Source organism: Monodon monoceros, unplaced genomic scaffold (assembly GCF_005190385.1).
Source record: "Monodon monoceros isolate NGI ecotype Baffin Bay Population unplaced genomic scaffold, NGI_Narwhal_1 Super_Scaffold_18, whole genome shotgun sequence".
Classification (NCBI taxonomy): domain Eukaryota; kingdom Metazoa; phylum Chordata; class Mammalia; order Artiodactyla; family Monodontidae; genus Monodon; species Monodon monoceros.
In genome coordinates this window covers 75,277,112-75,346,179 of record NW_021703774.1, presented here as the reverse complement: position 1 = coordinate 75,346,179, position 69,068 = coordinate 75,277,112, and the positions used below count along the sequence as shown (strand labels likewise).

At 39.7% G+C, this 69,068-nt stretch overlaps 1 protein-coding gene, 1 long non-coding RNA gene and 1 other non-coding gene across 3 annotated transcripts; all 3 read left to right on the top strand.

Annotated features, from left to right (window-relative positions):
* Positions 1-40,914: 40,914 nt before the first annotated feature.
* Positions 40,915-45,062, top strand: LOC114897895 (dimethylaniline monooxygenase [N-oxide-forming] 5-like). Its single transcript, XM_029226953.1, has 4 exons — positions 40,915-40,938; positions 41,585-41,773; positions 43,714-43,876; positions 44,914-45,062. Exons 1-4 carry the CDS (start codon positions 40,915-40,917, stop codon positions 45,060-45,062), a joined length of 525 nt encoding a protein of 174 aa, XP_029082786.1.
* Positions 45,063-55,619: 10,557 nt separating this feature from the next.
* TRNAQ-CUG lies at positions 55,620-55,691 on the top strand. The gene has a single exon. It is a non-coding gene; the product is annotated as a tRNA-Gln (tRNA).
* Positions 55,692-57,968: 2,277 nt separating this feature from the next.
* Positions 57,969-67,715, top strand: LOC114898100. The gene is made up of 4 exons (XR_003794282.1): positions 57,969-58,213; positions 58,989-59,080; positions 65,254-65,499; positions 67,364-67,715. It is a non-coding gene; the product is annotated as an uncharacterized LOC114898100 (long non-coding RNA).
* The last annotated feature ends 1,353 nt before the right edge of the window (positions 67,716-69,068 follow it).

Here is a 69,068-nt window from a genome sequence, read left to right as displayed (position 1 = left end):
ATATATATATATATATATATATATATATATATATATATATATATACACATATATAGGTCTATAGTATGGTGTCCCGTAATAGAGTCCTTCCCCATCTTGATGATCATTTATGAAGTTATTTCAAATTTTTCACTATTAATGCCACCTGATAACTTGAACTCATTGTGCCAGGCCATGTGCTGAGCACTTTACATGTATATTATTTTCTCTGTTCCTTACAACAATGACACAGGGTAGGTAATATTCTATTCCTCATTTTACAGATGAGAAAATTGAGTCACAAAAATATTAAGTTGCCTGAGGTCAGAAAAGTAGTTAGTGGTAGAGTCCACATAGTCCGGCTCCAGCACCTAAGCTATACCCCAAACAATGCTACAATAAACGTCTTTGTTTATACACATGTGTAACTATTTCTGTAGGAAATCCTGAAAGGGAATTGGTAGTAAAAGGAACTCACAGTTTTGATAAACTTGTTCCACATGAAAGCTTAATTAATTTATCTTCCACCCACAGTAGATGAGCATGCCCACTTCCATCACTTCTCCAATTCTGAATATGACCAATCTTTTTGTTTCATTTTGTTTCCAATCTGATGAGAAAAACAGATATCACATTACCTAAAATTTCTTTGGTTACATGTCTGACTGAAGATCATTTTATAAACTAATTGGCCATTTTTAGGTCCTTCTTTTTTGAATGGCCTGTTCATATCCTTTCTTATTTTTCTATTGTCTTGTATTTTTAAAATAGTTGTGTGAAGTTCTTCACATATTTTGAATTTTAATGTTTTGTTGAATTCCTTATTTAGTATTATTTATATTCAGAAGTTTTGAATTTACATGTGTAAAACTTTTCCTTCACTGTTCTTGTATTTGTCTCTTACTTATAAATGTCTTCCTTTTCTCACAGATTATACAAATATTTTTTTATATTTTCTCCTAGTAGTTCTCTAGTTTTGTTTTTTATATCCATCTCTGGAATTTGATGCAGTACAAAGGCAGGACATAACTTTAACTTTTTCCCCAAATAGATAATAGACATCATTTATTGATAATTCATTCTTTCTTATAATGATTTGAAACAGCATCTTAATTGCAAACTGAATTATTTTATATAAATGAGGCTATCATTTTACACAATACCACACTGTTTCAATCAATATGTTTGTTTTTAAATTTTTCTTTTCAATTTTTGTCTTCCTTTTAATTTTTTGACACATTTTCTTTTTCAGTATTCAATATAAAATTGAGAATCAACTTATCAAGGTCTATAAAAAATTCAACTGAAATTTTGATTGGATTGCCAATTAATGTTGGGAGACTGGCAAACAATAATTTGTACAATACTAAGACTCCCTATCTGGGAACAAGATATTTATCCAATTCATATTTTATGTCTTTTAGTCAGGTTTTATTGTTTTCTTCAAATAGGTCTTGCATATTACTTTTTTGTTTATTCTTAGGAACTGTTTAGCTTTTCCTGCTATTGTTAATGGGATCTTTTATTCTATTACTTTTTTAAATTGGTATATGGGAAAATCATCAATTTGCATAAGTTGATCTTATATTCTGCCCCTTCTTTGAACTCTGTTTTTAGTACAAATAGTTATTCTGTTGATTCTTCTAGATTTTAAAAATTTCCAACTGTAAAAATGTTACTGCATGTTACTGTGACCTTTAGTATATGGTTTAAAAGGTAAAATAAATGTGTTTTCAGAGTGAGAATGAGTAGGTTATGCATAACAGAACCATAGAAAACCATTAAAAGATACTGGCATATATGGGGTCAGAGAGGATAAATACCAACCATCTTATTTTTGGCACTACCAGCCATAAAATTGTAGGCTATGCATACTTCCAGTTTTCCCCAAGACGATGAGTCCAACTTCTAATATATCTCAACTTATTTATCTATTAATTATTTTAAAGTTTACATACAGCAAATTCACTCTTTTTTTTGGTTTACTGTTTTATGAGTTTTAATAATGCACAGATTCCTATAACTACCACCACAAGCAGGGTAAAGAACAATTTTAATACTCCTTAATCAGTCTCTCAACCCACCCCTAACTCCTAGAAACCACTGATCTCTTCACCATCACTTTAGTTTTATATTTTCCAGAATGTCACATAAATGGAAATATATGGTATGTAGCTTTTTGAGACTGGCTCCTTTCACTTAGCATAATGCATTTCAGATCCATCCATGTTGTTTGTGTATTAATAGTTTACTCCTTTTTACTGAGGAGTAGCACTCCACTGTATGAATACACCACAGTTGTTTATCCATCTGTTGAAGGACCATTTTGGGTTGTCTTCAGTTTTTGACAGTTATGAATAGTACTGCTATGAACATTTGTGTACAAGTTTTTGTGTGGACATGTGTTTTCATTTCTCTAGGCTAAATACATAGAAAGTAGAATTGCTGGGTCACATTGTAGGAATGTGTTTAACTTTATTAGAAACTATCAAAATATTTTCCTGAATGATCATTACATTTACATTCTCACAATCTATGTAGGAGAGTTCCAGTTGCTTTAGATCCTTACCAGCACTGGGTATTGTCATTATTTTTAATTTTAAACATTATAATAGGTGTCCAAGTTTCCCATTTGGTTTTCATTTTCATTTCCATAATGACTAATGGGTTCGTCATGTGTTTTTTGCCATCCATATATCTCCTGAAGTGCAGTGTCTGTTCAAATCTTTTGCCCCCTTTTTTTAAATTGTATTTTTTTTCACGTTTTAAGAGTTCTTTATATATTCTAGGTAAACATGATGTATGTCATGTATGATTAGTAAACTTTGTCAGATGTATGATTAGTAAACTTTTCTCCCAGTCCATGGCTTGTCTTTTCATTCTCTTAATGTCTTTTGAGGAGAAAAGTTTGAAGTTTTAACAAAGTCTAATTTATCAATTTGTTCTATGGATTATGCTTTCGGTTTTGTATCCAAGAAATCTTTGCCCTACACAAGGTCATGAAGATTTTCTCCTATATTTTCTTCTAAGAGCTTTATAGTTTTACATCTCACACTTAGGTTTATTATCCATTTTGAATTCATTTTCTATACAGTGTGAGATGTAGGTCAAGTTTCACTTTTTTTTTTTTTTGCGTATGGATGTCTAATTTTTCCAGGATTATTTGTGCAAAAGACTGTCCTTTATCCATTGAATTGCCTCTGTACCTTCATTAAAAATCAATAGACTGAATTTATGAAGGTCTATTTCTGGAGTCTATTCTGTTCCACTGATCTATGTGTCTACCCTTTCACCAATACCACCGTCTTCTTTACTGTCGTTTTATGATATATCTTAATGTCTTAATGTGTAATGTGAGTCTTCGAACTGGTTCTTGCCCTTCAAAATTGTTTTGTCTACTTTAGCTTCTTCACATTTCCATATGAATTTTAGAATCATCTTTTCTATATTTGCAAAAAATTCTGCTGGGATTTTAATTGGGATTGCATTAAATCTTTATATCAACTTAGGGAGAATTGACATCTTAACTATATTGAATTTTTCCATCAATGAAAAGGGTATATCTCACCATTCATTTAAGTCTTCTCTGATTTCTTTCATCAACATTTTTTGATTTTAAAAATAAAGATCCTGCATATCCTATTATAATTATACCTAGTGTTTCATTTATGATGAGCTATTGGTACTGCTTTTAACTTTTGGATTCCAATTGTTTATTACAAGTATACGGAAATGGAAGTTGATTTTTGTATGCTGACCTTTTTTATACTGTGACTGTGCTAATCACTTGTAAGCTCTAGTAGCTTCTGTGTAGATTCCAGTTTCTGGATTCTCTATGGTGTCCTATTAATCCATTTGACTATTTTTTTTTATTACTTAAAAAATTTTTATTTATTTACTTGGCTGCACACAGTCTTAGTTGCAGCACACAGAATCTTCGTTGAGGCATGTGGGATCTAGTTCCCTGACAAGGGATTGAACCCAGGCCCCCTGCGGGAGCACAGAGTCTTAACTGCTGGACCACCAGGAAAGTCCCCATTTGATTATTCTTATACCAACACAACACAATTGTAGCTTAGTACAGTTAGTCTTCCACCTTATTTATTTAATGAAGAGAATTATTGAAAAAAATGTTTTTTAAGATTCCATTTTTTTAGACTTTATTTTTTTATAGCAGTTTTAGCTTCACAGCTAAATTGAGAGGTACAGATTTCCCATGTACTCCCAGCCCCTACACATGCATAGCCTACCAAATCATCAACATCCCCCACCAGAGTGGTACATCTGTTACAATCAAAGAACCTACATTGAAACATCATTATCACCCAAAGTCCATAGTTTACATTAGGGCTCACTCTTGGTGTTGTATATTCTATGGGCTTGAACAAATATAATGACATGAATCCACCATTAAAGTATGATACAGAGTATTTTCACTGCCCTAAAAATCCTCTGTGTTTCACCTATTCATCCCTCCCTCCCCTCAAACCCCTGGCAACCACTGATCATTTTACTATCTTCATAGTTTTGCATTTCCCAGAATGTTATATAGCTGGAATCATATATATGTCGCTGTATTAGTCAGGGTTCCCCAGAGAAATAGAACTAATAGGATATATAGATATATTAAGAGAATTATTATGAGGGATTAGTTCACTGATTACAGAATCTGAGAAATCCCATGATCTGCCATCTGCAAGCTGGAGCACAGGAAGGCCAGTGGCATAGTTCCAATGCAAAATTTGAAAGCCTGAGAACCAGGGAAGCCAATGGTTTAAGTCATAGTCCAGTCCAAAAGCCCAAGAACCAGGAGCGACCATGTGTGAGGGCAAGAGAAGATGGATGTCCCAGCTCAAGTAGAGACCAAATTTGCCCTTCCTTCACCTTTTTGTTCTATTCAGGACCTCAATGGATTGGATAATGCCCACCCACATTGGTGAAGGTGATCTTCTTTACTCAGTCTGCCCATTCAAATGCTAAATCTCATCTAGCAACACCCTCACAGGCACACTCAGCTATCTGGGCATACCTTACTCCAGTCAAGTTGACATAAAATTAACCATCACAGTAGCCTTTTCATTTTAGTTTCTATCACTTAGTAAGCTGCATTTGAGTTTCCTCCATACCTTTTCATGGCTTGATAGCTGATTTCTTCTTAACACTGAATAATACTTTGCTGTCCAGATGTACCATTCACCTACTGAAAGACATCCAAGTAGCTTCCAAGTTCTGGAAATTACAAATAAAACTGCTGTAAATGTCTGTGTCCACAAAAGACTCCAAAGACCCAAAACAACTTTGAGAAAAAAGAACAGAGCTGGAGGCATTACACATCCTGATTTCAAACTACATTAAAAACCTATAGTAATCAAAACAGTATGATATTAGCATAAAAACAGACACATAGACCAAAGGAAGAGGGTCGAGAGCTAGAAATAAACCCATACATATACAGTTAACTAATCTTTGACATGGGTGCCAAGAACATAAAATGGGAAAAGGATAGTATCTTCAACAAATGGTGTTGGGAAAACTAGATATCCACATTGCAAAAGAATGAAATTGGACCCCTATCTTACACCACTCACAAAGCTAACTTGAAATGGATTCAAGACTGAAATGTAAGACCTGAAACCATAAAACTCTTAGAAGAGAAAACATAGGGAAAACTCCTTGACATTGGTATTGGCAATGATGTTTTTTAGATGATTCAAAAGCACAAGCAACAAAAGCAAAAATAAACAAGAGGGACTACATCCAACCAAAAAGCTTCTGTATAGAAAAGGAAACAATCAAGAAAATGAAAAGACAACCTATAGAATGGGAGAAAATATTTGCATCATATATCTGATAAGGGGTTAATATCTAAAATATATGAGAAACTCAGGCAGCTCACTAGCAAGAAAACAAATAATCTGATTTTAAAAATGGGCAAAGGACCCGAATAGACATCTTTCCAAAGAAAATATACAAATGGCCAACAGGTACATAAAAAGGTGCTCAACATCAATAATCATCAGGGACATGCAAATCAAAACCACAATGAGATATCACCTCACACCTGTTAGAATGGCTATTATCAAAAGAAATATATGTAAGAAATAACAAATGTTGGCAACGATGTTGAAAAGGGGAACTCTTGTACATTGTTGGTGGGAATGTAAATTTGTACTGCTATTGTGGAAAACAGTATGAAGGTTCCTCAAGAAATTAAAAATAGAACTGTGATAAGATCCAGAAATCCCACTTCTGAGTATGTATCTGATGGAAGCAAAATTAGTATCTGGAAGAGATATGTGCACTTCCATATTCATTACAGCATTATTCACGATAGTCAAGATATGAAAATAGCCTAAATGTCTGCCAACAGATGCATGGATAAAGAAACTGCATTATACATACATACAATAGAATATTACTCAACCATAAAAAGGAAATCCTGTCATTTGTGACAACATAGATGAACCTAGAAGCCATTATGCAAGGTGAAATAAATCAGAAGGGAAAAACAAATACTGTATGCTATCACATATAGTATGATGTGGAATTATTTTATGTGGAATCTGGGGAAAAAAAGCTGAGCTCATGTAAACAGTAGAATGGTGGTTACCAGGGGCTAGAAAGTAGGGGAAATGAAAAGATGTTGGTCAAAGGGTATAAACTTTCAGTTATAAGATGAATAAGTTCTGAGGATCTAATGTACAGCATGGTAACTATAGTTAATAATGCTGTATTGGATACTTGAAATTTGCTAAGGAAGTAAATGTTAAGCATTCTCACCACACACACACAAAAGGTAACTGTGTTAGGTGATGGATCTGTTAATTAACTTGATTGTGATAATCATTTCACAATGTATAAATGTAGCAAATCATCGTGGTGTACACTTTAAATATATATAATTTTACTTGTCAATTATACCTCAGTTAAGCTGTGGTAGGGGTATGGAAATCTGAGTGCAAGTTTATGTATGCACATAAGTTTTCAACTCCTTTGGGTAAATACCAAGACTCAAGATTGCTGGAGGGTTGGATGCATGGTAACAGTATGTATAGTTTGTAAGAAACCTCCAAAGTGGCTATACCATTTTGCATTCCCACCAGCAATGAAAGAGTATCTGTTGCACCATAGCCTTGCCAGCATTTGGTGTCATCAGTGTTCTTGGTTTCTGGCCATTCTCATAGGTGTGTAGCGTTACCTCATTGTCACTTTAATTTGCATTTGCCTGATGACATATGATGTGGAACATCTTTTCATGTGCTTATTTGCCATCTGTGTATCTTCTTTGGTGAGCTTTGTTCTTTTTCAGGTGTCTTGGCTAAGATTTTAAAATCAGCTACACACATACAGACACACACAAACACAGACACACACACACAGTTCTACACATTGAGATTTTGATTGGCATTGCATTGAATCTGAAGACTAAATTGCAGTGACCTGACATACTTGTAATATTGAGTCATAACTCATAAACATGGTATCTCACTCCATTAATTTAGGTCTCTTTGATTTTTTCCAATATTTTTTCCCACTTTCTGCATAGAGGACTTGTATATTTTTGTTAGGTTTATTCCCAGGAGTTTAATATTTTGATATGGTGTAAATGGTATTTTTAAATTTTTCACTTCATATTCTTTTTAAAACACTATTTGCTGTCTAAAACAATAATACTGTCAATGTATTATGGGGTTCATAACATGTTAAGGTAACATATATGACAATGATAACACAAAATTCAGAAAAGATAAATAAAATTATAATTATACTGTTGTAAGGCTCTTACGTTGTTTGTGGAGCTATTGAGTGCTAATTCAAGACAGATACTAATAAATTAAAGATGTATATTGTAATCATTAGAGTAATTAGTAAATATATAGGAAATATATGTAAAAAGACAATAAAAGAGGGAAAATGGAGAACTAAAACATGCTTGAATAAGCTAAAGAAAGCTGGAAAGGAGGAACAAAGAAACAAGTAACAGATGGTAAAAATTAAAAGACAAATATGGTATACTTAAAGCTAACGATATCAGTAATCACAATAAATTTAAATGACTAATCACTCTTTAAAAGAAAAAGATTGTCAGACTATTTTTTAAAAAGACTCAACAATATCTTGCCTACAAGAGACACACTTAAATATAATTGATTTAAATATAAGTAATTGGAAATAAAACATGGGAAATGATAGTCCGTGAAAACAGTAACCATATGAAAACTAATGTGGCTATATTATTAATGGTCAAAGTATATGTTAAGGAAGATGTAACAGAGAAAAAAAGGAAATTAATAATAATTAGAAGATTAATTCCATAGAAGAAATACATAATCCTAAATGTGTATGCACCTAATACATAATCCTAAATGTGTATGCACTTAATAATATAATAACGTCAAAATTTATGAAGTAAACAATTGACAGAACTGTATGGGAAAGACCAATCTAGAATCAGAGTTAGAGATTTTAACATACCTCCTCAGTAATCAATAGAACAGGCAGACAAAATATTAGTAAGGATATAGAACATTTGAGCAACAATACCAAGCAACTTAATTCACACTTGTAGAAAACTATACTCAAGAACTGTAGGTTACACCATCTTTTCAAATGCATATAGAACATTCAACAAAATATATGCTGAACCATAAAACTAGTAATCAATTTCAAAGGATTACAATTATACAAAATATGTTCTTTAACCACAGAAAAATTAAACTGGAAATCAACAGCAATAAGATCTTTTATGGAACCAAAACTTGGGTTCACTCGCCTGCGAGCAGTAAAGCCAATCTACTGACACCAGGTTGTGGTGAAGGAAAGTGCAGCATTTATTTTAAGGCACCATATAATGAACATGGGACAACTAGTGCTCAAAAAGCCTGAACTCCCCAATGGGTTTCAGCAAGGCATTTTTAAAGGCAAGGTGAGGGAGGGGCATCCCAGGGTATGTGATGAGCTCCTGCAGAATTCTCTGGTTGATGGTGAGGTAACAGGTTGATGTCACAGAGGTTAACATTATCAGTCCTTAGGTTCCAGTAAGTCTGCAGGCTAGTGCTCATGGTCATCAAGTACTGAATTTCTTCCATTTGGTGGGGGATTTAGCATCTGTAAAACAGCTCAGGAACTGTGCGTCGGATACTATCATCTAAGTACTTCAGAGGAGCTAAAGCAGAGGTTATGGGGGAGGGGTCTGTCAGGGGAAGGACCCATAGGGGCCTGCTTGGTTACATATCTAGAAAATCCCAAATTATCTGGAAATTAAGTAACTTATTTCTAAATAATCCTTCATCAAAGACAAAATTACAATAGAAATTAAAAATGTTTTGAAAGTAACAGTAATGAAAATACAGCATATCAAAGTTTGTGAAATGCAGCTATAGTAGCTCTTAGATGGAAATTTGATGAATTAAGTATCTACATCAACAAGCTACAAAAAAGAGAAGGTAGAAAGAAATAAAATCAGAAATTAATGAAATAGAAAACAGATATAAAACAGAGAAAGTCAGGACTTCCCTGGTGGTCCAGCAGTTAAGACTCAGTGCTCCCAATGCAGGGGGCCTGGGTTTGATCCCTGGTCAGGGAACTAGATCCCGTGTGCTGCAACTAAGACCTGGTGCAGCCAAATAAATAAATAAATTTTTTTTTAAAAAACAGAGAAAGTCAATGAAGCCAAAAGATGGTTCTTTATAAAGATTAATAAAATTGACAGAATTGTTCAAGGAAAAGAGTGAGAGAGAAAACAGATATACCTAATATCAAAAATGACAGAGGTAACATCACCATAGATGCTACACACGTTAAAAAAATAAAATGAGGATTCATAAATAACTTTATGTCAATAAAAACACAACTTACAGAAATTTTGAATAATCCTGTATCTTTTAATGAAATTAAATCCATAATTTATAACATTCCAACAACAAAAACACCAGATCCAGATGGCTACCCTGGTAAATGCTACCAAACTATTAGAGGAAAATATTAACAATTGTACACAAAATCTTTCAGAGAGGCCAGCATAACCTTGATACCAAAATCCATCAAGGGCATTACAAGAAAAAAAATTACAGAGTAATATCCCTTAAAAATACAGATGGAAAAAAAATTCCTAATGAAACACTAACAATCAAATACAGCATTATGTAAGAACCGTACACATCATGGTCTTGTGAGTTTATTCCAAAAAGACATAGCTGCCTTAACACTTAAAAAGTCATACAATATAATTTTAACAATGTGATCATCTTAAAAGATACAGAAACAACATTTTATAAAATTCAAAACCCATATTAAAAACTATTTCATAATAAAAACTATTAGTTGGCTAAGAACAGAGAGAAATTTCCTCAATTTGATAAGATTATTTACCTAAAACATACAAATAATATCACACTTGATGGTGAAATAGTGAATGCTTCACCCTAACAAGACAAAGGTATCTGTTATCACCACTTCTATTCAACATTGTATTGGAGTTCCTGTCAGTACAATAAGAAGAGAAAAAATTTTTTTAAATTGCAAAGGAAATAGAACAATCTTTATCCATAAATGACACGATTGTATACATAGAATATCCAAGGAACCTATAAACTACTAGAAGTAGTAGGTGAATTAAGCAAGGCCATGTGATACAAAGTCAATATACAAATATCAGCTGTATTTCTTTATACTTGCAGCAAACAATTGAAATATGAAAATGTAAAAATAATACCATTTACAATTGGATTTAAAAAATAATAAAGTACACAGGACTAAATAAAACGCATAGGGTTCTATAGTGAAAATTGTAAGACAGGAGAAATCAAAGACCTAATGAAAGAAGAAAGAGCCTATTTCACAGAGGAAGATTTAATTGTTACAATGTCACTTCTTTCCAGTTAGTCTATACATTCAATGCAATCCTAATCAAAATCCCAGCAGGCTTTTTTTTGTAGAAATTGATAGGCTAATTTAAAAATTTAAATGTAATTGCAAAGAAACCTAGAATCATCAAAATCATCTTTAAAATAAGCATAAAGATGGAGGATTTATACTATCAATTTTCAAATTTTACTCTCAAGGTAAGTAATTAATACACTGTGGTATAGGCATAAGGATAAACAAATAGATCAGTGGAACAGAATACAGTCCAGATATAAGCTCACACATATATTGTTACTTGACCAATGAAAAAGACACCAATGCAATTCTAGGGGAAAGAAAGGTCTTAGAATAAATGGTGTTGGAAGAACACAGCATTCAAATAGAAAAAAAAAAACCTTGACTCTTACACTCATACCATTCACAAAAAATTAATTTTAAATGGATTGCAGATCTACATGTGAAATCTAAAATATAAATCTTCTAACTGGAAACACAGGAGACTATATGAGCTCGGAGTAGGCAAAGATTTCTTAAATAAGAGCAAAAGGTATTAACCATAAAGGAAAAAATGATAAAGTAGATTTCATCCAAATTTAAAACTTCTGCTCATCAAAAAACACCATTAAGAAAGTGATCAGTTAAGTCACAGACTGGGAGAAAATATTTGAAATACATATATTTGCAAAGGATTTGTAACCAGACTGTACAAGAACTCTTACAACTTAATAATAAAACCACTCAGCTTTTAAAAATCAGGCAAAACATTTTCACAAACACTTTGCGAAGCAGATGTACAAATGGCCAAGAAATTAAATAAAAAGAGGTTCAACATCATTAGTCATCAGGGAAATTCAAGTTAAAAACACCGTGAGATAATACCACACACCTACAAGAATGGCTAACAGTACCAAGTGTTGAGAGGCTATGGAGCTACAGGAATTTATATATATAACTGGTGATTTTATAAAATGGCACAACCTCTGGCAGTTTCAACTAAAGTTAAACATATACCTACCCTATGACCCAGCAATTCTACTCTTAGGCACAAAAGAAAAATGAAAGCAGATGTCCAAAAAAAGACTTGTTCAAGAATAAAACATCTTCATAACACCAAAAAGTGGAAATAACCCAAATGTTCATCAATAGGAGAATGGATAAACAAATTATATATTCATATAATTAAAAAGAGCAGCCTACTGATCATGTAACTACTTGGATAAATCTTAAAAATACTATATTGTATAGTGATTCCAAGCACAGAGAGTACGTACTATATAATTCTATTTATATGAAGTTTGAGAACAAATAAAATCAAATGTTAACTAGATTTATTGTGGTGGTCATCTCACAATATATGAACAGCGTATTCATATATACAAGCGTTATACACCTGAAACTAATATGTTACATGTCAATTATATCTCAGTAATAAAAAACAAAAACAAAGGAATCTATGGTGATAGAAATAAAAACAATGCTTACCTCTGGAGGTGGATATTGGCTGGTAAAGTGCACAAGAAAACTCTCTGTGTGACACCTCTGCTCCACATCCATCATTACAGTCATTCTACCTCTGAATCATACCTAGAATCATCTCCTTCTCATGATCTCCACTGTCCTCACCCTAGGACAAGTCTCAACTATCTCTGATGTGCAGGCCACAAGAAGGACCCTGTGCCTGAAGAGTGCATGGGAGGACAAGAGCCCCCAGAGACTCATTAGATATGAGTGCTGTTCTTCTTAATGTGAATGAGCCATTACCACAAAACTTCCATTCCTACTGATCCAGAATTTTAACTGATTTTCTTTTGTGCTTCAATTGGTTTTTACATTTCCAGTGCATTAACCATGGAAAATGACATTGTTCCTATGGGAATATGTATTCTGATTTTCAGTAATTGATTAAAATTGATTAAACTTTTTAGAACCCAGTCATTTCTTCATTGGAGATTTTCCTCTTGTTTTTTATGGTATTTTTAAGTATCTTTAAATATTTTTAATGGGTTTATATTCTGTATTTCCAATCATCTTTGAAATTCACGAAGGGCAGGGTCTTCCATTGCTTGTTTTTGTACCTTAGAGCAGGGGTCCCCAACCCCTGGGCCAGGGACCGATACTGGTCCGTGGCCTGTTAGGAACCGGGCTGCACAGCAGGAGGTGAGCAGTGGGTGAGCGAATGAAGCTTCATCTGTATTTACAGCCGCTCCCCATTGCTCACATTACCACCTGAGCTCTGCCTCCTGTCAGATCAGTGGCAGCATTAGGTTCTCATAGGAGTGTGAACCCTACTGTGAACTACACGTGTGAGGGATGTAGGCTGCGTGCTCCTTACGAGAATCTACTGCCTGATGATCTGAGGTGGAGCTGGGGTGGTGATGCTAGCACTGGGGAGTGGCTGCAAATACAGATTATCATTAGCAGAGAGGTTTGACTGCACAGAGACCATAATAAATCAATTGCTTGCACACTCATATCAAAACCATATCAGTGAGGGGCAAATGACAATTAAGCTGCATCTGGAGGCAGGCTTTATAGTGGCAAGTGAGTTGATGTACTTCAATTGTACAGCTGCATCTGGTGGCAGGCTTCAAGTCAGAATCTGACACATTTTAGTCCACATGTGGCCCAATCTGACACATTTTAGTCCACATGTGGCCCACACATTATTTTATTTACCACTTCCATTTGCGCCTCTTTCCTGCACTGCGCACTTGTCTCAGTCACAGTTTTGGTAAGCCACAGCTAACCCTAGCCAAAATGAGTAAAAAACAAACATTGCTGGAGAGCGTCTTTGAAAGGGGGAAAGACCAATGATGAGACAGCAGAATACTCTAAGACTGCCGACAAAAAGAAAGCTGCATTTAAAAGAAAATACCGAGTCCTACTTAAACTATGGTTTCATTGCAACAGGTGATTCACATTCTCCAAGCCCGCTTTGTATAATTATGTGGTGACTGGCTATCCAACGAAACCATGAAACCTTCAAAACTGCTTCACCACATGGAGACCAAGCACCCTGCATTAAAAGACAAGTCTTTAGAGTTTTTCAAAAGAAAAAAAACCATGAACACGAAGAACAGAAGCAATTATTGAAGGCCACCACTTCATCAAAAGTGTCTGCACTAAGAGCATCATTCTTAGTGGCTAACTGGATTGCTAAAGCTAAGAAGCCCTTTACTGTTGGTGAAGAGTCGATCCTGCCTGCTGCTAAGGACATTTGTTGTAAACCTTTGGGATAGGCTGCAGTTCAAAAGGTGGCACAGGGAGGCTTCTGGGAAGATGGTGGAAGAGTAAGACGCGGAGATCACCTGCCTCCCCACAGATACACCAGAAATACGTCTACACGTGGAACAACTACAGAACACCTACTGAACGCTGACAGAAGACCTCAGGCCTCCCAAAAGGCAAGAAAGTCCCCACGTACCTGGATAGGGCAAAAGAAAAAAGAATAAACAGAGACAAAAGGATAGGGATGGGACCTGCACCAGTGGGAGGGAGCTGTGAAGGAGGAAAGGTTTCCACACACTAGGAAGCCCTTTCGAGGGTGAAGACTGCGAGTAGCGGAGGAGGGGAGCTTCGGATCCGCGGAGGAGAGCACAGCAACAGGGGTGCGGAGGGCAAAGCGGAGAGATTCCCGCACAGAGGATCAGTGCCGACCAGCACTCACCAGGCCGAGAGGCTTGTCTGCTCACCCGCCAGGGCGGGCGGGGTTAGGAGCTGAGGCTCCGGCTTCGATGGGAGCACAGGGAGAGGACTAGGGTTGGCAGCGTGAACACAGCCTGCAGGGGGTTAGTGCACCACAGCTAGTCGGGAGGGAGTCCGGGGAAAAGTCTGGACCTGCCGAAGAGGCAAGAGACTTTTTCTTCCCTCTTTGTTTCCTGGTGCGCAAGGAGAGGGGATTAAGAGCGCTGCTTAAAGGAGCTCCAGAGACGGGCGCGAGCCGCGGCTAAAAGTGCGGACCCCAGAGATGGGCATGGGACGCTAAGGCTGCTGCTGCCGCCACCAAGAAGCCTGTGTACAAGCACAGGCCACTATCCACACCCCCTTCCAGGGAGCCTGTGCAGCCCGCCACTGCCAGGGTCCAGGGATCCAGGGACAACTCCCCGGGAAGAACGCACGGCACGCCTCAGGCTGGGGCAACGTCATGCCTGACTCTGCCGCCTTAGGATAGCCCCACACTGCGTGCCCCTCCCTCCCCCCTCCCGCCCCCATCCCCCCCCCCTCACGGCCTGTGTGAGCCAGAGCCGCCGAATCAGCGGCTCCTTTAACCCCGTCCTGTCTGAGTGAAGAACAGACGCCCTCCAGTGACCTACACGCAGAGGCGGGGCAAAATCCAAAGCTGAGCCCCAGGGAGCTGTGAGAACAAAGAAGAGAAAGGGAAGTCTCTCCCAGCAGCCTCAGGAGCAGCAGATTAAAGCTCCACAGTCAACTTGATGTACCCTGCATCTGTGGAATACATGAATAGACAACGAATCATCCCAAATTGAGGAGGTGGACTTTGAGAGCAAGATTTATGATTTTTCCCCCTTTCCTCTTTTTGTGAGTGTGTATGTGTATGCTTCCGTATGAGATTTTGTCTGTATAGCTTTGCTTCCACCATTTGTCCTAGGGTTCTATCTGTCCGTTTTTTTGTTATTGTTTAAATTTTTTTCTTTTTTTTCTTAATAATTATTTTTTATTTTAATAACTTTATTATATTTTATCTTACTTTATTTTATTTTACTTTATCTTCTTTCTTTCTTTTTTTCCTTCCTTCCCTCCTTTCTTCCTTCCTTACTTCCTCCCTCCCTCTCTCCCTCCTTTCTTTCATTCATTCTTTCTCTCTCTTTCTTTCTTTCTACTTTTTCTCCCTTCTATCCTGAGCCGGGTGGATGAAAGGCTCTTGGTGCTAAGGCCAGGAGTCAGTGCTGTGCCTCTGAGGTGGGAGAGCCAACTTCAGGACACTGGTCCACAAGAGACCTCCCAGCTCCACATAATATCAAACAGTGAAAATCTCCCAGAGATCTCCATCTCAACACCAGCACCCAGCTTCACTCACCGAACAGCAAGTTACAGTGCTGGACAACCTATGCCAAACAACTAGCAAGACAGGAACACAACCCCACCCATTAGCAGAGAGGCTGCCTAAAATCATAATAAGGCCACAGACACCCCAAAACACACCACCAGACATGAACCTGCCCACTAGAAAGACAAGATCCAGCCTCATCCACCACAACACAGGCACTAGTCCCCTCCACCAGGAAGCCTACACAACCCACTGAAACAACCTTAGCCACTGAGGACAGACACCAAAAACAACGGGAACTACAAACCTGCAGCCTGCAAAAAGGAGACCCCAAGCACAGTAAGATAAGCAAAATGAGAAGACAGAAGAACACACAGCAGATGAAGGAGCAAGATAAAAACCCACCAGACCTAACAAATGAAGAGGAAATCGGCAGTCTACCTGAAAAAGAATTCAGAATAATGATAGTAAAGATGATCCAAATCTTGGAAATAGAATAGACAAAGTGCAAGAAACATTTAACAAGGACCTAGAAGAACTAAAGAGGAAACAAGCAACTATGAACAACACAATAAATGAAATTAAAAATACTCTAGATGGGATCAATAGCAGAATAACTGATGCAGAAGAACGGATAAGTGACCTGGAAGATAAAATAGTGGAAATAACTACTGCAGAGCAGAATAAAGAAAAAAGAATGAAAAGAGCTGAGGACAGTCTCAGAGACCTCTGGGACAACATTAAATGCACCAACATTCGAATTATAGGGGTCCCAGAAGAAGAACAGAAAAAGAAAGGTACTGAGAAAATATTTGAAGAGATTATAGTTGAAAACTTCCCTAATATGGGAAAGGAAATAGTTAATCAAGTCCAGGAAGCACAGAGAGTCCCTTACAGGATAAATCCAAGGAGAAACACACCAAGACACATATTAATCAAATTGTCAAAAATTAAATAAGAAAATATATTAAAAGCAGCAAGAGAAAAACAACAAATAACACACAAGGGAATCCCCATAAGGTTAACAGCTGATCTTTCAGCAGAAACTCTGCAAGCCAGAAGGGACTGGCAGGACATATTTAAAGTGATGAAGGAGAAAAACCTGCAACCAAGATTACTCTACCCAGCAAGGATCTCATTCAGATTTGATGGAGAAATTAAAACCTTTACAGACAAGCAAAAGCTGAGAGAGTTCAGCACCACCAAACCAGCTCTACAACAACTGCTAAATGAACTTCTCTAGGCAAGAAATACAAGAGACGGAAAAGACCTACAATAATGAACCCAAAACAATTAAGAAAATGGGAATAGGAACATACATATTGATAATTACCTTAAATGTAAATGGACTAAATGCTCCCACCAAAAGACACAGATTGGCTGAATGGATACAAAAACAAAACCCATATATTTGCTGTCTACAAGAGACCCACTTCAGACCTAGAGACACACACAGACTGAAAGTAAGGGGATGGAAAAAGATATTCCATGCAAATGGAAACCAAAAGAAAGCTGGAGTAGCAATTCTCAGATCAGACAAAATCGACTTTAAAATAAAGACTATTACAAGAGACAAAGAAGGACACTACATAATGATCAAGGGATCGATCCAAGAAGAAGATATAACAATTGTACATATTTTTGCACCCAACATAGGAGCACCTCAATACATAAGGCAAATACTAACAGCCATAAAAGGGGAAATCGACAGTAACACATTCATAGTAGGGGACTTTAACACCCCACTTTCACCAATGGACGGATCATCCAAAATGAAAATAAATAAGGAAACACAAGCTTTAAATGATACGTTAAACAAGATGGACTTAATTGATATTTATAAGACATTACATGCAAAAACAACAGAATACACATTTTTCTCAAGTGCTCATGGAACATTCGCCAGGATAGATCATATCTTGGGTCACAAATCAAGCCTTGGTAAATTTAAGAAAATTGAAATTGTATCAAGTATCTTTTCCGACCACAATGCTATGACACTAGATACCAATTACAAGAAAAGATCTGTAAAAAATACAAACACATGGAGGCTAAACAATACACTACTTAATAACGAAGTGATCACTGAAGAAATAAAAGAGGAAATAAAATAATACCTAGAAAAAACTGACAACGGAGACATGACAAACCAAAACCTATGGGATGCAGCAAAAGCAGTTCTAAGAGGGAAGTTTATAGCAATACAATCCTACCTTAAGAAACAGGAAACATCTCGAATAAACAACCTAACCTTGCACCTAAAGCAATTAGAGAAAGAAGAACAAAAACACCCCAAAGTTAGCAGAAAGAAAGAAATCATAAAAATCAGATCAGAAATAAATGAAAAAGAAATGAAGGAAACGATAGCAAAGATCAATAAAACTAAAAGCTGGTTCTTTGAGAAGATAAACAAAATTGATAAACCATTAGCCAGACTCATCAAGAAAAAATGGGAGAAGACTCAAATCAATAGAAGTAGAAATGAAAAAGAAGTAATAACTGACACTGCAGAAATACAAAAGATCATGAGAGATTACTACAAGCAACTCTATGCCAATAAAATGGACAACCTGGAAGAAATGGACAAATTCTTACAAAGGCACAACCTGCCAAGACTGAATCAGGAAGAAATAGAAAATATGAACAGACAGATCACAAGTACTGAAAATGAAACTGTGATTAAAAATCTTCCAACAAACAAAAGCCCAGGACCAGATGGCTTCACAGGCGAATTCTATCAAATATTTAGAGAAGAGCTAACACCTATCCTTCTCAAACTCTTCCAAAATATAGCAGAGGGAGGAACACGCCCAAACTCATTCTACGAGACCACCATCACCTTGATACCAAAACCAGACAAGGATGTCACAAAGAAAGAAAACTACAGGCCAATATCACTGATGAACATAGATGCATAAATCCTCAACAAAATACTACCAAACAGAATCCAACAGCACATTAAAAGGATCATACACCATGATCAAGTGGGGTTTATTCCAGGAATGCAAGGATTCTTCAATACACGCAAATCAATGTGATAAACCATATTAACAAATTGAAGGAGAAAAACCATATGATCATCTCAATAGCTGCAGAGAAAGCTTTCGACAAAATTCAACAACCATTTATGATAAAAACCCTGCAGAAAGTAGGTAGAGAGGGAACTTTCCTCAACATAATAAAGGCCATATATGACAAACCCACAGCCAACATCATCCTCAATGGTGAAAAACTGAAAGCATTTCCGCTAAGATCAGGAACAAGACAAGGATGCCCATTCTCACCAGTCTTATTCGACATAGTTTTGGAAGTTTTAGCCACAGCAATCCAAGAAGAAAAGGAAATAAAAGGAATCCAAATCGAAAAGGAAGAAGTAAAGCCATCACTGTTTGCAGATGACATGATACTATACATAGAGAATCCTAAAGATGCTACCAGAAAACTACTAGAGCTAATCAATGAATTTGGTAAAGTAGCAGGATACAAAATTAATGCACAGAAATCTCTGGCATTCCTATACACTAATGATGAAATATCTGAAAGTGAAATCAAGAAAACTCTCTCATTTACCATTGCAACAAAAAGAATAAAATATCTAGGAATAAACCTACCTAAGGAGACAAAAGACCTGTATGCAGAAAATTATAGGACACTGATGAAAGAAATTAAAGATGATACAAATAGATAGAGAGATATACCATGTTCTTGGATTGGAAGAATCAACATTGTGAAAATGACTCTACTCCCCAAAGCAATCTACAGATTCAATGCAATTCCTATCAAACTACCACTGGCATTTTTCACAGAACTAGAACAAAAAATTTCACAATTTGTATGGAAACACAAAAGACCCCGAATAGCCAAAGCAATCTTGAGAACGAAAAACGGAGCTGGAGGAATCAGGCTTCCTGACTTCAGACTATAATACAAATCTACAGTGATCAAGACAGTATGGTACTGGCACAAAAACAGAAAGATAGATCAATGGAACAGGATAGAAAGCCCAGAGATAAACCCACGCACATATGGTCACCTTATCTTTGATAAAGGAGGCAGGAATGTACAGTGGAGAAAGGACAGCCTCTTCAATAAGTGGTGCTGGAAAAACTGGACAGGTACATATATAAGTATGAGATTAGATCACTCCCTAACACCATACACAGAAATAAGCTCAAAATGGATCAAAGACCTAAATGTAAGGCCAGAAACTATCAAACTCTTAGAGGAAAACATAGGCAGAACACTCTATGACATAAATCACAGAAAGATCCTTTTTGACCCACCTCCTAGAGAAATGGAAAGAAAAACAAAAATAAACAAATGGGACCTAATGAAACTTCAAAGCTTTTGCACAGCAAAGGAAACCATAAACAAGACCAAAAGGCAACCCTCAGAATGGGAGAAAATATTTGCAAATGAAGCAACTGACAAAGGATTAATCTCCAAAATTTATAAGCAGCTCATGCAGCTCAATAATAAAAAAACAAACAACCCAACCCAGAAATGGGCAGGAGACCTAAATAGACATTTCTCCAAAGAAGATATACAGATTGCCAACAAACACATGAAACAAAGCTCAACATCATTAATCATTAGAGAAATGCAAATCAAAACTACAATGAGATATCATCTCACACCAGTCAGAATGGCCATCATCAAAAAATCTAGAAACCATAAATGCTGGAGAGGGTGTGGAGAAAAGGGAACACTCTTGCACTGCTGGTGGGAATGTGAATTGATAGAGCCACTATGGAGAACGGTATGGAGGTTCCTTAAGAAACTACAAATAGAACTACCATATGACCCAGCAATCCCACTACTGGGCATATACCCTGAGAAAACCATAATTCAAAAAGAGTCATGTACCAAGATGTTCATTGCAGCTCTATTTACAATAGCCAGGAGATGGAAACAACCTGGGTGTCCATCATCGGATGAATGGATAAAGAAGATGTGGCACATATATACAATGGAATATTACTCAGCCATAAAAAGAAACGAAATTGAGCTATTTGTAATGAGGTGGATAGACCTAGACTCTGTCATACAGAGTGAAGTAAGTCAGAAAGAGAAAGACAAATACCGTATGCTAACACATATATATGGAATTTAAGAAAAAAAATGTTATGAAGAACCTAGGGGTAAGATAGGAATAAAGACACAGACCTATTAGAGAATGGACTTGAGGATATGGGGAGTGGGAAGGGTGAGCTGTGACAAAGCGAGAGAGAGGCATGGACATATATACACTACCAAACATAAGGTAGATAGCTAGTGGAAAGCAGCCGCATAGCACAGGGGGATCAGCTCGGTGCTGTGTGATCACCTAGAGGGGTGGGATAGGGAGGGTGGGAGGAAGGGAGACGCAAGAGGGAAGAGATATGGGAACATATGTATATGTGTAACTGATTCACTTTGTTATAAAGTAGAAACTAACACACCATTGTAAAGCAATATACTCCAATAAAGATTTAAAAAAACAAAAGAAAATGTGGCACATGTTCCTCTTTCGGCTAGCACCATAACTAGATGAATTGATGAAATAGCAGAGGATATTGAGGCGCAATTTTTAGAGAGGACAAATGAGTCACATGGTACACAATCCAGGTTGACGAGTCTACCAATGTTGACAAGATTACCATGTTTGTTTTTGTGCAGTATATTTTTCAGGAGGATGGGCATGAGGATAAGTTATGTGCACTTTTGTTGCCAACCAACACCACAGCTACAGAACTAGTCAAGTCTTTGAATGATTACATATCAGGAAAACTGAATTGGTCACTTTGTCTCAGAATATGCATGGACAGAGCGGCTGCCGTGACTGGACTGCTTTCTGGTTTCACTACTTGGGTCAAAGAGGTTGCTTCTGAATGTGAGTCTACGCACTGTGTCATCCATAGAGAAATGCTGACTAGCCGAAAAACGTCGCCTGAATTTAACGTTTTGCAGGATGTGATTAAAATTATCAACCCCATTAAGTACATGCCCTTAACTCACATCTGTTGGCGCAGCTCTGTGAGGAGATGGACGCAGAGCACACACGTCTTCTCTGATACACAGAAGTGAGATGGCTTTCTAAAGGTAGATCACTGGCCAGGGTTTCTGAGTTACAAGCGTCGCTCCAGAGATTTCTTTTAGAAAAACAGTCACCACTGGCAGCACATTTCAGTGACACAGAATGGGTTGCAAAACTTGCTTCCTTGTGTGATACATTCAACCTGCTCAACGAACTCAATCTGTCACTTCAGGGGAGAATGACAACTATGTTCAAGTTGGCAGATAAAGTGGCTGCATTCAAAGCCAAACTGGAATTATGGGGGTGACGAGTGAACATTGGGATTTTTGACGTTTCAAACATTAGCAGAGATTTTGAAAGACACTGAGCCAGAGCCTTCTTTCTCCCAGCTGGTGCATGATCACCTATCTCAGCTTTCAAAAGAGTTTAAGCATTACTTCCCAACCACAAAAGACCCCTGAACTGGGAAGGAGTGGACACGATCCATTTGTGAATAAGCCAGGTGAATCAACATTGTCCGTGCTAGAAGAGGACCAACTGCTTGAGAATGCAAATGACGGTGGCCTTAAAAATATGTTAGAGACAGGTCTTCCCTGGTGGCGCAGTGGTTGAGGGCCCGCCTGCCGATGCAGGGGACACGGGTTCGTGCCCCAGTCCAGGAAGATCCCACATGTCGCGGAGCGGATGGGCCCATGAGCCATGGCCGCTGAGCCTGCGCGTCCAGAGCCTGTGCTCCGCAATGGGAAAGGCCGCAACAGTGAGAGGCCCGCGTACCGCAAAAAAAAAAATATATATATATATATATATATATGTTAGAGACAACTTCAAATCTCCGTATGTTCTTGGATTAAAGTCAAGGCGGAATGTCCTGAGATTGCCACAAAAGCACTGAAAAGCCTGCTTCCATTTCCAACATCCTATCTTTGTGAAGCAGGGTTTTCTGTAGTGACAGCAACCAAAACGAGATTACAGAGTAGACTGGACATAAGCAACCCACTTCGGGTGTCACTGTCTCTCATCACCCCCAGATGGGACCATCTAGTTGCAGGAAAACAAGCTCAGGGCTCCCACTGATTCTGCATTATGGTGAGTTGTATAATTATTTCATTATATATTACAATGTAATAATAATAGAAATAAAGTGCACAATAAATATAATGCTCTCAAATCATCCCGAAATCATCCTCCCTGCCAACCACCCCCACCCGAGTCCGTGGAAAAATTGTCTTCCAGGAAACCAGTCCCTGGTGCCAAAAAGGTTGGGGACGCTGCCTTAGAGCAACAGCAAGGCACGCAGCACTGAATGCACAGGAGGCACAAATGAAATGGAGCAGGACCCTATGGTCCTCCCCCCAGCACCATGTCCTCTGACTGCCTTTTGTTTGTAGAAAAAATTAGTCAAAGTTGAGCCTGTATATACTCACTTGCAAATTTGCAGTTAGAGAAAATTTGAGTCAATGTTTAAAACTTTTTACAAGTAATTTAACAACAACACAAAATATTTTGCCAAGTTTAAAAGTAATTAATTACAAAACGTAAAGTAGTAGAGCATTAAAATAAAATTACATTTTAAAAAATTAAGTTTTAAAAGTAATTCTTGTATTGTTCTGAAATTGTAAAACTGATTCAGTAGAGACAGATTAATATTCAGTTTATAAAAGTACTCAAGAGTTTTCCTATAACTAGGTATCTCTAGTACATTCAAAATTATCCAATTTACAAATTAATTTATAAGTTAAACTTCCAATAGGTAAAATGGTTGCATTAAAACACTTTTCAGAATTTTATTTTTAAAAGTACTATTATAGTATAATTCACATTTATAACTGAAAACTTTTATGAAGATATCAGTCTTTAAAAAGTTACAGGCCCAGGGCTTCCCCGGTGGCGCAGTGGTTGAGAGTCCGCCTGCTGATGCAGGGGACATGGGTTCGTGCCCCGGTCCACATGACGCGGAGCGGCTGGGCCCGTGAGCCATGGCTGCTGAGCCTGCGTGTCCGGAGCCTGTGCTCCGCAACAGGAGAGGCCACAGCAGTGAGAGGTCCACGTACCGCAAAAAAAAAAAAAAGAGTTACAGGTCCAAAGAATATTGATACTAATATTAATTAGGCTTGTCTAAACAGCAAAATTAAAAATTTAATAGCACAAACAAAATAGCAATTTACTTATCTCTCATGTAAGAGTCCAAGATTAATAGATCCAGATTAGAAGATCCAGTCATTTAGGGCCCCAATCTGATAGTGGACCTACTTCAATACATAGTTCCCAAACATCTCTCTGTTATCATTATTCTAGGCTACAGGAAAGAAGAGTGAGCAGAAGTCCAGGGAAAACCATTGCCTTTTAAATAGGTTAGACAGAACTTAGTGAGAACTTAGTCATATGGCCATGTGCAGCTGCAAGGGAAACTGGGAAATACTGTTGCTATTTGGGCAACCCCATCCCAGCTACAGTCCTATAATGCTGTAATAGGAGGAAAACAGATTTTAATGAAGAGTTCGCATTGTCTGACACCCCTCTTGCCACTAGAATTCTGTGTTTATCCTTCTCCTGTTATGCTCATCCCCACCCTAAGGAAGACAACTCCAAATTCCATCCAGGTGCTACATCCAGCTCAAATTCTGGGATCTCTGGGTGACTTGCAATCATCTCCCTCAGACTCAGATTGGCTTTTTGTGGTCCAGCAACTCATTAACTCAAAGGAAGTCACTAACTTCTCCAACACCCAATAAACCATGGTCTAATAGAAACAGGATGATTATATGAGAACTTCTTGTTCTTTAGTATTCAGTGGCCCTTCTGCTGCCATAAATCTTGGGGAGGGATAAGACAAGAGATTAATATTTTTGAAATCTGAAGGGAGATGCGTTTAGGCAACTGGAAAAAAAAAACCCTGTTTTTTCTTTCTAAGAGAAAGCAGCATTAGACAGAAGAAAAGATATTTGGTGACAAATGACATTCTATTTCATGGTATTTGACGGTGAGGACACTAGTTAAATAAGGGATTTCTGGAGCAAAGTGACAAGAGAATCCAGAACAAAAGTAAATAGTAGCTTTTTTTTTTTTTAAAGAAAAATACGAACTTTTTCATTAGCTTGTCTTAAGATGACTATTGAGAGATTAATGACATTTTGATAAGAACCATATCAAAAAGACAGAACCACATCAAAAAAAACCACTTTAATTACTGAGAAATATATATAACTCCATCCTTAAGCTTCTTTCCCTTTATTCTCCCATTAGGGTATGTTGATGTCCTGTATTCCCCACTGTGTGTGCATGTGTGTGTGTGTGTTCATATAATTCAGACCACATTTTGAGCAGGAGTCTTACTGATGGAGCCAAATGATTTCCAAAACCAAAGATCTATTTTTATTTTTATTTTTTTAATTTTTTTTTTGCGGTACGCTGGCCTCTCACTGTTGTGGCCTCTCCCGTTGCGGAGCACAGGCTCTGGACGCACAGGCTCAGCAGCCATGGCTCACGGGCCCAGCCGCTCCGCGGCATCTGAGATCTTCCCGGACCGGGGCACGAACCCATGTCCCCTGCATCGGCAGGCGGACTCTCAACAACTGCGCCACCAGGGAAGCCCCCAAAGATCTATTTTTAAACATATTTTAAAGTAGTTGAAATAAGGAAAGCTATGCTCAGCTAAAAGCAGTTCAGCTACAGTGTAAACTGTAAAGGCAGGAGTTAAGCAAAGGATAAGGATGCAATAGAGAGATGAGAAATGGACAAAGGACTTGTGGATAAATAAGATGTAAATATATCCTCATAAAGGAGAAGTATATATAGTGTTTGAAGCCAAGGCCTGAAGCCAGATTGTCAGGTGTACCTCCCTGCCTTTTCACTTACTTGCAGAAGAAGTGTTTGATAGTACTTTCTTCATGGGATTGCTGAGAGGAATTCCTCTGTCCCTTCCTATTCTGCCTTTCGCACCATTAAAAGGTAAACCCTTGAGAAATAACCATTGGTCTGGGAAGGATATTTCTGGGGTGAGGTCAGTAAGTCAAACCCAGGGCTGGGGACTTCCCTGGTGGCACAGTGGTTAAGAATCTGCCTGCCAATGCAGGGGACATGGGTTCAAGCCCTGGTCCAGGAGGATCCCACATGCCGCAGAGCAACTAAGCCCATGCACTACAACTACTGAGCCTGTGCTCTAGAACCCATGAGCCACAACTACTGAGCCCACGTGCCCCAACTACTGAAGCTTGCGTGCCTAGAGCCCATGCTCCGCCACAAAGAGAAGCCACCACAATGAGAAGACCACACCACAACAAAGAGTAGCCCCTGCTCACCACAACTAGAGAAAGCCCTCACACAGCAACAAAGACCCAATGCAGCCAAAAAGAAATTATTTAATTAATTAAAAAAAAAACAACCCAGGGCTGGCATTATTGGCAATAAATCACCTTCAGCAAAGTTGACTCAGGCATTAGTAAAAGTGAAACTGATAGGTGGTGTTTTGGGGGGCTCCAAGGAGCTCCAGTCCTTTACGTCTCAACGCAGAAAGAATTCAGTGAGAGGTAAAGTGATCGATAAGAAGTGATTTATTAGAATAGGATGCTTATAAAGCTTATAAGCGGGCAGGCCAGAGGGGGCCATGCCCTGAGAATTTAGTAGGCTACAGTTTTATAATCAAAGGAAAAGTAGGGAGGGGGAAAAGACCACCTTGCTCCTCATTCTTTAGTAGACATCACGCTTGCATCATCAGCTCCTCCTCCAGGCTGGGCAGGGGAGTTTTCTTGTCCCTATATGGTCAAGCTCTGACTGTCGTGGCACTATGGAAAAATTATTTCAGGTCTCGGTACGATGAGTGTCTTTCATTTTGAAATGTCATCTTTCCATAAATTATTGTTTTTTAAGTGTGCAGAGAGCATGTCCTAGGGGTCATTAACTTACTGAGCTCACTGGGCAGGATGTGGGTCTCATACCACCACTGTTTTATTGTTTTGCGACATGTTTTGTCTTATGCTTCTGCTGCATGGATTTTGTTGCTAAACAGGCCTGCTTGGTTTTGTGGTTAAGCAAACCTGCTTTCTTGAATGATCATTAACTTACAGGGGTCACCCATACTTTTTTCTTTACTTACAATCCCCTAGTGGGGTTAACTATTTAATTAACTAATTTGTCCCTTTACTCTGTCCCTAACATAAGGGGCACAAAGATGCATAGCATCAGGCACAACGCGTACCTCTCCCAGAACTCCTTACACCTGTCAAAACAGATTCCTGGATTGAATGAGCCCTGATTCTGACCCAATGTGTGAAATCTTATATCCATTACATTGGTCTTTCATGCATGATTTTGTATTTGAAGAATTTGTTACATTTTAAAAGTGTAATCACATGGGTAGCTGTGTGTTTGTAATCACACAGGTAGCTTTGTGAGGAAAGCACTTTTTACAGTATTTTTATTTTTTTGAAATTATCTGTTTGTGTTTCAGTCTTCTCTACTAAACTATAAGCTCCTCTAAGTAGGAAACTTAATCCCCTTACTCCCCACTGTGCCCCAGCGCCCACCTCAGTGCATGGGTATTTTAAAGTAAATTTCTTCCCGTAGCACGGAACCAAAGATCCGATTTGTGGGGTTGGGCGTTCGCTTGGAGAGGTGGACGAGGGGCCGGGATGTGTTCTGACAGATCTCCTGAAAGACATGTTCTCCGCTTAAGCTTTTGAGCAAGACTTGCTTCGGGGTCGTTGGCGACAGTTTCCCTTCACCAGTAGGAGTCTGTCACTGTAAGACAACACCAGGAAGTTAAAAGTGAATGGGAAGGGCGGGTGATGGAGATTCCGGCCCCTAGGGTCTCCCCGAGAGTAGCTGAGAGCGCGGGCAACTGCAGGTGAAAAGCAGAGAGGGCGTAGGGTTAATTATTTCTGCCCAGAGCAGGTTTGGCCCACGTTTTCTCCCCTCTGTGGGGTAATGGGTGCTGCGGAGTGGGCGGTGTGTTGGCTGAAAGGAGGTGGAGCTGAACAGCCCCTCCACATTGGCTATTGCTGCTGTTTGTACTTTGTTGCTTTACATTTCTTTGCAAAGAATGGAGGGACTTCCCTGGTGGTACAGTGGTTAAAAATCCGTCTGCCAGTGCAGGGGACACAGGTTCAATCCCGGGAAGATCCCACATGCCGAAGAGCACCTGAGCCCGTGCACCACAACTATTGAACCTGTGCTCTAGAGCCTGAGAGCAACAACTACTGAAACCCACGTGGCTAGAGGCTTCAGTTTACTTTCACGTAGTAAAGTTCTAAAGTGTATATGTGATATAATGAGGCATGTTTAATACGTTTTTATATAAAATATAAAATTAAGAAATAATATTTAATACATTTTTATATAAATATAAAATTAAGTAATAAACACCCTTAGATGAATAGGTGCTTTTAATTCTTAAATATATCAACCCTCCCCACCACCATCAAAAACACAACTGAATGGATACAAAAATATTTAAGAGAGGGTAACTGTAGAGCAGTGGCTGTCAGCTTTCGCTGCAACACTGAACAATCACCTGGGGAACTTTAACAAACTTTAACAAATACTGATATCAGTCCATCCAGATTCTGATTTTATTGGCCTGGGTGCCAATAAAGCTCTCCACTAGCTATTTCTAATGCGCAGCCAACATGGAAACCTTTGCCCTTCAGCTTTTACCCCAGCTTTCCCAGGAGATAAATGAGGATGACATTGCATCTTTAAAACAAAATCGATAACAGCTCATTGAACAAACATTTCTGAAGCTCAGACTGTGTTAGATGGTGTGGAGATACAGAGTTATATAACCTCCTGCCACTGCCCTCAGGCACTCTGCAGTTTAGCTAAGGATGTGTGGAGAAAAAACTTCTGAGGTGGATGGGATAAATTCTGGTGCCCTGAGCTTTCCGGGGCCACCACACGACCTCTTACCAGCAGATACACATTCTTGTCTACACATCAGACAAGAAGCAATTAAAACAGGGTCTCTGGGAATAGGGACCAGGCATTAGTATTTTAGAGTTCCCCAGGCAAGTCCAGTGTGAAGACAACGCTGAGAACAGTCCTAAAACAGCTCTGTCCCTCAGGATTCTGAGAGCCTGTCAAAGGAACAGAAGATCCACACTGTTCTCACTCCTCCCACTGAAGGGGAGTCATTTTTCTCCTTTCTTCTGCCCTTACTATTGCCTCCAATCCCTTCAGTTCCAATTACACTACCCTACGTCCCTGGTTCTCTCTTTTCTCATATGAACTTCCTACTCAATGAGAATAATGTGCTTAGGCAGGAAATAGAATCAAGGTACATCTCTAGAGGGCAGATTATTCACTGATGGTAGGAAATACTAAAGTGCAGGAGCAGAAGCTTCTTTTAACACTCACTGACCCAGTACTGCTCTGCCCTCACTCTCTTTTATATAGCAGTGAGTTGACAGTGATGAACCCTACAGAGGGTACAATCAGGTGTTTAGAAGGGCTTGAAGGATTTTCTTGACACACAATAACACTTTGTTGTCTTAGTTACTTGAAAAAGAATACAAATATATGATTATTGTCACAGAGGTAAGATCTGTGATTCATTTAACTCAGTGACCCCAACACACCTGCTGTGGAAACCATGGTTCTACTCCTTGTATTAAACTTTGAACCCTTGGAAAACAGGGACAGACTTGTAATTTTTAGCATTAATATAGTGTTTTTATTATAGAGGGACTTCAGAAATATCTACTGACTGAATGAATGAAGTCAAATTTAATAGTTAGGAATGTGTCTACCCCTGCCCTCTCAAACATCTTGGTTTCAAAGGACCCTACCACTCATTAATGTAATTTAAAAAAAATAACTGCTATGTACACACAACACGTTTAAATAAATTTGAATTTTAGAACTGTGTTAGATTTACAGAATTACTAGGAAGATAGTACAGAGTTCCCATATACCCCATGCCCAGATTTTTTCTGAATTTTATTTTATTTACTTTTTATACAGCAGTTTCTTATTGGTTATCCATTTTATACATATTAGTGTATATATGTGAGACCTAATCTCTCAGTTCATCACACCACCACCACCCCACCCCACCCAACACTTTTCCGCCTTGGTGTCCATACGTTTATTCTCTACATCTGTGTCTCTATTTCTGCCCTGCAAACCAGTTCATCTGTACCATTTTTCTAGGTTCCACATATAGGCGTTAATATACGATATTTGTTTTTCTCTTTCTGACTCACTTCACTCTGTATGACAGTCTCTAGATCCATCCAAATCTCTACAAATGACCCAATTCTTTCCTTTTTATGGCTAATATTCCACTGTATATATGTACCACATCTTCTTTATCCATTCGTCTGACAGTGGGCATTTAGGTTGCTTCCATGACCTGGCTATTGCAAATAGTGCTGCAATAAACATTGGGGTGCATGTGTTTTTTTGTTGGTTTTTTTTTTGCGGTATGCGGGCCTCTCATTGTTGTAGCCTCTCCCATTGCGGAGCACAGGCTCTGGACGCACAGGCTCAGCGGCCATGGCTCACAGGCCGAGCCACTCCACGGCATGTGGGGTCTTCCCAGACCGGGGCATGAACCTGTGTTCCCTGCACCGGCAGGCGGACTCTCAACCACTGCACCACCAGGGAAGCCCAACATGTGTCTTTTTGAATTATGGTTTTCTTTGGGTATATGCCCAGTAGTGGGATTGCTGGGTCATATGGTAGTTCTATTTTTAGTTTTTAAGGAACCTCCATACTGTTCTCCATAATGGCTGTATCAATTTACATTCCCACCAGCAGTGCAAGAGGGTCCCCTTTTCTCCACACCCTCTCCAGCATTTATTGTTTGCAGATTTTCTGATGATGCCCATTCTAATGGGTGTGAGGTGATACCTCATTGTAGTTTTGATTTGCATTTCTCTAATAATTCATGATATTGAGCATCTTTTCATGGGCCTCTTGCCGATCTGTATGTCTTCTCTGGAGAAATGTCTATTTAGGTCTTCTGCCCATTTTTGGATTGGGTTCGTTTTTTTAATATTGAGCTGCATGAGCTGTTTATATATTTTGGAGATTAATCCTTTGTTCGCTAATTTGTTTGTAAATATTTTCTCTCATTCTGAAGGTTGTCTTTTCGCCTTGTCTGTAGTTTCCTTTGCTTTGCAAAAGCTTTTAAGTTTCATTAGGTCCCATTTGTTCATTTTTGTTTTTATTTCCATTACTCTAGAAGGTGGATCAAAAAAGATGTTGCTGTGATTTATGTCAAAGAGTGTTCTTCCTATGTTTTCCTCTAAGAGTTCTATAGGGTCCAGTCTTACATTTAGGTCTCCAGTACATTTTGAGGTTATTTTTCTGTATGGTGTTAGGGAGTGTTCTAATTTCATTCTTTTACATGTAGCTGTCCAGTTTTCTCAGCACTGCTTATTGAAGAGACTGTCTTTTCTCCATTGTATATCCTTGCCTCCTTTGTCATAGATTAGTTGACCATAGGTGCATGCGTTTATCTCTAGGCTTTCTATCTTGTTTCATGATCTATATATCTGTTTTTGTGCCCGTTCCATATTGATTAGATTACTGTAGCTTTATAGTATTGCCTGGAGTCAGGGAGTCTGATTCCTCCAGCTCCGTTTTTTCCCTCAAGACTGCTTTGGCTATTTGGGGTCTTTTGTGCCTCCATACAAATTTTAAGATTTTTTTCTTTTAGTTCTGTAAAAAATGCCATTGGTGATTTGATAGGGATTGCATTGAATTTGTAGATTGCTTTGGGTAGTATAGTCATTTTCACAATATTGATTCTTCCAATCCAAGAACACGGTATATCTCTCCATCTGTTTGTACCATCGTTAATTTCTTTCATCAGTGTCTAATAGTTTTCTGCATACAGGTCTTTTGTCTCCCTAGGTAGGTTTATTCCTAGGTATTTTATTCTTTTTGTTGCAGTGGTAAATGGGAGTGTTTCCTTAATTCCTTTTTCAGATATTTCATCATTAGTGTATAGGAATGCAAGAGATTTCTGTGCATTAATTTTGTACCCTGCTACATTACCAAATTCATTGATTAGCTCTAGTAGGTTTCTGGTGGCATCTTTAGGATTCTCTATGTATAGTATCGTGTCATCTGCAAACAGTGACAGTTTTACTTCTTCTTTTCCAATTTGTATTCCTTTTATTTCTTTTTCTTCTCTGATTATCATGGCTAGGTCTTCCAAAAGTATGTTGAATAATAGTGGCAAGAGTGGACATCCTTGTCTTGTTCCTGATCTTAGAGGAAATGCTTTCAGTTTTTCACCATTGAGAATGATGTTTGCTGTGGGTTTGTTGCATATGACCTTTATTATTTTGAAGTAGGTTCCCTCTATTCCCACTTTCTGGAGAATTTTTATCATAAATGTGTTTTGAATTTTGTCAAAAGCTTTTTCTGCATCTATTGAGATGATCATATGGTTTTTATTCTTCAATTTGTTAATATGGTGTATCACATTGATTTGCATATATTGAAGAATCCTTGGATCCCTGGGGTAAATCCCACTTGATCATGGTGTATGATCCTTTTAATGTGTTGTTGGATTCTGTTTGCTAGTATTTTGTTGAGCATTTTTGCTTCTATATTCAACAGCGATATTGGTCTGTAATTTTCTTTTTTTGTAGTATCTTTCTCTGGTTTTGGTGTCAGGGTGATGGCGGCCTCATAGAATGAGTTTGGGAGTGTGCCTTCCTCTGCAATTATTTGCAAGAGTTTGAGAAGGATGGATGTTAGCTCTTCTCTAAATGTTTGATAGAATTCACCTGTGAAGCCGTCTGGTCCTGTACTTTTGTTTGTTGGAAGATTTTTAATCACAGTTTCAATTTCCTTACTTGTGATTGGTCTGTTCATATTTTCTATTTCTTCCTGGTTCAGTCTTGGAAGGTTATACCTTTCCAAGAATTCGTCCATTTCTTCCAGGTTGTCCATTTTATTATCATAGAGTTGCCTGTAGTAGTCTCTTAGGATGCTTTGTATTTCTGAAGTGTCTGTTGTAACTTCTCTTTTTTCGTTTCTAATTTTATTGATTTGAGTCCTCTCCCTTTTTTTCTTGATGAGTCTGGCTAAAGGTTTATCAGTTTTGTTTATCTTCTCAAAGAACCAGGTTTTAGTTTTATTGATCTTTGGTATTTTCTTTGTTTCTGTTTCATTTATTTCTCCTCTAATCTTTATGATTTCATTCCTTCTACTAACTTTGGGTTTTGTTTGTTCTTCTTTCTCTAATTCCTTTAGGTGTAAGGTTAGATTGTGTATTTGAGATTTTCTTGTTTCTTGAGGTAGGCTTGTATTGCTATAACTTCCCTCTTAGAACTGCTTTTGCTTCATCCCATAGGTTTTCGATTGTCGTGTTTTCATTGTTATTTGTCTCTAGGTATTTTTTGATTTCCTCTTTGATTTCTTCAGTGATCTCTTGGTTATTTAGTAACGTTTTGTTTACCATCCATGTGTTTGTGTTTTTTACGTTTTTTTCCCAGTAATTGATTTCTAATCTCATAATGTTGTGGTCAGAAAAGATGCTTGATATGATTTCAATTTTCTTAAATTTACTGAGGCTTGATTTGTGACCCAAGATGTGATCTACCCTGGAGGATGTTCCATGTGCGCTCGAGAAGAAAGTGCAATCTGCTGCTTTTGGATGGAATGTCCTATAAATATCAATTAAATCTATCTGGTCTATTGTGCCATTTAAACCTTGTATTTCCTCATTAATTTTGTTTGGATGATCTGTCCATTGGTGTAAGTGAGGTGTTAAAGTCCCCCATTGTTATTGTGTTACTGTCGATTTCCTCTTTTATAACTGTTAGCAGTTGCCTTATGTATTTAGGTGCTCCTATTTTGGGTAAATATATATTTATAATTGTTAAAATTTCTTCTTGGATTGATCCCTTGATCATTATGTAGTGCCTTTCCTTGTCTCTTGTAACATTCTTTATTTTAAAGTCTACTTTATCTGATATAAGTATTGCTACTCCAGTTTTTTTTTTGATTTCCATTTACATGGAGTATCTCTTTCCATCCCTTCACTTTCAGTATGTATGTGTCCTTAGGTCAGAAGTGGGTCTTTTGTAGGCAGCATATATATGGGTCTTGTTTTTGTATCCATTCAGTGAGCCTGTGTCTTTTGGGTGGAGCATTTAATCCATTCATGTTTAAGGTAATTATCGATATGTATGTTCCTATTACCATGTTCTTAATTGTTATGGGCTTATTTTTATAGGTCCTTTTCTTGTCTTGTGGTTCCCACTGAGAGAAGTTCCTTTAGCATTTGTTGTAGAGTTGGTTTGGTGGTGCTGAACTCTCTTAGATTTTGCTTGTCTGTAAAGCTTTTGATTTTCCATCGAATTTGAATGTGATCCTGGTTGTAGGTTCTTCCCTTTCATCATTTTAAATATATCATGCCACTCCCTTCTGGCTTGTAGAGTTTCTGCTGAGAAATCAGCTGTTAACCTTATGGGAGTTCCCTTGTATATTATCTGTTGTTTTTCCCTTGTTGCTTTCAATAATTTTTCTTTGTCTTTAATTTTGTCAATTTAATTACTATGTGTCTTGGCGTGTTTCTCCTTGGGTTTTCCTGCCTGGGACTCTCTGTCCTTCCTGGACTTGGGTGGCTATTTCCTTTCCCATGTTAGGGGAGTTTTTGACTATAATCTCTTCAAACCTTTTCTCGGGTCCTTTCTCTCTCTCTTCTCCTTGTGGAATCCCTATAATGCGAATGTTGTTGTGTTTAATGTGTTCCCAGAGGTCTCTTAGGCTGTCTTCATTTCTCTTCATTCTTATTTTTTATTCTGTTCCATGGCAGTGAATTCCACCATTCTGTCTTCCCAGTCACTTATCCGTTCCTCTGCTTCAGTTTTTCTCCTATTGATTCCTTCTAGTGTATTTTTCATTTCAGTTATTGTATTGTTCATCTCTGTTTGTTTGTTCTTTAATTCTTCTCGGTGCTTGTTAAACATTTCTTGCATCTTGTTCATCTTTACCTCCATTCATTTTCCGAGGTCCTGGATCATCTTCACTATCACTATTCCCAATTCTTTTTCTGGAAGGTTGCCTACCTTCACTTCATTTAGTTGTTTTTCTGGGGTTTTATCTTGTTCCTTCATCTGATACATAGCCCTCTGCCTTTTCATCTTGTCTATCTTTCTGTGAATGTGGTTTTTGTTCCACACGCTGCAGGACTGTAGTTCTTCTTGCTTCTGCTGTCTGCCCTCTGGTGGATGAGGCTATCTAAGAGGCTTGTGCAAGTTTCCTGATGGGAGGGACTGGTGGTGGATAGAGCTGACCATTGCTCTAGTGGGCAGAGCTCAGTACAACTTTAATCTGCTTGTCTGCTGATGGATGGGGCTGTGTTCCCTCCCTGTTTGTTGTTTGGCCTGTGGCGACCCAACACTGGAGCCTACCCGGCTCTTCGGTGGGGCTAATGGCAGACTCTGGGAGGGCTCACACCAAGGAGTACTTCCAGAAATTCTGCTGCCAGTGTCCTTGTCCACACGGTGAACCACAGCACCCCCGCCTCTGCAGGAGACCCTCCACACTAGCAGGTAGGTCTGGTTCAGTCTCCTACGGGGTCACTGCTTCTTCCCCTGGATCCCACTGCACACACTACTTTGTATGTGCCCTCCACGAATGGAGTCTCTGTTTCCCCCAGTCCTGTCGAAGTCCTGCAATCAAATCCTGCTAGCCTTCAAAGTTTGATTCTCTAGGAATTCCTCTTCCCATTGCCAGATCCCCAGGTTGGGAAGCCTGATGTGGGGCTCAGAACCTTCACTCCAGTGGGTGGACTTCTGTGATATAAGTGTTCTCCAGTTTGTGAGTCACCCACCCAGCAGTTATGGGATTTGATTTTATTGTGATTGCGCCCCTCCTACCATCTCACTGCAGCTTCTCCTTTGTCTTTGGATGTGGGTATCTTTTTTGGTGAGTTCCAGTGTCTTCCTGTCGATGATTTTTCAGCAGTTAGTTGTGATTCCGGTGCTCTCGTAAGAGGGAGTGAGCGCAAGTCCTTCTACTCCACCATCTTGAACCATCTCCCAGATATTATTAACAGCTTACATTAGTATGATACATTTATCCTAATTAATGAACCAATATTGATATATTATTGTTAATTGAAGTCCATGCTCTATTCAGATTTACTTAGGCTTTTTCCTAGTGGGCTTTTCCTGTTCCAGGTGTTCCCATCCAGGACAACACATTACACGTAGTTGTCATGTCTCCTTAGGCTCCTCTTGGATGTGACAATTTCTCAGACTTTCCTTGTTTTTGATGACATTGACAGTTTTGAGGATTACTGGTTAGGTATTTTATAGAATGCCCCTCAACTGGGATTTTTCTGACGTTTTCATCATGGTTAGACTGGGGTTATGAATTTTGGGGAGGAAGACCCTAGAGGCAAAGTGCTATTCTCATCACATCATATCAATGGTACATGCTATCAAACTGATCACATTGATTTATGTTAACCTTAACGACCTTGCAAACAGGGTTTACTGTAAAGTTGCTCTCTTTTTCTCCCTTGTCATACTATACTTTTTGTTTTGTTTTTTGTTTTTTGTGGTACACGGGCCTCCCCCATTGCAGAGCACAGGCTCTGGACGCGCAGGCTCAGCGGCCATGGTTCAGGGGCCTAGCCACTCTGTGGCATGTGGGATCCTCCCAGACCAGGGCACGAACCTGTGTCCCCTGCATCGGCAGGTGGACTCTCAACCATTGCACCACCAGGGAATCCCATACTATACTCTTTGGAAGAAAGTTACTATGCACAGTCCACACTTAAGGACAAAGTTGGCTATTCTAGGCCTTTTTTCTTTCCACATAAATTTTAGAATCAGTTTGTCAATATCTACAAAATAGCTAGCTGGGATGTTGGTTGGGATTGCGTTGAATCTACAGATCAAGCTGGGAAAACTAACATCTTAACAATACTGAGTCTTCCAATCTATGAGCACAGCATATCTTTCCATTTATTTATATCTTTGTTTTTCTTCTTCTCTGTTTTATGGTATCTGCATATAAGTCTCATACATATTTTGTTAGATTTTTCCTAAGCACTTAATTTGGGGGGTGTTATTATAAATAGTACTGTATTTCAAAGTCCAAGTTTTCATTTCTGGTATATAGGAAAGTAAGTGACTTTTGTATATTAACCTTGTATCCTGCAACACTGCTATAATTGCTTATTAGTTTCGGGAATTTTTTTTTTTAATGCTTTGGGATTTTCTACCTAGACAGTCATATCATCTGTGAATAAAAATCATTTATTTATTCCTTACCAGGCTGTATACTTTTATTTCCATTTCTTATCTTATTACATTAGCTAGGATTTCTAGTACAGTGCTGAATAGAAGTGGTAAGACAGGATGTCCTTAACTTGTTCTCAGTGTTATAGGGACATTGTCCATTTTCTCGCTATTAAGTATGCTGTTAGCTGCAGGTATTTTGTAGATGTTCTTTATCAAATTGAAGATATTTCCCTCTATTCCTAGTTTGCTAAAGTTTTTTATCATGAAGGTGTTATATAAACAACATTTCTACAAAAATAAAGAAAAAAATCATACCTCCTTAATAAATCAATTTGTTTTTCCTATTTTCTAGTTTTATTGATTTTAAATAAATAAAATAGGGCTTCCCTGGTGGCGCAGTGGTTGAAAGTCCGCCTGCCGATGCAGGGGACACAGGTTCGTGCCCCGGTCTGAGAAGATCCCACATGCCACTGAGCCGCTGGGCCCATGAGCCACAGCCACTGAGCCTGTGCATCCGAAGCCTGTGCTCCTCAACGGGAGAGGCCACAGCGGTGAGAGGCCTGCGTACCGCAAAATAAATAAATAAATAAAAATTAAAAATAAATAAAATATACTTGTATAACAGGGGAGAGATTATACAGTGTGTAATTATATAAACATGGGTAGACATAGGTATACAATTGCCCCAGGCACACATAATATTATATATTTGGTGATTAGAATGTGACCTTAATTTTGTAATATTACTTTTTCCACTTAAATTTATATCATAGGCCATTTTCAATATTCATTCCTACACAGATTTCAAAATCATAGTTTTAAGTGTCTCCAAATTCAATCTCTTTAATTCACTCATTAATTCATTTCAAAGTATTTATTAACCATTCACTATACATCAGGTACTATGTTGATGACAGAGATACAAAAAATAAAACCCATTACTACTTTCGGGTACCTCACAGTCATAGAAACAAATTCAGAATATCGTGTGTTCTAAGTTGCCTTGATGGCAATATGAGCAGAAAGTTTTGGCAGCTTGGAGGTTGAATGGGGCATTTAACTCTGTGGAGAGAACAAGAAATATTTCACCAAAGAAGTGAAATTTGATATGACTCTTGAATGATAGATACGAATTTTCCAAATGAAGATGCAGTACTGTAGTGTTAACAAAAGTTTAAAGCTTTGAAAGAGTCTGGAAAGTTTCAACAACAATTTAATGACTCAGAAGCTTGAAATTAATTGAGGAGAGCACTAAGTGAAGATACAAAGGTGGATTGGGATAGATTGTGAAATATGGTGAATTTCAAAATAAGAAATTTGGTTTTCCAAGTGGAATCAGTCGAAGCCATTAAGTAGTGGGGTGAAAGGATGAGCTGTGAATTTAGCAGGATACTTAAGGAGTGGCATGGAGACAAATTCTGCATCATATTGAGATAACATAACTTGCCTATTGGGGGGGCATTTTACAATAAGTGGTTTCTAATTCATTGCTATTTTAAATAATACAAAATGAATATCTTTATGCATTTGTTTTTATATTATTTTTCAGTTTTCCTTACAACAAATTCTTGTGAATAAGATAAAAACATCTCATTTAGCTGTTTTTGAAATGAATTTTTATGTATTTCATTAGTTTGTTATGCATTTTGTGAAATTTACTTCCTTTTTCTATATATATCTTTCTCAATATAATTCAACATACATCTATTAAGTATCTACTAAGGGCTATTTATAATTTTATATGCTGTGGGGAAGATCATGCATACAAGTCAAGGGGCCTACAATCTAGCTGGGGAGATAAAGAATAGACTCCAAGACATTATGGAGGTCTTTGAATCCTAAGCTGAAAAATATACACTAGAGAAAATGGGGCAGCATCCAAAATTTTAATTAGGGCAGAGATACAACCATACCCTAGAAAGAACACTTTGGTTGAAATAGGTAGGATAGATTGGAAGAGACTTGTAAAAACACCATTAGCAGCCAAAGGGAATGAGATCTTGAAGTATGGGGCAGAGAAATGGGAATGATCAATTCAGGATTCTGAAGCTGAAAAATTCTTCTCTAAAAATGGGAGGAAAATCATCTCTAATGTGGGCAAAGCCAGTGAACACTCTCCTTTGTGGCCATTTAATGTTCAATAATAGCCAGCATCCAAATATCTATTCCTGGAATAAAAAGAGAAGAGGGGGCCCAAATTGGTTAAGGTAATTTTCCATAATCAAAACAATTTTTAAAACTTCTAATAGAGTTGAAAAGTCATTGTTTATGATATCTCAGTGACAGACTAATATAACAATCTGGGTAGATATGGCGCTATTTTATGTGATCACTACAACACCCCCATGAGGTAGTTATTAGAAGTTTTTGAGGAAGCAAAGAAGATAACCTTGATTGGGAAGGAACAGTGAACTGGGGTTTAATGTCAGCTAGAGCAATGCTTCTCAGCTTTCAGATGCATCTGAATCACTTGAGGGTTTTGCTAAAAGGCAGATTCTGATGCAGTAGGTCTGGGATGGGGCCTGAGAGTCTGCATTTCTACCAGTCTCCCAAGTGATGTCCCTACAGCTAGTCCACAGATCATACTTTAGGTAGCAAGGATCTGGAGCAGTGGTTCTCAAATTACAGTGTATTTTGTCGGGCATTAAATGGTTCTGAGACCAATGCCAATGTGTGTGTATGTGCGTGGGCAGGGGGTGGTGTGCAGATACCAGCAAACAATTCTCAAACACTAGCAGGATGTTCAAGAATTCAACTCAGTTCTGATGCTTACCTACCCAGATATAACATCAGATTCCACAAATTGAGGGATCAGTCCTACAGGACTGCCCCCTCGAACCCACTTCAGACACCAGTCATAAGCCCTGGTTATTACCTGGGCTTCTGACCAACCAGCTACAGATTGGAGGTTCCAACAACCCCCTCCTTGGATTTGGACTTCAGATGCCATTCTCAAGGCCAGGTTGTTACCTATGCTTCTAACCAACTGACTATAAAGCAGAAATTCCCACAACCCCTTCCTTGGGTTTGATTAATTTGCTAAAGCAGCTCACAAAACACAGGAAACCCATTTACTCACTAGATTACTGGTTTCTTATAAAAGAATATAACTCAGGAACAACAAAATGGAAGAGATGCACAGGGGAAAGCACACTGAGCTTCCATGCCCTCTCAGGCACACCGCTCTCCCCTAATCTCTTCAGTTCACCATCCCGGGAGCTCACTGTACCCCACACTTTTGGATTTTTATGGAGACTTTATGAAATAGGCATGAATGATTGATTAAATCACTGGGCATTGCTATTGATTCAACTTCCAGCCCCTGTCACCTCCCCAGAGGTCAGGGGATAGGTAACTGAAAGTTACAACCCTCTTATTACAGGGTTTGCTCCATTGGTAACCAGCCCCCATCCTTAGTTGCTTTCTAAAAGTCAGCATATTAACATAACAAAGGGCACTTTTTATCACTCTCAACAGTTAGGAAATTAGGAGAGTATTGGGAGCTCTGAGCCAGAAACTGTGGAGAAAGACCAAATATATATGAGAAATATATTTTGACCATCTGGATAACCAAATATATATTTCTTATAAATCACAATATTGCAGGCATTTAACTTATTTCTTTTTTATGTTATAAATAATGCTGTCATTAACATCCTTTAACATAAATCTTTGTCTACAATGCTGAATCTTTCTTTAAAAGGCTAAGTTGCAAGGGTTTCATATTCTTGTCACATTGCTGTCCAGAAAACACTGTACTAAGATCTCATTTCACCTCATTTTTGCTAACACTGAGTAACTGTCTTTTAAATTAGTAAAAACAAGGTAAAATGAGAACACATAGTGGACAGGATGTAAGTTAGTACAGTGTTTCCTGGAGAACAATGTGGCAAGTGTATGAAACCCTTGAAACTTCCCAAGGCTTTGAAATACATATACTATTTAAAAGACTATTACTCAGATGGGCAGTTCTCACTTGGAGTCTTATGTCATGGCAACCAGGTGACAGCTGGGACTGGACGTGTGCTATGACCCCTCTGCTCACATATTTAGAACGTCAGCTGGGATAACTAGACCTTCTGGGGGCTGGCTGCACAACTCTCTATCCCAAACACGCTCTTCACGTGGCCAGCTCAGGCTTCCTCACAGGATGGTGGTCTCAGGGTAGCTGGACTTCTTACGTGGCTGCTGACTTCCACCAGAGCAAGCTTTCTAAGAGACCCAGACAGAAGCTGCAAGACTACCTATCACTTAGTCTTGGAAGCCATTCAGTATCATTCCAACTGCATGCTGTTGGTCAAAAGCAAGCCATGAAGACAACTTAGATTCAAGGGGAAGAGACTGCACGAGGGCACAAATACTGGGAGATGTGAAGGGCTGTGGGGAGGGGACTTTTTTAACTGACATTTTTTTCAGAAAACATTTTCAAATGTTTGTTGGCTGCTTATAAACCATGACGTTAATTCTCAAGTTGCTATGAATGCTTTTTATTTACTGCAGGAAGAACCTGAAGAAGGAAGGGCCAGTATTTACAAGTCAGTGGTCATCAACACTTCTAAGGAGATGATGTGCTTCAGTGACTATCCCGTCCCAGATCACTATCCTAACTTCATGCACAACTCCCAGGTCCTGGAGTATTTCAGGATGTATGCCAATGAATTTGACCTTCTAAAGTACATTCGATTTAAGGTAGGGAATTTCGTGGGTATCTCTGTGTTCTGAGTTTCAAGTAAGTGAATAACTGGTCTTATTTACCAGTGCTTATGTATAGATTGGTTTGATATGCTCATGTATCTATCCTATCCAGACAGATTCTACTCTATGTCTTCTCTATGTCTGAAAATATTCATGGAAAGGTCCCTCTTCTATGTATTTTGACTGCAGATCCAGGAAGCCCCCTTCATTTCATTGCCTTCATTCTATATCATTTGATTACAATAAAACAATGAGGGGAACTGACAGGTATGGGAACTTTAAAACCTTCTGTTTCCACAACTTGCTGCTTAGCCCTTTTATACTTTCTGAAGTACTTTCCAGTGCATTATTTATGTGACCACAACAACCCAGTGAAGTAGGTTTTGAAAACTTATGAGGGAACAAATAAGTTAAGTCTGGCGTAGAGCGAGGAACACTGAATTGGGAAGCAAAAACTTGAGTTCTAGTCTTTGCTCTACCACTAACCAACTTGTGACTTCAGACAAGTAAGTTCCTCAACGCCGATGTGTCTTCACTTTATTTGTAAAACAAGATGACTGTACTAGATCACTTCACTGGTTCCTTCCTGCTGTAAAGTCTTCTGTGATATTCCTATCATTCTAAACCATGACTATAAAAGAATCAATACTCTGACAGCTGGCAAAAAGCCCAAATCTTCTACCTTCTGAGCATTCTACTAAATCATGACTCTTTCTCTTTAACAACAAAATTAAAATGGCAATATCCAGTGACGACTTCCAAAGTCAGTCATTTACAGCCTAGTGGTGCTTCTCTTCACTTCTTTAAGCGCTTATTGAACAGGTTTGTTACTATACTAAGCAGTGAAGACACAGAAACAAAAAATTAGTGATTTCACAGTCTAGTTAAGGAGATAGAAAAATGAAATTTAATTGTAAACATAATTATTAAAAATAAAGAGTTACAGAGTGATAAAGGCCACTGAAATCTATTCATTGCAGGTCAGAGGGGGGACACTTAACCTATCAGGGCATGAGGCACCAGGCACCAGGGAAATTTTCTTAGAGGAGATAATACCAAGCTAAATGTTGAAGGGTGAGTATCTCCAAATGAAGAAAGAATAAAAGGATGATCCAGGCAGAAGCACCAGCCTGTGCAAAAGTAAGAACGTGATAGAGAAGAACAATAAATAGTATAGGATGGCTCAGGTATATAAGAGGGGTATCTCTATTAGTCAACCAAGACATTAGGGTCATAAACCCTAGAAGCACACATGAACACATTCTTAATGTTTCCTTAACCTGGGTAGAGTAACCCATATTTATTATTATTTTTTAAAGCTAAAAATTGTGCCACTGACTATCCCACCTCACACCTTCTTTCTTTATAGTTACTTGTAAAATGGGCATTTATGGGAGTCAGAGAGGTTAATTTACATAGAATATGAGCCACTGAGATGTTTCTCTACTCTGTTAGGAAAGGGAGCCCTCTAGCTCAGTCACAAGTTTAAGGCCAGACAGTGAGAACAGGACTTGAGGTAAGAAGGCATCAGAGGGTCTCAGGATGTCTCGGGGTATGGGGAGGAATAGGCATTTCGTGCATGGAGTGTCTCAGAAGCACAAGAGAAGCCCAAACTTTATTCAAGTATCACATTGCCCTAGGTATGGTCCACGAGAACTAGTAATTTGCACTTTTCTAGAAGCAGAGGAAAGTGCAACATTAGCCTGCCAACTCTGTTTTATTTAGCTTGCCTCATGGAAGTTTTCTCACTCTGACCACAGCCCCAAACAAAAAAGTTCTGATTTGTGGAGTATGAAAATCAAATACCCCTGCATGAGGCCTGTTATGTGGTAGCAGCCCTTTGTTTACCCTCTGCAAGGAGAGTCCTGTCAGGGAAGGTGTCCACTATTTAGGCTGTGGTTATAGTGCCCTGTGGCTACCCCTTTTCTTTACAGACCACCGTGTGCAGTGTGAAGAAGCAGCCTGATTTCTCCACTTCAGGCCAATGGGAGGTGGTCACGGAATCTGAAGGGAAAAAGGAGGTGAATGTCTTCGATGGAGTTATGGTTTGCACTGGCCATCACACCAATGCTCACTTACCCTTGGAAAGCTTCCCTGGTAAGTAGCCTACAAGGAAGGAAGACACTGGAACAATGCTTGTGACCTGATCCCTAAAGAATGGGAGGATTGTTGTCTGAGTGATTCCTACCTTGGGATGAAATAAGGCTTATCCTAATTCTGCATATTCTCCTGAAAGATGTTGGGGTACCTTGTATTAATGCTATTTAGGGCGCAGAGATAACAGTAATTTGGGGGACTAGAGGAAAATTAGAAGGCTCTATATTTAGTTTCACAATGATTTTAGTTTTCCTAGGGATAATAAGAGTTGATCTGCATTAGGTTGAATGAAGGCTTTTTTAGCAATTGAAGTAACAAACAGAAATATTAAGTTTCTAAGTAAGAAAATAAAGAAAGCTTAAAGAAAGAGTTTAATTACAGTCTTTGGCCTGGATTTTCATTTTGAGGGGAAAAAACTACTCTATGCATACTCTAGAGTATGTAAAAACATATATAATCTCATTGGAATGGAAGTAGGTATTTAGAGAAGATGAAAAGAGGGGGTGGGGGATGGGCAAAATAGGTGAAGGGGATTAAGAGATACAAACTACCAGTTATAAAATAAATCAGTCACAGGGTTGTAATATACAGCACAAGGAATATAGTCAAAAGCCTGTAACATTGTAATAACTTTGTATGTTGCATAATCTATAAAAATATCAAGTTCCTATGTTGTACATCTGAAACTGCTATAATAAGTCAACTACACTTCAATTTAAAAAAATAGAGGATGAAAAGGCAAAAGAGAATGGAGATTTTCTGAAGCAGTTTGGATTTGTGAGTCCACAGGTCCAAAATACTACCAGATCCTGAATTAAGCAGACTACTTATGAAAAGGAAATCACAAGGTTCCACTGTGAGGTGATGGGAAAAGAAAACAGGCAAAAATATTCAGAAAGGCAACAGTGCACCTGAGTAAAAGGAGAACATACAGAGAATATATGCATAAACTCTACACACTGCAAAAAAAAATGAATGATTTAACAAATTATATCAGATAAACCATCACCCAGGAATTATTTTCCCTTCTCTTGCAGGAATTGAGAAGTTCAAAGGACAGTACTTCCATAGTCGAGATTATAAGAATCCAGAGAGTTTCACTGGAAAGAGAGTCATTATAATTGGCATTGGGAATTCTGGAAGCGATCTGGCTGTGGAAGTTAGCCACACAGCCAAGCAGGTTTGAATCAGTAAATTATTTACTTTGCTTCACCAAGGAAGCTGCAGGTGGACCCAGCAGAGTGTATGGATACCTGCACACAGCCCATCAGTGCCAATGGCAAATGCAGGGCTTGGTTTCACTGCCTCAGTTGGCAACATTTTGACTGATGATGTGATGGAGCCAAGGTTACAAGTTAGATTCCCATCATTCACTTGGCCTCACACTAAGGAATTTGGTCATGATCACAAACTGTGCTCATAATCTCACTCAGCTGTCTCTTCAGAGTGTGCCTCTGGCTTTTAAGAAGACCAGGTGATTGCCGGGAGAGCTTGTTAGAATGCAGCATTCAGAGTGTGGATCACCTGTTGGCCAGTAGAAGTGATAATGCTCTTATCTGAAGGAAAATGTACTCAGTCATTGAAAGCTTTTCACTCCTAGGATGGTGGGGGAATTGTCTTCTTTACTCCCCAAATGGAAAAAAGAAGCAATCTAATCCTCCTAAAGACAACAATTCCACTACAGGGCATATACCGTGAGAAAACCATAGTTCGAAAAGAGTCATGTACCACAATGTTCATTGCAGCACTATTTACAATAGCCAGGACATGGAAGCAACCTAGGTGTCTATCGACAGATGAATGGATAAAGAAATGTGGCACATATATACAATGGAATATTACTCACCATAAAGAGAAATGAAATTGAGTCATTTGTAGTGAGATGGATGGACCTAGGGTCTGTCATACAGAGTGAAGTAAGTCAGAAAGAGAAAAACAAATACCATATGCTAACTCATATATATGGAATCTAAAAAATAAAAAATGGTACTAATGAACCTAGTTGCAGGGCAGGAATAAAGATGTAGACATAGAGAATGGACTTGAGTACACCGGGTGGGAGGGGGAAGCTGGGGCGAAGTGAGAGTAACATTGACATATATACACTACCGAATGTAAAACAGATAGCTAGTGGGAAGCAGCAGCATATCACAGGGAGACCAGCTCCGTGCTTTGTGACCACCTAGAGGGATGGGATAGGGAGGATGGGAGGGAGGCTCAAGATGGAGGGGATATGGGGACATACTTATGCATATGGCTGATTCACTTTTGTGTACAACAGAAACTAACACAGTATTGTGAAGCAATTATACTCCAATAAAGATCTATTAAAAATAAATAAATAAATGAAAGTATCTTCTAAAAAAAAAAAGACATGTTCTCTGAACGAGGAAACAGTTCAACAAACAGTACCAATGAATTAATAAAGAATTGCACCACTGGATAACGTACACATTCTTATACATTCCTATCTATCTACCTATATAATTTATAGTGATTTTTTGTTTGTTTGGTTGGGGTTTTTTTGATGAATTGGCTGCCTCTCACAGGCAGGAAATGGACCTCTTCCTCCATAATGTTTTTAGTTAGGAGAAGTAAAAGTTATGGTTGTACTATGAGAAATAATTTGCAAATCAACTCTCAAAATGCGTTTCATGAGCCTCTTAAGACCTGTGATTAACCTCGAATGAAGCATTTCAGTGATTCCTCATTGACTTATGAACATACATAGTAATTCCCAAGGCTAAAATGAAAAGAACACATGGCAAAGCACAGAAGGCTATTTCTTGAGTGTTGAATTTGTCTCATGTTTTAAGAGGGACACACCAGGATAGTTACTAGAGTGTGCCCAGAGAAGGGTAACCAATGTGGCAGAAAATGTGAAACCTGTTATATGGGGAACTGTTAAGGCTTTAAGGCTGATAATGAAAAGACTTAAAGAAGTTATGACAGTTGTTCTCAAAGGGTTCAAACGCTGTCATTTGTTAATACTAGACTCCTTGGCCCCAGGAGGCAGAGCTAAGTCCACTGGTGCCAGTTGCATGGAGCCAGGTTCTGGGGTCAATGAAAAGAATAATGTTCCAGCAAGTAGAGCAGCCAAACAATTAAATCATCTCCTCAGGTGATGAGATCCCCATCACCAGAGATATTTAAGGAGGAATGAGATAACCCCTTGAGAGTATTTGTAGAGAGAAGGATTGTATTAGGTAAGATATATTCCCATTCTAAAATTACACATTCCAGAATTTTGTGGAGTAACACTTTAGAGTTGGGTGTGGCTAAAGTTTTCTACATAGCATAGTGCCTGTAAATCCAGGCATAAAGCTAATCATTTAAATTGAGAGTTGTCTATGTCAACTTAAATACTATTCTACCTTTGTCTAGCCATGTCCTTGGTGTTAAATTCCTGCTACTGGAACTGTTCATTGGTGCTTAAATTTATCTGTTAAGATTGGGTATTATGAGTTGCCCTTGGCCTTACCCCTCACTCTCAGTAAACAAAAATTTAGAAGGTAAGGCTTATCTTCCATGGAACTGTAGGCATACAAGGGGACTGAGAGTTTACTTTTACTTCCTTCTCCCTGTGGTATAAAGCCTCTTTGTTATTAAGAGTACAAGTACAGGTGTGTTTCCCATATTCCCCCCGCCCTTTTACTTTGTACCTCATTTTCCGTATACTTTTAAGGCCATTTATCATTTCCTCATGTCCATATTTCATTTCCCAATTGAAAGACTATGTTAGGGAGGAGGCAGGTATTGGCTGGAAAGCAGATTAGGAGAAATATCTTCCAAAGACAAAGTAGAAAAGAGTAAACTACTGAGGTTAATATGATTATATTCTGGTGGTGGTAGGGTAAGGTGATCAAGCGAAGGTGTAACCTCCTTGGTACAGACAACTAGCCTGTATTCCTTTGAATTTTCCATAGCATGGTAATTGTTAATAGGGTTAGTGTTCATAATGAGGTAATTTTAATTTTACACTTAAAATTTTGATTTTTCTCTTTAGGGATAAAGACATTGCCTTCACAAAATGAAATGATAAAAGAAATAGCTAAGGTTCGAGAGGATATGGCCAAAAGGTAAGAATTCTCCTAGGAAGATAGGTGGTTATTTTTTCCCACTTCTTTCTTAATAATAGCAATGTTGTACTGTATTTATTGTCCTCGTGTCTGTTTAAGGATTTAGAGTATATTTTGAAGGAAAAGGAAATAATAGTTTGTGACAATAGAATAGAGAAATACCACCAAGTGGTTTGAATATGGATGGGAAAGGAGAGAAAAGCTTAAGAAAATTCTATGTTTAGGGCCTAAGAGAAAAGTCAAGTAGGAAAAAGCACATGGAGAGAAAACCAGGCATATTATTTTGGCAAGGATTACTTGAAGGGCTATTAGAGCTGCCAGAGAAAGGAAAGGCAGTGATGAATTAATGAGAGGTAGATATGGTTAAATTACAAATCTGTAGGTAGATTTACAAATCTGCAGAGGCCACTTTGCTGGCTGTCATGTGACAACATACTCAGGTCACATTGGCTCTTGGTATGAGTAATCTATAGAATCTGGGAAGGTGGTACCATCAGCCAGTATTTTAGTGCTTGGGTGGACACATTTAGCAATCTGAATTTCAGAACTTGTGCTTATTCACTTGGTGATCTTTATTGAACAATGTTGATATTGATGAAGTTCCTAAATTTTTGTGGAAAAGTCAGAGGCACAATCATCCCATGCCCAAAGATGTGGTTTTCTTCAATTGATTATAACAGCATAACTCTCCCTTCTGCAAAGAGGAGAAAGACATTTTTTATTTAACCCTGATACCCTTTCTAGGTGCTCTCCTATTTTCCTCCTTCCTTTCACTGCCAAACTCCTACAATAAATATTCTACATTATATATATTGACTTGTAATACTTTCCTTTGTTCTCAGCTTATCTATTTCTTCCACATCCTTCAAGGACTTATCATAGCTCTATTTTAACTACCGTCTTCTACATTTTTATTTAGCAGTCTAAAACCACATGATTTACCAAAAGTCTTACATTTTTCTCTGTTTCATATGCATCTATCTTATCTAGTCCAGTGGATTATAAGGCCCTTAAGGATAAAGACAGTGTCTTTCTTCTCTATTTTCTGCAGCTCCTAGCCCAATATTGAGCCAAAAGCAGATACTAAGAAAGCATTGATTGATTGATTGATTGACTGAATTCTTAATAGGCCAGGGTTTCCCTCTTCTCTGCTTCAGGTATGTGGACAGTGAACCACATAACATTCAGGGAGACTAATTCGAAGATGTCAGTTATGTAATAAATTAGGATTGATGATAACAAAATATAGAGGGTATTCTGCTTATAACAGTTCTTCTTATGTCAGACATTGTAGTTACGAAAAACAAAGCAAATAAAATGAAAACCAGGGACTCCAGTTGACGTCCAAGTGCTGCTGTTGATTCTGTTTTCTCACTCAGAGAACTTTTGCTCTGTTCTTGTCTTTCCAAGAAGTAAACTAAGTGTTAGTTGTTGGGCACACTGAATTTCATGAAAAAAGCTACTGGATGTACCGGCCAAGTGTGTACATAAATAAGCTACGGTGTAATACAGTTTGGGATTGCTGCCTATTGCTTAACCAAAGAATAAATTTGAACATCTGAAAGAACAACATTAGAAATTTTTATCTCTCCCAAGGTACAATAAGTACGAGAACCAGAAATGTGAGAATGACAACTTCCTCTTAATCATATAACTATTTGTACAATTCCCTGCTATTTTGCCTAATTACACCTGTGGAAATGCTTTTTGAGTATCAGAAGGTCTTTTTTCTTCCATAATCCTTGTGATACTGGGGATTTATCCTCTATTAAAATGGACCTACTATCTTTTACTCTGCAGACTATTCTGGTTCAAAAGTAAATTGAAAGCCGCTTCTTTTTCATTTCCTTCTTTTAACATATAAATTGGCCTCTTTCAGCATGGAAGTTTTTTGAATTAACAGTCTTTGATAATATAATTCCTAGTTATCACTAATAAGTACCCCAGTTTCCTCTTTAAATAAAAGGCATGTAATTCTAAGTTCACTGATGCTCTCATTTTACTTATAATATGAAAGGTTACCAAAAAAAAAATCATTGGTTAAATTCTAAACCAAGGTAATAGTAGGATGTGAATAGGAAAGTGAACTCTCAACAACTCAAGATACAAAGCCCTAGTTACGGATGAATGTGTATTAATATTCATCAATTTACAACATCTTGCTTCTGTAATTATATTGAGAGGTTATATCATTTTCCCAATTATATTATAGAAGAAAAAAAAATGCTTTCTTGTAGTGCCAGAAAGTAAGGAAGTGCTCAAAAAGCAAACTGATGAGGGTATGTCACAGGGACACAGGAACCAACTGAAAGTGGTTCCAAAGGCCAAAGCTGGAACAATTTGAACAACAATATAAATAACCTAGTATTGGACTATAATATAAAGTATAAAAAATACCCATGAGTCAATACTGATATAAATAAGTGATAGAATAATAAGAGGGGTAGAATAGAGAAAACTCCCATACGGAAGAATTTCAAACAACTTACATAAATACTCTGCCCTCCAGGAGTTGGAGCATAACTCTCCATTCCTTAAGTGTAAGCTGCATAGAGTGACTTCCTTCCAAGGAGAATGTGTGAAATCTCGGCTTCGGTACCCCGGTGCTGAATAGAAATATGGAGAGAGAATTTCGGAGGAAAGAGAAACAGTAGCTTTATTTCTTTGCCAGGCAGAGGGAACACAGCAGGCTAGCGCCTCAAAAACTGTGCCCCACCCACCCCAAACCCACCTCTGGAGAGGATGGTGAGAAGTTTTATAGTAATTGTTCAGAGAGGGCGTGATCAGCTTGGGGACATTCTTCTGATGGGTTGGTGGTGAGATAAGTAGGAGTCAGCATCATCAACCTTCAGGTTCCAACTGGTGTGGGGTCTATGTGCTTGTGGGCAGCATACCATCGTTAATCCTTAACTTCTTCCACGTGGAGGGGGTTTCAAGTATCTGCAAAACAGCTCAACTATATCTTTGTGTGTATCTGTTGGATGGAAAACCAGGACCTTGCCCCAAGGCTTCACTATTGTTTCTCTTGACTGTTTCTCCCTGGTCTCACATACCCTCCCTTCCCTAATTAGCAACTGCTTGAATCTGCCCGTTGGAAGGTCATGGAGCCTGAATGAAGGCTATTTCCTGTAATCAAAGAAATGGGGGACACAGAAAGGCTTTGTGCCCAGGAGCCCCACAGGGCCCTGCTCAGTATCAAACCCAGCTGGCAACAGCAGCCACCAAGCAACAGTGATATATTTGCACTGCACTTGGCTCAGATTACCTGAGAAAATAGAGTAGTCGTAAAATAGAAGAGAACAGAGAAAAATCATAGGATTTAAGCTTTTCCAGGATGTCACTTAAGTCAATGAGTGTGAACTCACTTGAAGAAATCTCTCAATAAGGGGTTGATTGTTGGCAAAAATAAATGGTAGGGGGCTTCCCTGGTGGCGCAGTGGTTGGGAATCCACCTGCCGATGCAGGGGGCACGGGTTGGTGCCCCGGTCCGGGAGGATACCGCGTGCCGCGGAGCGGCTGGGCCCGTGGGCCATGACCGCTAGGTCTGCGCGTCTGGAGCCTGTGCTCCGCAGCGGCAGAGGCCACAGCAGTGAGAGGCCCGCGTACCACAAAAAAATAAATAAATGGTAGGTACAGAAGCTATTCCGTGTGGCAAGAGTATGAAGAAAAAGAGTATTCTCATAAATGATTGGAAATATGAATTGGTAAAGCATCTTTTCAAGGAAATAGGGCAGGCATTAGCAAAATTAGATATGTATGTACAAGTATATTTCTAAACTGAGCAATTGCCTTTACAGAAATAGCTATTAGAGAAATACACAAGCAGTGATGGAAAATAGTTGGCCCTCAGTATCAATGGGTTGGTCATCCAAAAATTCAACAAACCATGGATTAAAATATTCAGAAAAAATTTTCCAGAAAGTTCCAAAAGCAAAACTTACATTTGTCGGGCGTATTTGCTTTACCAAGTCCAAGCTCGCTCTGCTCGCCTCATGACAGGCCAATAAATCAGAGACAAGGTGTTGAGGCAAGGAATATGACTTTATTTGGAAAGCCCGCCAAATGAGAAAATGGCAGACTAGTGTCTCAAAATAACTATCTTATCGGGGTTTGGATGCCCATTTGTTTTATAGAATCAGAGAGGCAGAAGCTGTGAGGAAGTAAAAAGACCATCAGTCTTGCAAAACATTTGGAATGGCCAGCCTCAGGGAGGGGATGTGCTAATCTCTTCTTTCTTGCAGCCATTCACAGCTGGGTAGAGTTCCCTGAGTCAGGCCATTATGTATGATTACAATAACAAAAGCAATGAAAAGCAAAGGCTAAAGTCAAAGAAACAGATCCAACATGGAGTCAAAATTGGCTCTTCCCTGTTACATTTGCCTAGAATTTACATAGTATTAGGTGTTTAACTTAAGTAATTTAGAGATGATTTAAAGTATACAGGAAGATGTGCATAGGTTACAGGCAAACACTACACCATTTTATATAACGAACTTGAGCATCTGCAGTATGAATGGGGGTCCTGGAACCAATCCCCGGAGTATACCAAGATATTACTGGATTAGATATAGACACGTAGATGTCCCCTGCAGTATTTTGTGTATAAATAAACACTGGAGTCAATTTCATGTCCATCAGCTGGAGAACATTTATTTATAATAATCCATTCATACCCTGAAAGGGTCTGCAGTTATTTAAAAGAATAAGGCAGATGATAAAAATGCTGAGAGTGATGGACTGATAAGAGCTAACTTGTATTGAGTATTTACCATGTGCTAGGCACTGGGCTTAATGCTTTACCTGCACTTCTCATTTAAAACCTAGGACAACCCACGTAGGAAGAACTCCTATTTGTCCCATTTTTAAGTGAGAAATTGAGCTACAGAAAATTCCAGAAACTTTGTTAAAGTCACTCTGATACCCAGTCAGGTGTGCACCTACAGCTTAAAAGACCAGAGTGCTCTCTTTTCTTGTTCTCTGTTATAGGGATTTCACAGCCTGACTGATTTGTTCTCATGTTGGAAAAAAACAATGTCAGATACAGAATATCAACTTCAGACAGGCTACCTCAGAATTTTGTCCAGTCAGAGAAAAACAAGGTCACTGTGCAACCTACAAAATTTTAAACATCTTCCTCTTTTCATAAGGAAATGACTGTTACTTTCTTATTCCAATCATAGAATTGCCCATGCTAACAGTATTCAATATGGAGCAAACCCTGCTTCCTCCCATCTTCCCACAAAATCACCCAACTAAAGCCCAAATCCTATAATAGGATTACACCTGACCACACCTTGAAACCACATCCCCCTTAACAACAAGTTCCTCTGGGGAGTTTATTTTTAACCTATCAAAAATATTATTCCTTTTCTTGTCTGACACCTTTGTTCCTCTCAAGACTGAGGAGTATCAAAGAAAACGGGGCAATGAAATTGAGCAGGACCCTGTGGGTCTCTCCCATGTACAAAAGCCTTTCCATGTCCCCCATTTCTTGTTTGTAGGAAAAAGGTTTCAGCCTCCTCACGGAGTTCCCAAGCCCAGATTCAAATAGTTACTAATGAGAGGACTGAGGAAATGCAGAAACAAAGGAAAGGCTGTCAAGAAACAATAATGCAGCCACGGGGCAGGGTGCAGTTTCCTCCTCAAGGAATATACATAACTATCTGATACAGGTCTCTTGAGGTCTTCTACAGGAACTAGGGACCCACCCGGGTCGGGAGGATGGTAAATTCACAGTGGGTGCAAGAACCTGGACCCCCGATTGGTTGGAACCAGAGGCTGATTGAGATTCCTAGAACACCACCCTGTCACCTCACCACCAACCAGTCAGAGGAAGGTCACACACTCTGCAGCCACCCCCGCACCCCAAATTTTGCCTATAAAAACTCTTCCCTGAAACTGATCTCTGAGAAGCAGCACTGAGTGGGGGGCGTGAAGCAAGATCTTAATTCCCTGCCCAGGAATTGCACCTGGGTAGCCTGGATGAAAACTAGGAATCTTAGCCACCACGCCCCCTGGCTCTTGCCCCCAGTGAAAAATGAATTTCTCATGGAGGTAAAACTGTAGAAACAGGTACAAAGTTTATTATTAGAGACATAGCACAACAACAAGTGGGAGAGCACACAGAGAAACTGTTTAGTGAAGATAGAAGCAAGGCAGAGATGCCCACCCAGAGAGGAAGGGTGTGGGCGTGGGCGTCCTCCCTAATGAGGAGCGCAATAGAGGCCGTTAAGTCATTTATATACTGCAGTTCTTCCAGGTCTTTGTTTACCTTTGGCCAATTATCTGCTTTCTTTTTCCACACCTGACCTGCCCTAGGACGCTCCCCAACACACGTGAGCAACTTTTTTTCCAAGATGGATTACAGCCCAGAGGCCTTAGCATTACATGGCTTTAGCATCACATATTATGGGGTGGTGCCCCCTCCTTTTTGACCCCCCAAGGTGCAATGTTTCCCTTGCCCCAAGGATGGGAAATGGATGACCACTTGATATTTTAATAGGGTTTAGTCCCACTCTGTCCCTGCCATAAAAATATCCAGTGTCTGGTTATTTAGCCTATTTCTATTGCTAGAATTTTTTGTTTTGTTTTTTTTTGTGGTACGTGGGCCTCTCACTGTTGTGGCCTTTCCCGTTGCAAAGCACAGGCTCCGGACGCGCAGGCTCAGAAGCCATGGCTCACGGGCCCAGCCGCTCCGCGGCATGTGGGATCTCCCCAGACTGGGGCACGAACCCGTGTCCCCTGCATCGGCAGGCGGACTCTCAACCACTGCGCCACCAGGGAAGCCCTGTTGCTGATTTTTATATTGAGGTACAGATCTCGAAATATAGACAGGAGTCAGGCCATAAATATGTAGTCCTGGAGCCCGTTTGTCTCTCGCTTCAGTAAATGTAAACAGGGGACTGGTAATGAATGTCGGGCCTGGAGCCCATCTTCTTCTCACCCCAGGAAGTGTGAACAGGAGGACACTATTAAACGTGTAGCCTGGAGCCCATCTATCTCCTGCCTCACAACCTATCAGGGAGTTTGGGTCTTTTGAGCAGGAGTCCCCTTTCTCCGTGCGTGGCCCTGCAATATACCTTCCTCCAGCATTTCCTTTTGCTTGGCCTCACCGCGCCTTCAGCACAGGACCTTGTGTCACATAACCTGGCAGGCCATGAGCCGCCCTGGGTACTTGCAGTGCGACGTGTGCGGCCGGATCCCCCGGCAAAGCCCCCAGCACCCAGCGATTCTACCCTTGGACCTGGGGTCCCAGGGAGGGGACATCCCACGAAGTCCCAGGGGCTGTTCTGAGGGTCTTCAGAGCTCCCAGGGCAGCGGGAAGAGGACACTTGGAAAGAAGAGGAAAGGAACCTTTTTTTTTTTTTCCTCGCGGGAATTTTACCTCAGGGCATTAAACTCTAGAAATGCCGGCAGAGCAGGTGGATTTGGGGGAGCCCTAAAAGCCCTTCCCTGTAGCTCACCCCGAATGGATTTCATCTCATTCCACGAAAAACTAACCTGAAGAGACGGCCGAGGGCAGGCGAGTCAGGCGCCTCCTGGCGTCGCGGAGGAAGCGGGCTCGGGGCGGAGTGACGAGAGCGCCCGGCGGAAGGCCGCTCCTGGGCTCGCGGGGCTGTGCGCAGCCAGGCTCAGTGGCGGGAGCAGCAGAATGTCTGGCAGAGGGTTCCATGGTGTAATGGTGAGCACTCTGGACTCTGAATCCAGCGATCCGAGTTCAAATCTCGGTGGGACCTTTCTCTTTAGGCAGCGCCCAGCCGTCTTTTACTCGGTCTCCTCCCGAAAGCGAACTCGCGCCTCAGAGGCGTGCTGCGTGGACGCGCTTTCCCGCCCCCGCGTCCTCCTCAGTCCTGCTCTCGGACCCGACCGTCTGGGTCACGAGAAGGAGGCTCCCCGGACCCGCGACCCTCCTGCCGCCGCCCACGCCTCGCAGCCGCGTCCCCCGCGCTCTGCCGCGTCCTCCTGAAGAGGAGCTCCAAGCTGCTCCAAGCTGCTCCAAGCGGCTGCTCCAAGCGACGCGCTCCACGCGGACGCCATGGCGGGCAGGTGGGGCGACGAGTCCGCGGCGTCCCCGCTGCACCCTGGCGACTCTGCCCGTCGCTGGCCACCGGAGGCCCCGGCCCCGCCGCCCAGGGGCGCAGGGACCGAGCCGGTGGCACCCCCTCGTCGGGTCACCCTGGGTCTCGGGGGCAAAAGGCAGAGGCTGCGCCCACTGAGTCCTGCCCCGCGAGGGGGGTTCGCACCGCACATCTTGTAACTGCGCGCTGGTCCCTGTGAGTAAAGGGTCGCGGTGCGGGGCTGTGACGTCGCTGAGCAGGCAGGGTGACAGCGTCTTAGCTTTCGGGTCGAGGGTTCCAGACCTGGATGGGAAGTACTGTATTGTATTCAGGTGCCCTATTATTCCGAATATTAATGGATCCTATCCCAGTTTATTCCCATTTTATTCAGAATTTCTCGCTTCTAAGTCTCCATTGGACACGGAAAGCCGCTGTTAGGCTGAGATTTGAACCTTCACTCCAGGAAACCTCGTCCTGTCGTCCCAAGCTCAGCCAGAAGGAGGAGGAAGGCCAAGGATTCCGGCGTCTGAGGAGACCAGGGATCCCTGACCCATCTCCACCCAGGCCTTTGAGACACTTGCAGATCTTAAGTCCAGGCTAGACTATAGTGAATATGCCTTGTTTGGTTTGATTTGAGTTGGAAACCACATTCATTTTTTTATCATTATAAAATTAAATTAATTTTTTAAATGTCACTTCTAGACATTGAAAGCATGACGTAACAAATGAACCTGTGTATGCCTTTTGTGGAACAAGCATATGGATAAGAACTCTCCCAAGAGGCTATAAAACACAATAATTTATATGAACCCCAGGACAGTGACAGAATTAAAAAACTGCTTTCCTCAATTGTGTTGTTATTGGCATTGTTAGTATTTCTTTATTCTTCTGTCCATGTAATGTAGGAAAAAGCAAAGGAGACTGTATGAAATATCGTATTTCTATTAGTCCCAGTGTCCTTAAAAACAAAAATACTGGTATTAGAGAAAAGAGATGCAGATGTACGATAGACATTCAATAAAAAGCCTGTAGTTCTGAATTTGAATTGTGAATGTGGATATATGTGAATACATGAATACATACAAATATGAGTATTTCCTAGCTCTGTCCACTGGAAAGACCTAGAAATAAACCAATTCCAATGAGTATCTTTAGCTTACACAATTTGACTTGAGAATAATGTTTTGCACAAAAAGAAGCCAGAGATTCTTAGAGAAATGACTGAGTCCAGGTCAGGGGCAGAAAATATTCAAGATGAGACAGAAGCACCTTGTCATACTGATATCAGGAAAGTTCTCAAAGACTATTAGGATCTTATCAAAAGGATGAAGGAGCCAGCTTAAAGTCACTTTCACTACTGAAAGAGAGGATAATTGGAGTGTCAGTAAAGACTATATATTGCCATGAATTGAAATACTTCAATGTGTTTGAAACTTTGAATTCATATTAGCACAGGGGAAAAAAAAAAGAAATTAACTGGTGACCACAGAGGATGCTTGGGGAATTGCTCATTAAGCTACAGTTTTCTTTACAGAGGGTACCACTAAATAACTAAACAGTATTTAGTATTTAGGGGAAGTTGCTTTTTATACAAGTGTTCCAGTTAAATAATACATGATGATGGAACATCACCCTTTTGCTCCACATAATCAGTTAATGGATCTAGGCCTTGAACTCCAAGAGCTGCTAATATTATTTGAAGAAACACACAGGACTTGATGTGCCTCCTGATCAGAGAGCACACACCACTTCTGAGGTACTCTTGCCAAGATATCAGACGTGAATCTCATCAGTCTCTGTATCTGCCAGGTCCAAAATAGGGGCCACTAGACACATATGGCTGTTGAACACTTAGAATGTAGCTAGTAGGACTGAGGAACTGGATTTTAATTATATTTAATTAATAATTCATGTGAATGTAAACTTAAAAACTGAAGACATGCACAATATTTTTCTATTAAACACAGCTTTAAAACTGGTAGAATTATATTTCCTTTACTGTGTAGCATTAACTAGCTGTGTATTGAATAGGTCATATTTATATTATTGTGTGATTATACTTTTTTAGCTTGCAGTGTAGCTACTAGTAAAATTTAAATTACATATGTGCCTTGTATTTTCTTTTTATTACAGCACTGCTCTAGATTCTACCACCAAAAAGGAAATATGGAGGACAAGAGAATTTATGAAAGTACACCCAGGTATTCAATTTAGACTGCAGGAATGCTACAGAACAAACAGCTCAGTTTCTTCAACAAATGAATGATTAAAAAAAAAAAATGACAGCAAGAGACCAAGAGAGAGCTGGAGCAAGAGAGAGAGAGGAAGGAAGGAAGGAAGGAGGGAAGGAGGGAAGGAAGGAAGGAGGGAAGGAGGGAAGGAAGGAAGGAAGGAACTGAGGGTAAACATATATGTAAATACTTAAACACATATCCTACTGATTACAATTTGTGGATTTTATTTGGCTCCCAAGAAAGGATACTAACTTAAAAACAATAACTGGGAATTTGAACACTATTTTATGATATTAAAGATTTTAAATTGATTTATGAATAATTGTAGTGCTGTGATAATACTTTCAGAAAGAGTCTTCATGTAGGGAAACATACTGGCATAATTACAGATGAAATATGATGTCTGAGATTTGCTTTAAATAATATAGGAAAAGATAAGTGGGTGGAATTGTAGTAAAACAATTTCAGCCATAAGTTGATAAATGTTGAACGTGGCTGACAAAGATGGGGATGTTCTATTATATAATTCTGTCAATTTTGTGTACTATTGAAATTCTTCATTTGAAAAAGAATGATAGGAGACCACAGATACACCTAGGATAACAGCAGCTGAATCTATCAACACATATTTCAGAGGGCTAGAGACTTAACAGAGAGAGTCAAAGACACCACTCATAAACCTGCCCTAAACAACCAGAGGCCAGAGAACACTGTGGATTCCAACTGGTTTGTTTTCACCCAGGTCTTGGAGCCACACAGCAGTAGAGGGATCAGCAAAGACTCTGCATATAAAGGAGAGGAGAGCAAGGAGGACATACTCAGGAGGGAACCCAGGTAAAATTACTCACAGAAAGAGCATGTGGATAAACTCAGAGGATGCCTAAGACCTGGTCGTATATAGCTCTGGTGTCTGGGGAATTGACAGGAAGGGGTTTGACAGTGCAGAGAACCAGAGGGTGACAATTTTGAGGAGGCACAATTACTAGGATCAAGTGTGAGACCTAGATGAAGGTAGCATCCTTTGGAAGCTTGTGGTGAAGAGAAAGAATGAAGTAACTGGTAGAAATTAAAGCTCCTACTGGAAGAAACAGAATCCCAGAATCAGGAGATACACCATGCCTTTCCCCAGAACCTTACATCTGCTAAAATAATTGCACAAGACAGATCTAGAACTAAGAAATCGACTAAGCCACTCAAAGCCCTAATCTGTTCCTACCTAGAACTGTTCCTACCTAGAAACTGCTGTTTCTCGTTCAAGTAAACCCAGTCATGTTAAAATGAAAATCATACAACAGACATTTATTCTAAGATGACAGGATAAAAAACATAAATAGTCAAAAATTTCAGGTCATGAAAAAATTCCCTTCAAAATCCATCACAAAACATAGGAAAAGTGTAAAACGGCATCTGTATCTGAATTGTTTGTGAACAAAGCATTTGTAGACACACACACACACACACACACACACGGGGGGGAAAAGCCCCAAAACTTCACATAACAAATACACAACACAAAATAGAAGTAGACAAGAAAGAAGAAATGAGAAATTAGAATTGGCAGAGATTAGAAAAAATTGAAGGAAAAGAAAATTCTCTGGAAAAGAGGCTAAATGACAAAGTACATAAGGGATCATATTTGTCTGAAATTAGAAGGGACATTGAACGAAAAAATGAAAGCATCAAACAGAATAGTAATGAATAAAAGATAATGAGAAAGGATCAGAGAGAAAGTCATAGAGACCTGGGAGAAATAGAACTGGAATGGTCAACTCTAAGACCTATCCTATTAGAGCTAAAAGATTTTATTTTATTTAATTAATTAATTTATTTATTTTTAAGATTTAAAAAAAAAATTTTTTTTCTGTGAAGCTCCAGGCCTCCCTTTGCCCTCAATGGAGAGAAAGTTACATTCTACATCTCAATAGAACATACAAAGCAAGAAGATGTTTTTTAAAAAATCAATAAATTCATTATGGTCAAGTCATTTATATTCAGTCAAGCTGTCCATGTATCAAAGCAATAGAAAACAAGTATTAAATATGCCAAACTTAGGGAGTCCTTACTCCATCATGAGGAATCTTTAAGGATGAACTCTACTCATCAAGAGCTGACTGAGGAAACTTTGAGTTTTGTACAGCTGGTCATCATTGAATATATGTAATTGTAGATTTAAGCCAGTGTGTCATGGACCCTGCTCTGGGGGCAGCCTGGGCATACCCTCGGGCCTCTGCAGGGAGGCTGCTGGCACTCCCAGGGTGGGGCAGCCATCCTGTGCCACTAGGGGGTCTAAAGGGCCTGGTGGGCCCCTCCAGCTCCTACCCCTACCTTGCCGGTTCCCGCATTAAAAAAAAAAAAGAGGTGGGGACAAGGTGGGAAAAATCGAATGTAAAGGGTATACATTTGATTGGGTTGAAATAATACTGTAAGAAGTGGTAGGTAAAAACAGAAGAAAAGAGAAAAGTAGAATAATGTCCTTGATCATCACAGTGGTAAAAGTTGAAGTTGAGAGATGTCATTTAAAACTTATATTCCAAATATTAGAAATGTGCCAACATACTAAGGGACTAAGGGGTCAAAAATTTTAGTGCACTAGCTAAAATTAGTGCATTTAGCCAGTCCTTTGTAAATACCAAGCACACACACACACACACACACAAATAAAATAACACAGAAAACAAACACAGTAAATACAATCGACTACAAATGGTAAATATAACTTAAAAAATGTGGGAGAGTTTAAGATATAAAGATGAATAGGAGAAACAAGAATATTTATATTAATTTATATCTATACCCACTAAAATCAATCATGATAATAATGGATTATAACACTGAATTTTAAAAACGCATGAGTCCACAGTGAAACTCAAAAAAACTTTTAATGATATGGAAGGGGTATGGATTGTCTTTCCCACAGCACAAGGCCAGGAATACAAGTTTACAGAATGACTGAATTAAAAAATGTCCAGGGTACAAACACAAGTATGATAATTGACATACATGAGGGAACAATAAAGGATGGTAAAATATTTAGAGAAAGAGCATCACGGAACAAGATATTCATAAACTCTCAAAGTACCACTAATCAAGTTACTGATTATAGACAGAAAACATGTCTTTCCAGTGAACGGATCTCGTGGCCCCTGCATAACAAAGTGTCCAATGCTAAAATGACAATAGTGGTGACAGGCAAAGTGGACACTCTTAGTCTCCAAAGGGGCTGTGCTTGGAAGCACACAGCATGCAGTAAGTGGTGTTCTTGGCAAAAAGGGTTCAACTGAACCCTTGAGGAAATGATCAGACAACTGCAAAATGTAGACCCTTGAGCCAGACAACTGACCTGTCCTCTGCAAGCAAGTCAATGTCACCACCATTGAAGACAACCACAGAAAGCTGAGGAGAGGTTTTGGGTTCCAAAAGACTAAAGAAATATACTGACACAATCTTTTTAGTCCTTGGGAATCCAAAACACCTATTCTCCTTTTTGTTGTCTTATTTGTGGAGACGTTGACGTTTGAAGAAAGACAGGCCACTTGTCTTGTTCAATGGCCTAAATTCTGCAGTCATCTGATAACTACCTCATGATGAAACTCAGGCTAAACAGTTTCAGCAAGAACACTGCATAGTTAATGCCCTCAGATCCTAGTACAGTCCATCTAGTGGCAAAGAATGACCAGGTTGACATGTTGCCTTCTTCCAGTTGCTCCTGATGCCGGTGTGTGGAGGATGAACATTGAGACGAGCAAGAGTTAAGGTCTCTCCAAACTGTGTGTCCATCAAAGCATTGGTTTCCTTATCAATTAATCACCCTTGGAGGCTGATAACTGGGATTTCTTCCATCAGATCTGTGTCTTGGAGTGTGGAGAGTAGTTGTTGGTTGTAAGGTTGATTCTCAGGAAAGGATCCCTCCAGTGTTCTATTTGGGCTTTAACTTGACTTGCTGCTGTAGATTTATTTTCATCAAATGGAAAAGGTACATTTTATAATGTGGTTTCTTCCAAATTGGTGATATCTTTTCTTAGTTCCTAAAGTAATTGGTATCTGTGAAAGACAGAGAGAGACAGAGAGAGGGAGAGAGATGAGAGAGAGGGAGAGAGAGAGATGAAATGTGAGTTTTGTTAGGTCCTGCTGATAGCTGAGCCTGGAGGGATGGCTACATGGTGACAGAGGCCAGGGGCAGGCTGAGCTCCTGTCGACAGGAGGAGCTGAAGGGGGAGCCACAGGCTGGCTGAAGTGGAGAGTGAGGTACATGAGTTAGAAGAAATACCTCCCTAAACTTTCATCCAGCCTGTGGTGCAGAATCTAGGGACCCCTGTCCTCACCCCACCAGTGCTTGGTGATATCCCAGCTCAAAGCTGCTGCAAAGCCTTAACCGAATCCCCACCACCCAATCCTCAGCAGCCACGTACGTCCCTCTTGAATCCCCTTCATCTGGACCGAATGATGACTTTCTCACATGTACCAGGATGGATGTGCTTAGCATCCCTTGTACACTTTCAGAAACAGACTGCTATGGGAGCAGAGGATCCTTGGTAGAGAAACACACCCTCTTCTATCTCTACGTCCCTGCCTTCTGAGGAGGAGGGGCAGGCTACAGGGAAAGCCCTGGAATGTGAGAGCCAACAGGAACCTCAGAATGTTTCCAAGTCCAGTTCCACCTTTTACAGATGAGGAGCTATGTTTCCGGGGCTAGGGACTAACTAAAACCACGTGGCCTGTTATTGACAACCCTGGCCCTAGAACCCAGGCCACAGGCCCTTTCCATACATTTGGGGGAAGGGAGAGGAAAGGCTCCAATCTGGAGGTGTCAACAGTTAATGGAGGTTGTTTGGTCACCCTCCTGGACAGGAATAAGGCTTTGCAGAGAAATCCTTCTCCAAAGGGGCTGAGGAACAAATGGAAAAACAGGAAACTCAAAATGAAATTAGCAAGAAGAGAGCAGGGAGTGTAACTGTGGCCCAACCCATTTGCATCCCATGGACACCAACATTCTAGAAAGGTAATTTCATGATGGATCCACCTTAGGGCATTTCTAGGAATATTCTCAACATATAGAAAAACAAAACTCTGAAGTAAAAGTGAAAAAGCATTAGTTTTAGTTATACTAGATTCTCATCACTTTCTTCTCAAACTTTTCCCAAAGAAAGAGTCTCTCCTACTCTTTTATGCTAGTGCATAGAAGCACATGAAAAAGGATAAACATAGGAGAATGAGGCCTAAGATTCATTATGGGGTTTTTGCATAAGGAAAAAATTAAGTGAAAAAAAAATCAATTTGTTGAATCTGCAGTTCTGAACCCGTTAGGGAAATCCATTTAGTGAATAGCGAACTGCAAGTTGCATTTTAACAGTAGAAAAGGAAACACTAAATTTCATTATTGTGGGAAGGGGAGGTACTATTTTATACTCTGGGTTTTTATGTAATTTTTTTTAACTCTATCTTGTATGATAAAAATTGTGAGAAACTTGGATCCAAACAGAGATATTATATATCTAACTTATCTACCTTTTTTCTGTTTTCTCTTCTCTGAGCTGTACAAATAGTTCTGTTGAGAGAAGAATGCAAATTCCCCTAATGGCTGATATTCAGGTTTTCTATGAAGTAGCCACACAATGGACGTTGCCATAGTGGTTACTGATATCCTACCAGATCCACAGTCCTTCTAATCCCTAGATGCAAATTAGCAGAGTTTTTAAAAATACTGATACCCAAACCTCACTGCAGAACTTTAGAATCAGAATTTCAATGGACTGGGTTAAGGCATTCATGTTAGATAAAAAGTCACCCAGTTTTTAATTTATAATAGCATGATTTAGAACTACTCATTAGACCTACACTATTTCACACCATTCTTTTTCTTCTCTCCATCTACTCCAGCATGGACTTCTTTCCCACTGGCCCTAAAGATTTTTTGATCTTTCTCTGACACTCTCATATAAATAACTTGCCTTCTCAATTAGATTTGTCTGAAGCAATGATCATCTTGTATTCTTGTGTATCTCCCTGAGTCTTCATAAATCTGGCCCAAAGTTAATTCACTACCATGCTCTCCTACATTCCCTGGCCTCAGATTCCAACTCAATTCATTTCTTCTGGATTTTTACTGAACATGTAGAAGGAGTAATTTTAAGAAAGGGGAGAGGTCTGAATGCCTATGCACTTTATGCTATTATGCATATTGAAAACCTGGCCTCTGGATCTCCTTTTGGCCAATGTCCCTTTAGGGTGCCATCTACTGTCCCCCACCTACTGCCAGCTCGTCAGTCTCTGGAAGCCCCATGCACATTAGCACAGAACTGCCCACCTGGGGCTGAGGGGAACCTGACTGCAGGCCAGTCCAGCACTCCCACCTATGACCCAGGTTCTTACTTAGTTTTTATAATCAGTGCTCTTTTTCCTCAGTTTCATTTCTTCTTATTCATGTGCAGAAGTTGAGGATTAAGGGTTTTCCAAGATAAGGTTCTCCAAAAGCGAACCCAACATGCAAGTGATTCATTAACACATGATCCTGGAAGAAATAGGCAGTGGAGTTTGGGAGCGGGGAAGGGAGAATAAGGCAAAGAAACCAAGAAAGTGTGTGAGATCAGGCGAAGGACTATGTGTTCAGTGGCCTAAATGATGCTCTTCTGATGAGGAGGACCATGGATCTGGGCTTCCCTGTGGCTAAAAGGGAAGGTCAGAGGGAATATTAGGACAGCAGCTATAGGAACTCAACAGAGTTCAGAGTGCAAACAGGAGATGGAGATGGAAGGGCCTGGCAGGGTGGCAGCCCCCATGGAAAAGAGAGGAAAGACCAGACGAGGTAGCATCAGCTGTTGAGTGAACAAACGAGGAAGAGAAAAAATAGTGGGAGACTGAGCTATAATCTTAGGTAAAGAGTATAAGGAAGAAGTACACATAAGAGCCTCAAATGTGATCACCTCTGTACCCTAAGCTTGAAGGCCAGGGAATTGGCATGCTAGTCTCCACTTGCTGAACAGCAGTTTTCTTGTGATAATCTGTTTCAGGACACTTAAGGCATTAATCTTGCTACAGACCAGACACTCATGTTTGCTGGCAGCTAAGACCTCACCTTCCAGCTTGGGAGGGTTCTTCATTCCAATGGAAGCATCCAAACCCAGCTCTGAAGATAAAACCACAGCCAACAGGATCTGTTGTTTTGCATGATCTTACTATGACTTACTTCCCCACGCAGGAGGGTCATCAAGTAAGGAAAGTGTCCAGGAACAATAAAGGCCATCTGAAAGTCTATGGTGAGTGGAAACCAATGGAGACATTTTTGTATTTCCTTTTTTTGATCTTCCTAACACTACCCAGTACTGGTAAGATTGCCACGGGGCAAACATGTTCCCAAAGGCCAAAAGAAAAAGTCAAGAAAAATAAAACTGATTAAAAAAAAAAAAGTTCCTAGGTAGAAAAGACTAAGGCAAGAAAATCATGCTGGACATAGGCTGTACTGATGGGAGGGAAGAGATTGTACAGATCAAGAAAAGTCAAAACTGAAGGAAAACCTCATGATAGAAAAGAACTGGGGAAGTCTGAAACTAGAAAAAATTTCAAATGTGCATCAATATATATTTCACATATATGTGTATCCATACTATGTGTAATACATATATATACTCAATCTAAATACGGCATGGAAAATATGATAAAAATGCAACCACACAAGTGTTTGTGTGTATAATGGAACTCATTCATGAGGGTGTTGAGGTACTGAATGGACTGCTCTGTTATCCTCCTGATGAGCTGAATTTGGAAAAGAAAAACAAAAAGAATGAGAGAGAAGCTCTGGTGGGTGACAGGAGCTATTAGATATGGGGGGCAGGAATCACTGGGTGGAGGAGTGTGAAAATAAAGGGCATTAAAATTATCCTTTGCTGCACTGTGAAGCCTGGATTCATCTCAGGCCTCCGTGGAAAGTGAGCGGGAGACACAGTGGCTGAGCCAGTGGGGTTAGGTCTTGCCTGGTAATGTGGGAAGCCAAGGACAAGAAGAGAGACTAGAGGGAAGAGAAGACAACTAAATACCACAAGACCTAATGGCTCTTGTCAGGGCTACGCATCCCCTACATTCCCTGATCACTTTCTATGAGACTCTCCATGGTGCCACAGGGGTGCTCCGTCTTACCTCACCTCCACCTGAAGACATGGGTCTCTCCTCATTTCTCAGATGAGGTCATCGCCTGAGGGATGAGCACCAGGCAGCCCCAGGCTCCAGTGCAGATGTGGAGAGAGGTGGAGGGTAAGATGAACACGTCCCAGGAGAAATGGCTGTGAGGGTTTGGAAGCTCTTTTAAGAAAATCTGAGCAGAGGTGGACCCCAAGGAGAAGAAAACTGAGGACATGGCCATGGAGATGAGTGAAGATGATGAATTAAATGGAGTTTCATAAAATAGACAGATCAGTACACCTCATGGGTGAGGGTGGCCCTTTATTTTAAAAAGAGGGGAAAAAAGGAAAATAACCTGGATATGAAAGCTAAACTGGAGGCTGAGTTGTGTGGCCAGGGTTTACATTGCTACAGAATGTTACTAATACACTGTTACTGAGAGCACCTAGCAGGGGAAAATTGACTTGAGGGTGGATGTTGAAAGGAGAGGAAAATACTGGCCAACGTACCTTTCTGAGGAAGCAAGGGAAGACGGGTCCCAGAGAAAGTGGGGATCAAAAAAGTGCTCTACCTCAGAGGAAACAACACATGTGCGATCATTTTGTAAGTGTTAAAGCACCAGAAAGACACAATGGTTAGATGTTATATATTCATAGTTGTTATCAAACCATTTTTACTGATCAGACTTTCTGGACATCATGTTGCTTAATATTCCCAACAACCATGGAATGGGGATATAATTTTTCAAGAGTTCAGATGAGGGATGTGAGATGTGAATACCTAAGGAGATAAATAACTTGGCCCAGTGAAACAATCAGGAGTTTGCAAACCCAGGGCCTGAGGCAGAGCTGGTCCTAAATCCTAGGCTCTTGCTCACCTCACTCTGGTAGAGCATCACAGATTTCAACCAGACCTACAGTGGGCGTGGGAAAGGCCCCATTGCCCCCTCCACCCTCAACCCTGAGACAACTACAGCTTCCTAATCCCCTTTTATTTTTTACCTAGGAAGAGTGGTCCTTGGCTTCCAGAATCGGGGTTGGCAGTAAAGCCCCAGATGGTGGAGGAAAGACCGAGTGTGGCTTTGCTGTGCCCACAATTGAAATGCTGGTCCAGCTACAGTTGCAGATAATTGGTCATGTGGGTGCTTTTCTGCAGCTGTGCTTGTGAAGTTTGTACCCCTGGGCCTTGGAAACTCAAAGGCCTTTGGTGACAGTCCTCCCAGGTGTCACCTGAAAGGAAAAGAGGGTTCAGTAGGACCAATCCAAGTTTTCCTGAGCTAATCCCTCCCAGAACACCCATTTCTGATGTCCCTGCCTATGAATGAAACCACCCAATAACCCAGACAATAAAGGCAGACATCACGTACATGAAGGAGATGTCATTTTTATGGCTGTGCCTGGGGATGCTGAGATGGCAGGTGCCAGGCTGCAACATCCTTGAAATGAAAAATCACCCACTTGAATCTAGAGGGTTTTGGATGGCATATGAGGTCACGCCTATTATTCAGCTATTAGCCTTAGTCCTGTAGCCTAGAGGAAGGCTCTAAACAGGCCTCAAGGCATGGGGGAGAAAGAGTTGTTGATATCTACCCACAAGAATAAAAGAAAAGGGGAAGAAGTATGGCCTAAAGCCTTCAGGTACCAATAGAAAAAGGAATTGAGAATCTACAGGATGTGGACCAAGTTAATAGAATGTTTCACAGTTCTGGAACCTTTCGAACTTCCTTACGTTTAATTTTTGTCTACCTTTCCACTCACCCATACATGTGTATATTCTATTGTCACATGGGGCAGAGTGGGGACGGATGGTATTAGCAGATAGAAGTAGTGTAGTAGAGGCCTGAATCCCTCATTGGAAGCTTAGGTACAGAAGTGCTGCAGAATCAGAATTTGTGTTTCTTTAGATTGATGATACAATGCACACTCCTTACGTTACACACCCCTCCAGTGGGGTCTGGAAAGTGCTCCTAATCAAATATTTTGGTATTTCTCCTGTGAAATGAACACATAGTCTCAGAATGTGGGCTAACCAAAGGTATGAAGTACCCTCATCCAGTCCAGGTCAGTCTCAGGTGGGGTCATGGCCCACAGGACCTGCTCCACATTGCTGTGCCCCCCCCACTTCCCCCCATATAGCCTCATCCTCAGTGAGGTTTGTTTAACTGTTTCTTTAAAGTGTCTCTCATATATCTGTTACCACTTAGTCTTCCAGAGAGCATCCATGTCTGACTCTCATCAACGATTCATCCAATCTCCTTCTAACTGCTCTCTCTGATTCTGTCCTCTCCACACTACCAAAGGTCACCTGTCTTATTACCCCCAAATCCTGTTTCATCACATGCTCCTCGGCTTGTGGAAATTCATCCTCCCTCCTCTACTACACAGACTCTAAACTCCTCACCTGCCTTTGTAGTCCTCCTGTCTTCTGCCCCTCTTTCTTCTGCAACATCACTTCCCACAACTCCCTTCTACAAATCCTCCTGGACTCGGCTGGCCCCCCCCCCGACCCCAACCCTGCACGAGGAGCCTCTCTGAGCTTCCAGGGCTTTTTCCACAAGCACTTCTCTCAGTCCAGTGTGCCCTTCCTATTTCTTCCAGGCAGAGTTCATTAATCATTAATCATCAATTTTAGGACACTTAATCATATTTTATGATAACTCACATTGGGCTGAAGGGTAAAACCTCTTAACAAATCTGGTGGGTGAAAGAAC

What these genes read in the sequence shown, in the direction of transcription:
- LOC114897895 (XM_029226953.1), top strand. Translation starts at nt 40,915, where the DNA reads ATGAGAACACATAGTGGACAGGAT. An exon ending in GAACACATAGTGGACAGGAT is followed by an intron (nt 40,939 to 41,584) that starts GTAAGTTAGTAC and finishes TATTTACTGCAG; the next exon opens with GAAGAACCTGAAGAAGGAAG. An exon ending in ACCCTTGGAAAGCTTCCCTG is followed by an intron (nt 43,877 to 44,913) that starts GTAAGTAGCCTA and finishes CTTCTCTTGCAG; the next exon opens with GAATTGAGAAGTTCAAAGGA.